The sequence below is a fragment of the Lygodium microphyllum genome, chromosome 19 (assembly GCF_053477565.2).
Source record: "Lygodium microphyllum isolate KBCC chromosome 19, Lygodium_microphyllum_v1.1.10, whole genome shotgun sequence".
Taxonomy (NCBI): domain Eukaryota; kingdom Viridiplantae; phylum Streptophyta; class Polypodiopsida; order Schizaeales; family Lygodiaceae; genus Lygodium; species Lygodium microphyllum.
In genome coordinates this window covers 80,146,150-80,218,238 of record NC_141153.1, presented here as the reverse complement: position 1 = coordinate 80,218,238, position 72,089 = coordinate 80,146,150, and the positions used below count along the sequence as shown (strand labels likewise).

Here is a 72,089-nt window from a genome sequence, read left to right as displayed (position 1 = left end):
CTGTCGAAAGAGCCCTGGAACTCGTGCCCAAAAAAGAAAGACACCCAAAAAGGGACATGTACGCCATGCTGGGAGTCAAAAAGGAATATGTGCACACGGTCGATGGAATTAGTCTAGCTGACATTCCAGACCCGGCAACAAGAATGTAGGCTAAGATGATCCATTCTCTCTTCTCCAGCCACAGGTACAACGCCCTCATGAATAGGATCAGCGTGCCACTGCTGGAAAGCATTACGGCAGGAGTCCCAGAGGAGGTGGACTGGAACGGTTTCGTCCAGAAGACTATAAAGAGTTCAGCCGCCCTTCTAGCTCCAACCGCAATGCCAGCCGGTGGGGAATCCCCAGCCTCCACCGTGTGATCCACGAGGAAAAAACCTGCCAGCAAGACCTCTACAATCAGGTACGGAGGTATACTTACAGCAATCATTGACAAGGCCATCAAGGGTGCTGGCATGGAGGGAGAGCAAATTGAGCACCAAGACTCACCATGTCGAGAGGAGGAAGGCTCGAGCGAAGGACGGCTAGCGATGTAGGAGATCATGAAGTACCACCCCCGCAAAAGTCCGGGCCTCAAAAGCAAATGAAGAACGGCAAGGGCCAAAAGAAGGCGAAGACATTGAGCAAAGGGGAGCTGGCCGAGGTGAAGAGGGCTCGAAAAGAGTCATGTGGGTTGGAAGAACAACTGCAGAAGGAGGAGGAGGAAGAACTCGCAAGAGTTAAAGAGGAGTCAAAAAGGGCAGAAGAGGAACGGCAGAGAAGGGCGGAAGAGGAAGCCTACGAACTGAGCATGAAGGAACTGGCCAAGTTGGCTGAGGCCACTCGCAGGTCTGTTGAAGAAACTCACAGAACAAGAGAAATCAACCCCTATGGTCCTCACCATGAAGCCAAAGCGAGTGGTAGCGCGAGGGCAGTCCCAATGATTGCAGGCAAGGGAAAGTCGCTGTTACACCTTCGTGCCGACGCCAACAGACACCCCAAATGCCCCACAGCCCACGCCTTCTCCGGACACGGCCCAACTGATGAGCATGATGCAGATGCTCGTCAGTAAGGTGGCAGAGATTGTCCCAGAACCTGGAGAGAAAAGACCTGCCACCACTTATGCTGAATCCAAGAAAGACCCTAAACGAAAAAAACTCGAAGCATCGACCACCACAGCTCCCATCTCCCTGTCATCGGGAGCAGACTACGATGCCTACGTGGCCGAGCTCCTAGAGCAGCTGGAGGCGGCAAAGGAGGAAAAGAAGGTGGCCCTACTGGAGCTAGAAAAAGAAAGGGAAACCTCAGTGGCCCTGAAGCTTGAAGTTTCAAAGCAAGAGGCTAACCGGCGAAGGGAGGTCAAGGCGTTACAAGATCAATTGGAGGCAAAAAAGAAGGAGGCCCAGGACAATGAGAACCACCTACGACAAAGGCTGGAGGACGAAGAACAGAACCTAGTGGCCGAGCAACGGAGCTTAAAGTTGCTGGTGCAGCAGTATGCCGACCTAGAAGTAAAGAACGGCCAGACTGGAGGGGTATGGACTATTGGCAACTCAAGAAGGTGAACCAAGCGAGGGGCAGGGGGATGCCATGGCAAAGCTTCAGTATGACCTCGAGGAGCAAAATAGGCTAGAAAGAGAGATAGAATTCCTAGCACGGGGCCGGTCCACAACCCTCTCAATGGAAGCGCAAGAACAACAACAGGAGGTACAACGGTTGCAAGGGGCGTTGGAAGTTGCCAAGGAAGACAGTGAGGCCCTCATGGCCATGCCTTCATACAACGAAGACTGCACTTTGCAGAGATCCAGAGCCACGAGCAGCTGGCATGGGAAAGATCAGAATGAATTGATGAGGCAGAGCACAAATTCAGTATCGCAACTCAAGAGAAGGAAATCACCGAAGAACAGTTGGCTCGAAAGTCCAGGGAGTGGCACCAACTCTGGGCTTTAACGAATGAACAACAACAGGTGGTGACCACACTGGCGAGTGCAATGGAAGAGGAAAGAAAAAAGATGGATGAAAGGGCCAACGCTTGGGAAGCAAACAACTTTGACAGAATCAGGCAATTAACGAAGCGCTTGGCGGTGCCAGAGTGCGAGAGAGTGCTTACTGAATCTAGAGCTTAAGCAGCCAGTGTATGCAACCACGCACAAAGGCAAGCCTTTCTCAGCACCATGCTACATGTCACCCAAGCACAAGGCAATGATTCAGTGGAAAGGGTGAGAAGAAAACTAGAATTGACTACCCGGACGCTAAGGTATGACCTTCAGTAAGAACGGGAGCTCTCCACCAGCACGGGACTCACTAAGGAACAGCAATTCAGCTACCTGCGTAGTGCCGGCCTCTCCACTGTTGAGCTCAAGGACCTGGGATTGGAAGAGAAGGAACCGCCCGTACCACCATCGCAAACAATCCCAGTCGTGGCCGAACAAGATATCGAGGAAGGCCCGGACTCGGACCAAGAGGCCGACGAAGAACTACGGAAAGCGCCCAGCCCCCCTCTCCCAGACCTCCCACCAGACGAGCCTGAAGATGCCCACATGTCGAAGCGCATTGTGGTAGCCACGAGAAGGAGGCAGGAGCTGGAGAGGATGCACAACGCAGAGCCCAGTCACTACCCAGACAATTCTCTGACGAGCCAATACCACTACGAAGGGACCCCAACCCCATTGATTGGCCATAGGAATTGGTCATCTGGCGTGATTGAGAGTTCCAGACGAGGCCTTTTGAGATGTCCTTCTCCTACCCACACTCGCTAGACTGGGCGTTGCCGCTCAGTATTCTATCCAAAATCAAGGATCTAGCCAATGACCTAGCAAACATATGGGTGGAAGAAAGGAGCCTAATTATGACTAGGTGGAGGCAGGAGCCTGCAGACTACTGGCAGGACAAGGTGAACCGGATTCCCAAATCCGTCCAAGGCTAGAGGCGCAACCAAAGTGGCAGAGGAGGATTTGGGATGCCAATTTTAACGCCTAGACCGCCTTCTGTAGCTCACTCCCCGAGGAATGAAATGACCCCTCCTACATGCCCTACCCCTGCCAACATGAAGTGGACTATGACCGCACCATTCATGGGGATTTTGATTTTCCTAAAATATATAATGTAAATGCCCAAACTCCCGAGGAATGCTTAGTTTTTAGACAACAGGATATCCTTCCATCCATCACCCGCTTCCTCGCGGACTTCTCCTCCTGCCCGGATCCTGCCTTTCTAACCACCTACAACTATCTTAGGTTGCTCAAATTCCTATTAATACAAAAGCCTACCGTTGAAGAAGCTCACCTCCCCCTACTCTTTTTTGACATCAATCTAGGAATCGATAGTAGAGCTATGACTAGATGATAGGGACTCTGGAATGGGAAGAAGCCTGCTACAAAGGCTGAGAAAAGAGGGCGCTGTAGGAAGTTGCAAAGGTCGCAACTCAAACATTAGAATGCCAATTCAGTGTCGACTCCCTGGGGGCTAATCTAGTTGCTCTCATTTGGCGATGATACCATGTGAGAAGAGAGATAGGTGAATGCAGAAAATGAAAGAATGGAAATGCACTGCTCTGAGGAACAAAGTGGATACAGCATTGCACTGACCAGCCCCTGCATACTACTCGTATGCATCAGTGGGACCGCCAGATGAGCAAAAATATGCTAGAACAGCAGATTGAAAGCAGAGAGTGGAGGTGACTGAAACTGAGAGAGAGCAGGCTGAGGCCAGCAGCTATTTGTAGCTAAGCACACCTAAAACTGGCCAATCAGCTGCCATAACAGGCAAAAATGCTCTCCGACTTGCAGCTAGTCTGCGACCTCCCTGCGCTTCGGTTGACAGTAATCGGCACTAGCCAAACGCCTTCTATGTATACCGCCAAAAAAAAAAAAAATTGCTCACCACACCTAGGGTTCACCCCTAGCCCCTCTCCCCACTTCACGCTTAGGGCACATCAAGGGCATGACTTTCAGACCTGTCACCCTAAGCTCTGCACTGCACTGCACCTCCAACAACGCACAAACTGGGTCCTCAAGTGTGAGACATTACCAAGGCCTTGCCCAAGGTTCGGCTCATCTCCCAGTTCCACTGCACATGCACTTACACCTCACCGGAAGGCAGACACACCCCTTAGGGAGCGCACAACCTTCTCTTGCAGGCCATTTTAACTCAGACGGGGCCCACCATGGGCATAGACCTTGGAACCCCGTGTTTATCCACAGTTATGGAGCCCCGATTATGACAGTTATCGCCAATGCCGACTCCAACTGGGTAACAAAGGTCGAGCACCTTCAACAAGATCAAAGCGAGCCGGAACTTCTCCAAATCATCACTAATCACCACCACATCATGTCTCTTTCCCAGCAGTACCATCTTGATCAAGGTCATCTGCCCACCAATCCCACTTAGCAACCGTTCCCAGCGCTGCTGCTGCCCCCCACCCCAGTGCCATGGGACTAGCACTCCACTAGGAGGGGGTAATGTTTACCATAGCACAGAGGAACGAAAAATAGAGCAGAAGTGCGGAAAAATGGAAGTCCAGAATTTTGAATGATTTAAACGTCGGTGTCGCCTCAAAAAAAAACAAAGAAGAGAAAAAAGTAAAAGTGCGCCATTAGATATGAAGGCACTTTCGAACCTTTGTAAAAAAGAGCACCGGGCTCACTCCTGTGCAAATTGTATACAGTAGTGGGAACAGGATAGGTGGGAACGGTGGGAAATAGGAAAAGAGGGCCTAGGCTAATGGCCGGCCATGTAAAAAGTGTAGATGACTGCCTAAAAGGTAGGGCATGTATATAAAGTTCAAAGTGAATGAGAAGCTCATTCTTGGGTGTGGCTAAAGCTTCTTCTTCCTCTTCTCTTGCTTCTTACCTTCTTGCTTGTGCTTGAGTGAGGGATTGAGGGAGTGTGAGGGAGTGAGAGTATGAGTGTGTGAGAGTGAGGGATAGTGGAGAAGAAGATCCCCATCTTCTCTCTTCATCTTTCCTTCCCTTCTTCTCTTCTCTCGTCTCGCACGGCTATGGAGGATGGAGCTAGACGGAGAGGGCTTGAGATTGCTTGAACTTGCCACAAGGATCGTGGAGCTACCGGAGAGTGAGAGAGAGGAGGGAACTCGATCGAGCATCAAGGTAAGCTCACTACACCCGCAAGGTAGGCATTGCGCGTCGGCTATGTGAGAGGTAGCCATGGCCGCTCGGCTTGAAACGCTTGATCAATAAGCGGTCCATAGGTCTCGGGATAGAGCTCTGTAGCTCCCCTACATTTTGTCTTCGCATGGAAGACCGGATTCTTGGCTAATTGAATAGCACTCATAGAATCTGAATGCAGTGTAGGGATAGCATCAATACCAAGGTCAGCAACTAAACGACCCAACCAAATGGCCTCCTTGCAAGCCTTAGTGTGGCTGCAACATACTCAGCCTCTGTAGTAGAAAGGGCCGTGCATTTCTGCACCCTGGACATCCAAGAAACAGCACCTCCAACATAGGTGAATACATAGCCGGAAGTGGACTTCCTACTATCTGTATGTTCTGTATAATCAGAGTCAATGTACCCCACGACTCCTGTATCCTGGCTGCCATAGCATATGCACATATCTGCAGTGCCCTTCACGTACCTCATGATACCCTTCACGGCATCCCAATGCTTCTTGCTAGGTGTAGCCATATAGCGTGCCACAACACCAACTGCAAATGCAATATCTAGACGAGTGGCTATCATGGCATACATAAGACTGCCCACTGCGGATGCATAGGGAAACTTGGCCGTTTCGGCCTTCTGCTCTTCTGTCTGCGGACAATCAGTCTATGATACCTTCACATAAGAAGGCAATGGACAGCCAATAGGCTTTACGTCTTGCATGCGGAAGTGCTCAAGGACTTTATGAATGTACTCCCTCTATGACAAGTAGAGGAGTCCCTGATGCCTATCGCGTGTAATGCGCATACCAAGTATGTGAGTGGCCTGTCCCAGATCTTTCATCTCAAAGCTCTTCTTGAGCTGAGCCTTAAGAGTATCTAGCTCATCATGAGCTTTCCCTGCTATCAACATATCATCCACATAGAGTACCAAAATCAATAAAGAACCATCACGAGCTTTCTTCGTGTAAAGACACGGATCCATAGCACTCCGGCTGTAGCCCTATGACTGCATAAAGGCATCAAACTTATGATACCACTCCCTAGGTGCCTGTTTCAAGCCATAAAGACTTTTCTTCAATTTGCACACTCGGTGCTCCCTGCCAGGTTTTGCAAAGCCCTTAGGCTGCTCCATATAAATCTCATCATGCAAGTCCCTATGTAAGAAAGCCGTCTTGATATCCATCTGGTATAAATCCAAGTCAAGCTGAGCAACCAAAGCCAAGACTAAGCGCAGGGTAGTCATCTTAACATCAGGAGAAAAGACCTCATCAAAGTCCACACCATGCTCCTACTTAAAACCCTTTGCTACCAATCTAGCCTTGTATGCTGACTTGGGGTGTCTAGGGGTACTTTTTAGCTTGTACACCCACTTGCATGGCAAAGCCTTATTTCACGTAGGCAAGGAAACCAAATCCCAAGTGTCATTCTTATGCAGGGAGTCTATCTCAAACTGCATATCCCTCTCCCAGGAGTGATTGTCACCCCTGCGCATAGCCTCATCATAAGTGAAAGGCTCTCCTGCATCTGTAACCAAGACATAATGCATCGAGGGCTGAAATCTATCTGGTGGACGTCTGTCTCTAGTAGACCGTCTCATACCAGGCTCTACTCCCTGCCCAGCTACCTGTCCAATGCCCTGACCATGAGCATCTACTGCAACTGTAGGCTGTCCAACTGGCTGTGTGGGAGCTCTCGGCTCCTCCTGAAATATGACCCTGCGGATCTCTACAACTCTTTCAGGCTGCCTATGCATCTTATCTTCATGGAAGACTACATCATGACTTTGGATGACTTTCCGCGCCTGCGGATCCCAAAGACGGTAACCCATCTCGCCTGCATCCCCATAACCAAGGAAAATGCATTTAACACTCTTGGGATCCAGCTTACTGGGCACATGGCAAAATGCCTCACATCCAAAGACACGAAGATACGCATAAGAGGGGGGTTTTCCAGTCCATACCTCCTCCGCAACCTAGAAATCCAAACCACTAGAAGGTGATCTATTTATGACATGCACATCTGTACTAACTGCCTCAGCCCAAAAGCTGTGGTAGTCCTGCATGACTAAGCATACTGCGTACACGCTCCTGGATGGTTCTATTCATCTGCTCAGCCAAACCATTCTGGGGGGGTGGTAGGGGGCCGTCAACTGACGCTTAATACCCCTCTCATCACATAACTGCTCAAAAGCACATGAGACATACTCACCCCCATCCAGACTGGTTCTCAACCAATGCAAGCCATCTCTGAAACACAGCCAAGACATCGGATTTCAGCTTAATGGGATAAGCCCAAACTTTTCGTGAAAAATCATCTATGAACGTAACAAAATACTTTGCACCACCCATTGACTGACAAGGCATGGACCCACAAACATCCGAATCTACCAATGCCAAGGGCTCACTCATGCATGGCCTACCAGACTTCTTATGCGTAGACCTAGTCTGCCTGCCATAAAGACAATGCTCACATGAATCAAAACATGCATAATCAAGAGGCGGTAAGTACTGCAAACTAAAAAGCATTTTCATTCCCTTCAAAGACATATGGCCCAAATGGGCATGCCAAAGAGATACATGTGGGATAGAACCCACAGACAAAACATGATCAAGGGAAGAAGCTGATACAATCAAGGGGTAGAGACTGCCAGCCTTGGTACCTCTCGCAATCACAAGTCTGTCCCACGAGTAATCTTCCATGCAGAGTCTCCAAAAGATACATGATAACATGCGTCATCAAGCTGTCCAGTTGACATGAGACTGCGTGTCAAAGCAGGTACATGACATACATCCTGCATAACAGCTAGAAGAAAACTGCATCCTAACATCACCAATGCCCACAATATCAAGAGAGCTGTCATCACCTAAGCGCACAGTACCCGAAACAGTACGGTATGAATGAAACCACTCTCGGCAAGGTGTCACATGAAAGGATGGACCTGAGTCCAAGATCCAACACTGTGCATACATAGAGTATATCTCTGTCATCTGCGAAGCACTAGAAGAAGCTGCAGGGATATAATCATCATCATCAACATCCTTAGGTTGCATAACATTGATCTCTTCAATTTTAACACTGGACTTTGCAGGCACTATGCTGCGATTAGAAGACTTATCCTGCACTTTGTCTTTCCCCTTATCTTTGCACCTTTCATTGCGCAATTCATGGCATTGTGGCCTAATATGTCCCTTTTTTCCACAATGGTGACAAGTAACATGTGCATTCCTGCCACAGGATTTGCTACGTGACTTGGACCGAGATTTTTGAGAATCCCATCCACGGCCACTGCCACTGCCATGGTTTCCATATCCATCATTCCTGCCTCTAACTGTCATAGCATGTGACACACGAGAGGCATCCAAATTCTTACGGTTAACCTCTTCTTGCAGAAGAGCACTCTCAACATCAAATAATTTCAAGGTAGCAGTAGAGGCACATAATGCAGTGCGGAATACATCCCATGACTCATTAAGAGTACCAAGCAAGAAAAGAGGAGTGACATCCTCTGCAAAAGTGATGTCCTGCGAAGTCAAGTTCTTGAGTATAGCATGGAACTGGCTCAAGTGAGCAGACATAGTCACATTCTCCTCCATATGCAGATCCATAAGCTGCTTCAGCCAATACATTTGACTCGCTAGACTTTTCTTGTCATAGAGATTCTTGATTTTATCCCACAACTGCCATGCACTCTGTTCTTCCTCAAATACATTGTAGTGAACATGTTCTGTGAGAGACAATACAATGGTGGACTTGCATAACTCATCAAGCTCAAGCCATTCCTCATCTGGCATAGTTGCAGGCGGATGCCCGCTTAACCTCAAAGGTTTGATCTGTGATTTCTGCACCAACACCTGCCAAATCTGGCTCTTCCAATAAGAGTAATTCGTACCATCAAGCTTAGTGATGTTGAAAATAGCATGATCAGTGGACGAACTCGCCATAATGCAGACTAGAAGGCTGTAGACAATTCAAAACTGCTTGCTGTTTACTACAAAAAATGACCAAAAAATCACCAAAATCGAGGGAAAATGGCGAGGAAACTGGAACCAAAGTTGCTGCCCACCAAGTACTAGTGAAAGTACATCATTTCAGAGTGTTTCAGTATGAAAAATCCATGTCAGTCCATATATATATGCTTGCTGTAATAAATTTCAGATTTCAGTAAAAGAGAGCTAACAGTGTCAAAATCGGATCCCAAGGCAATCAGATATTGCCAAGACCAAAGCCAGCATGATGCGGGCATAGCATAAGCATATGACGATCAATAAGCATGAATCCAACACCCAAGTATGTCATACAAACATATGCCAATGAGTAGGCACACCCCCCAGTCAACGGGGCAAAGTGTTCCTGCCACTACCAAAACTTGATACAAGTAGGTGTCAGATCACAAAGATACGGATCCAAAACTGAGACTTAGCTCATAAGCATACAGTGAACCAAGACATATGATGTATCATCCCAAAAGGTAAGAAGTCTCCAAGTCTCAAGTGTCTGTAACTGCTCAATGGCATGTAACGGCTCAATGCATAAAAGTATCGCCTGCTCAATGTCTGATAAGCATTCAAGAATGCTCCCACTGGCACAAAAGTCATATGTCACTTGGAAAATCTGACATCACCATCGCGTTTGGAGCATGTCAAAACCCCAACTTAGACTCTTACCTTGTTTGAATCGGGTTCCGAATGCCCGAGATATGACAAAAAGAGTGATTTTTGGGCCAGATTTTGAAACAGGCGCAAAAAAAACGTGAACTGGTTGGGGGGTCTGCTGTCCCACGTGTCAACAATGGGGCCCAAAGGGGGCACAAATGAGGGCCAAAGAAGGCCTACACCAAGTCTCAGCAAGCTTTGATAGGCTGGAAGCAAGATCCAGGTGAAGGAAGCTCCAAGAGGTGTGAGCTATGGCTGCCCACAACTTGTTTACAGCCTGTGAGACCTGAGAACTGAAGTAAACCCTGAAGAAAATGATCAAATACCTCTTAGTAATGCCCTGAAGTTGCCCAACAATGCCGAGAAGGTGCTCGGGAAGTCGGGGAGTGACGGGAGCTCGAAGAAGTCGGATATGGCTGCCGGGAAGGAGACCCAATGCAAGTAGGGAGTCGATGGGATGCTGAGAATGCCACGAACCAAGCTCAAGAGCTGGAAAGCAAAGCTCTGATACCAGTTGAAAGGGAGCGACGGATCGAAGGTTGGACTCAAGAGCTATGGCGGGAGAGCAAGAGCAAGAAAGGGAGAGACTAGAAATGGGAACTCCAACAGTCACAATGTGTGACCGGGCCTTCCTTTATTCAAACTATCACTAAAAGAATAAAGAATAAAGTGACGGTGACGAGCGCCCGCCACTTGCAATGTGCAGTGGTGGTGACTGTCAGTGTAGTAATACACGAGCGGCTAAGCAGAGGCACCTTTACCCCAACAATTTGCATATTTGTATTCTTGTGAAGATGTTAGAAATTATAGGGGGAGACACGCACACACATGAATTACTTAATAAAGAAAAGAAAAAGAAAAAAAAAGCATAAAAATGAGACAATTAAAAATGGTTTGGAATGCATCCAATGCATGCCATGTAGGCTTGGGTATTTCTTTTGCCAGATTCTGTAGATTCAAAAATAAGTAGCATCACACACACACACGCACATGTTGGCATCCCTAAGCACTAACTACCACCACATATTTGTCTAGAATGGATACGTGGTTACAAGGGGGAAAATCATATGTCCAACTCTAGAGTTAAAAAAACGTGTATAAAGATGCCAAAATTAAATGAGGTGCACAAAGTACATTGTTTGCTCTTCTTTGTGACTACTTTGTATGTCGGTTTTGTAGACTCATTGTATTTATTAGCTTTCATTCTCCTCACCCAATCAAGTATTAGCTTTCATTCTCCTTACCCAGTCAAGCTAACATCAAGTTGTGCATAATTTTTTGGCTAAACAAAGAGGTGACTCTTTTGGCTAAGATGTAGAAGGGAGCTTACAAGTAACAAGCTCTTCAACTGAATACTGTGAATACTTGTTTAAATGTGCACAAGGGGAAGGGACAAAACTTGGACTAAATGAGACATGTAAGTATGATAAACATTAGTGAGGAAAAGAGAGATTAAGAGTGAGGCAAAGAAATTTTTAGTATCTAATGTGTGTCGGTATTTTATCAATAAATCAAAATTCGAGTTTGAAAGTTTACTGAGGGATACGCGAGGTGTTTTTGATATCGATTGTCTACATTTGATAAGGATTCACCATAGGTTTTAAGAGTTTGAAATATATGAAGATGTCAAAATAGTTCACAGAGAGAGAGAGAGAGAGAGAGAGAGAGAGAGAGAGAGAGAGAGAGAGAGAGAGAGAGAGAGAGAGAGAGAGAGAGAGAGAGAGTGTGTGTGTGTGTGTGTGTGTGTGTGTGTGTGTGTGTTAAAAAACATCATAACAATTATGATCTTTACAAAATATCATCATTATTATTCTTTTATGGCTCCATGAACACTAAGGGGAATATAGCATTTCCTACAACTCATGTGCCATTATGAAATTAGCATTTACTTCATGTAATCAAGCCTCTAAAGCATGAGTATATACCCTCGAACAGATATTTTACTTTTTAGAGGCATTGATAAAAAAGACCATAGCTACATCTCATGTTTGGCATCACTATGAGGATGTCTCTAGTGTGATTAGGAAGTGCAATAATTGTAATGGAATTTCTCAAGGTTAATTAGGCCAAGAGGTTAGGCTATTCCTTAGCAAGGTTGTCTCTAAAAAAAATGAAAACCAAAGTAACTTTGCCTCTAAATACACAATTGGCCTCATCCATTCATGTCTTTCTTTATCTTGTTATTGGCTCTTTCATCTACACTCTTGGACTCTACAAAAATCTCTTGAACTGATGGAGGACTTATGAATCATCCATTCATCTTTCTAAGTCACAATTTGTAAGTCCTATTACAGCTTTAAGTGGGGAATTGAATTCAATCATTACTTACAAACTATCCATTCGTATTCATTTCATAGTTCTTAAGTCCTATCAAAGTTTAAGTGGGAACTCAATCATTAGTTAGGAATCATCCATTCATCTTCTCCATATCACAATTTATGAGTTATGTTAAAGATCCTAGTAGGGAATTCAATCATAGATGCCAACTTTTCTACATAGGCCTCAAGTTGTCAAGTACAAGCTTGGGACCATATAACGCTTAAGTCAATAGATTTTTGCAATTTTTTAGTACTCACCTAGCATTTTTTTATGAAGCTGTCTCTTTAATTATTCTCGAGTAGTATTTAACCACTTCTACTAGCTTTAAAGCTTCAATTATTGGGAATTGCAACTTCTCTTAAGAGCAAGAGGTCATCACTGTCAAAGTTGTAGCTTCTCATGTTCCAATGTGCATTTTGGCACTATCCTTTTGTTCCTACCCTCTTCATTCTAAATAAAATAGCAACTTTGAAAGGGATGTACACGAGTCTTAAGCAACATAAATGTATTGAGAAAGTGCTTAACATTGCTTTAAGGTTAAGTGTTTTTCCACTAATTTCTATGTTTTCAAGCTCATTACAATAGGTTTCCTCGACACTTAGGCTCCCATTAGTCCATTGTGCAAATAATTGTGTTAGTTTTAGTTTTGACCTCTTTCGTAAATTTTACTTGCTTATGTTGGATGTTTTATAAATATCTCCTTGCAATGATATATAGGAATTTGTGAAATTTTTTATCATAGCTATTACAATAACTAGTGATTATATATGTGTGTATGTGTATCAAGTTCTGTGTTGAAAGAAGGAACTTTCCTAGATCCCAGTCAATTCTAAGCAAGGTGCCCCTCTAATATTTTCAATATGTCCAACCCACATGTGCACGTGGTTGAAACTCGATCTACATACCATTTTTTATCATATGGTACTATTGACTTTTCTCCCTCTCATGTTGAGAAAAACCATGAAAGAGATCTCCTTCAATAGAAATGGGACATGTGTCCAAGTATATACAATGTGGCATGATACGATTGTTAAACATGAGGCTATCTCATCATTTCTTAAACATACATAGGAGCTCACTACTAAAGGCATGAAATGGTTGATCTCCAAGCTTGAATAAGGATGCTATAAATCCAATCTCCTTTAGTCTCTTGCTCCAACCTACTAAAAATCTCAAGGAGTTCTCAATTGCCAAGGACCTCCCAAGTTCTAAATGATCTCATCCCATCTCTAAAGCAATCGCTTTCTTACAAGGCTCCTCACTTGAAGTTTCTCTAGTAACTAGCGAGAAGTCTTTACTTGCACCTATAAGTTCAATATCTCCTAAGCCTCCTATAGACTTTAGCTTACAAAAAAGGATCCTAAGCAACCTTAATTCTAGTTGGACTTTCATCTAAGGTAATAAACTAATGCGACACTTCACATAAGAAAATATTGCTCCTTACCAAAGACAAAATGTAAAAAATACTAAAAAGAGAGCAACAGTTTACACTCACAAGCAAATTCTTTTGACAATACAAAAGTAGATTAAAACTGCACATAAATATCCAACAATGTGATCAAACCAAGAGTAGGACACCTTTGCTAATGAGCTCCAAATATATTTCCTCATTGTTTAACCAAGTCTCATTTGTAATAAAAATCATAACTCCTTTTTCACTCTGAAATAACAAAGATGCATGGTACAATTAGGCTTATGCTGACACAAAGCTTAGTGCTTTTCCATAAAGCAAAGCATGATAGCGCTTACCCAATCAAAGCACGAAAATTTTGCAAAAACCATGGCACCCATTTGTTAGCACACCATAACAATAATGAGCTAAAATGCCAAAATTGTCAATAATTTGGAAGTTGAATGTTAAAAACTTCAATAAGAGAATATTAAAAACCTCTTAGGAAAATCGTAAATTGATTGGTAGGAACACTTAAGTTCTAGAAGTTTTCGAATTACAAATTACTTGATTTAAGAGATGCCAGAATTCTATTTTCAAAATAAGGAAAATTTAGTGCAATTGAAACCCAAACCCAACTCAAAAGACGATGCACCATCCACGACTCTATTTTAATACATATCTCCAACAAGTTTAGCCCCTCACCATGACTGCATACATAAATATCTTTGACATGAAAAGTGTTAGTTCTACCAACACCTCTTGCATCCACCTCAGTTCTAAGAGCCAAGTCGCACCCAACTTTATTGAGGGTATGGCAATCCCAATCCCCCAGCAAAAATGGTGTCGCCCTCCCAAACAAAAAGGAGGGGGAGGGGTTGGTTTTGAGTTTCGCTAATCCTCCACAAGCCCTCAAAAGGGTAGTTCTAATGCAAGGCTTATGGGGCTTACAAGCTATGGCATTGTCTCATTGGTTCGAGCTTTCGTCTGTGCAATAGTCCACCATTGCAGTGAAGGGTAACAAATTGTCTAGCAATAAAGTAATACATCTATCCATTGTGCTGCTCTCCTTCTCCCTAGCATGATTGCAAGGAACTGTAGAGCATTAGAAACTTTGAGCTAGCCCTGTGAGAGCTGGCATGGCTCAACCCTTAGTCATGATATTGTAAGATGCTATTCAATTAGGGCTGGGTCACACCGAGGGGGTGGAGGGGTAGTAGGGGTTGGATATCCCTGCAAGCATGTAGTGGCATTGACGAACAGCAAGGGGAGCGGGGTGAAGGTAGCCTATCGCTACCCCTGTAAGCACAGGGATGGCACTTCCCAAAGAATTTTAGCAACACTAAGAAACGCCATTGGCCAACCGAAAAGGTCTATGATATGTTTTGATAGCGACGATAGTGCTCCTACATTGTGCTTGCTTCTGTGACCACAACATAAGCATGAACAAAAATTTCCATGGTACCCCTATAAAGGCCAGTGCAACACGGATCTTAGGTTGGTTACACACCAAACGGCGGACACCCAACCCCTGCCCAAAGTGTGGACATGCAATTTTTGAAATTGGGCATGGACATGGACACGAAGCCTTTACACACCAAAAGGACACATTTTGCAAAAAAGGGCAATCATTATATTTATAATTTTGGGATTGGTTGCAAATGCAAAAAGTGCACCCTTGTTCGTCATTGTACAAACTGGGCGGGGGAGACGCCCCGTCCAAAAGTGAGGGGGAGTTCACCTGTTAACAAGTAAACAAGAAGTCATGTCCTCTGGTATGTAAAGGACTGCAGACACCCAACCCCTAAAGAAGTATTTTGATTGATTAATACTTGTTAAGTGGGCGTTTGCCATTTGGTGTGTAACCAGCCTTAGACCACCATAAAAATCCACCTTGTTTGGCACGTTTTGTACAAACAGCCCCTGCTATTGGTCTGTCACAAAACCCTGCTGCACACTTTCAAAGTTCACCCACAACTTGGGCCCTGTTCCAACACACACACTTTGCATGTACTTACCCTGACAATACATGGATGTACAAGAGAAAGCTGCCTTCTGGACAGGACTGCATGAATTTATATACTAAACAGTAGATCACACTGAATTACTACCAGTTGACTGTACTCCTGGATACAACTGCAATTCTGTCAATGCATCCTGATGCACACGTGTAAACCTAGTGGAAAATATAGTACTCTTTGAAAGAGAGATCAACTTGCTGAACAAAATGAGTGAAATTTAAGTTGCACCTATGAGGTAAGAGAAGATATTTTGCCACTCCAGAAACGTTTTATAATCTTCTTCAAAATCAAATCATATGCCCAACATCCAAACAAAATCACAATGTGGGAGAAAACATGAAAATTTGCAGTCCTTGTTTTGGTATTCACTAACTGAAACACAGATACTTCGTCGCCCAAGGTTCTAACATGTAAGGACTGGGCATATTATAACTGTACTATCTTGACATTTGAAAGGGCGAATCAAAAGCACCACAACACTTATCCCCAGAACATTTTCCACAGAGAATTCAACTCAAAATCATCTCTCAAGTAAAAAGAATAATGAGACCACAGCTTGATCATGCCCAAGGAGTGGCTGACCAAGGCAACAACACAAAATCCACCCTGTGCATAAAATACACAGCTCCAGTAGAGCAGAGATTCGAGCATAGGAGTTATCATCAACCTCTAAAACCATAATATAAATTTACAGCCAGACTCCTATCAAATGTTCTAACTGCCACAACATGTGAATGAGCGTGCACCATCTGATGGATCATTGTTAACATCGATCTTGTTGAGCTTGATACTGTGTGGCTGTAAATGGCATGAAATATGTTAGATCCATATCAAACAGGGATAGAATTCGCCATCAAATGTACAACTTCATACCAACCTCAGATTTATGAGCACTATCTGCAAGCCGCAACTTTATGTCTCTTGCTATGGAGAAGAATACGTTTTCCACATTTGCACTTGTTTTGGCACTCTGCATTAGACAGCAGATAGTTGAGATGAAGAGGTTTATCTCCTGTGCATTGACAAGGCTATGTAGACATGCTTTCTAAGAGTTCCAACTTACAGCAAAGTAGACATCAGCTTTGAAATAACAGAACAAATCTGGACATATATAACAGAACAAATCTGGACATATAGAATTATTTTAACCAGCTTACATGATAGCTCACTCACAGTTTCAAAGAATTTGATGCCAAACTCATCAGCCAAAGCTTGACCTCGAGCAGTGGAAACAGCCTGTGATTCCATGTAGCAGTAATGTTGAAAATAAACTAAGCCTTGCACCTAGATCAAGACCTATCTGTGAATCCAAAAAGAAAACCTTGATGCCTACCCTCTTGCTGTCCATATCTGCCTTGTTGCCAACCAAGACTTTGTTTACACTATCAGATGCATTCTGTTCAATATTCTTGATCCAATTTCGAATATCTTGAAAGACATGGTTAAAAGTTAAGACATGCATCACCTTACTATAAAGACCACAAGCATCAACAGAAGCAATGAGATAGGATACTCTGGAAAGATGTTTCATCTGTCACATCATAAACTAGAAGAATTCCCATGGCTCCACGATAATATGCTGAAAAACACAGTAGAAACTTATGTTATCCACAAAGATCAGTTACACAGAGTGATTGTATTTTTTCAAAACCATAACAAATTGCCTGTGGTAATGGTCCGAAAACGCTCTTGACCAGCTGTATCCCAAATTTGCAGTTTTACACGCTTTCCATCGAGCTCAACTGTTCTGATTTTGAAATCTATTCTGGAAGTGTAAACATCGAAAACTATTAAGAGGAATTAATCATGACTTAGAAATCAGAATAGAGTCTATTGAACAGTTATCCAACCTGAATACACAAAGGGGAAAAATGCAGACAAAGCAATAGACTACCACCAAAATGGTGCCACATCCATACACAAGTGAGGCTAGTAAATCTCGTAATGAGTTCTATCTAATATGGCAACATCATAGTTGAACTTGGGATGTATTCCAGCTCAAACCACAGCTTACTCATTACGCTCACAACATTTCAGCAATCAAGATACAATTTCACATCTATGAATTTTGAAATGTCCAGGAATAACAAACAGACTTGATTAATGTTAACCAGCAGGACAGTAAGGAAAATAGGCTCTCCCACTTCTACAGGCAATACAGCCAGAGTTTCCGTGAACACAAGATACCTGGCACTACATTGGCTTTCAGATTTATGACATGACAATGCACAAGAGCTAAAAGGGACAAAATTGCCTTAGAAATCCTAGTTTCTAAGCCCCACTTGCAACTCCATCATGGTGAGCTCATGAACCCGTCCACCTACTCCAGAAGTTCACTACCTTTCCAAGGTGAGAAAAATCTCTGACCAACAAACCAAGTTTACATAAAAGATCTTGGGGTGGGCTGCCAAATCCTAATAAAGGTCTATCGCAATAAGCTGGAGAACAAGACCTGTCACATGGTCATGAATTTGTAACTTATTTCATTGTAACAATTAAGTGCACACGTGTGGTGCATGTGTGAATACGTTGGAATGAGTAACAGTGGCATGCAAACCCTAGCTTAGTAGTGGGGGACATTGGCATAAGTATTAGCAATCATGTGTGTTTTGCACAGTCATCTTGTGAGCCTCAATCTGAGTCAGATAAGGACATTAAGAGATTTGACACTTAGTCTATCATGTGTTTTGATGGAGGAGGTAGCTAGAGCATACATTTCTTTTTTAGTCGGTTTTAGGTGGGTTCACACTGCTGAGGTTTATTTCCAGCGTGGAGGGTGTTTTCACACCAGATTTGGGGCAATCAGCTTTTTTTTTTGTGGCAGCATTTCCTGAATGCAGGTCAGCCAGCATTTAATGCATGGCTTGACGCTGATTTATACCTGCCTCTCCCCCCCCTCTTGGCTGGTCATTCTGCTTTTCAGGTTTCAACACACTCCAACATTTAGGGGCTCTCCTCCATCTTCCAATGCTACCTTCCATCATCAGCCTGATCCAATGCAAGGACCACTAACACCTTGGGCTGCGTACAAGGACTAATCAATCCACCTTGTATTCAGCTTTCATTCACAGTCCAGTGCAGATTTTCTTCTTTCATTCTCTTCTTTCATTGCAATAGTTCTCTTCCTTTCTCTCTCCATGTTTGTGTTTATCATGGGGATGTGAAATTTTTGAGATGCTTCCCTCTTGCTAGTAACATTTTATTAATTTAATAATGAAATGTGCAATGTTGTAAGGCACATATGATGCACATGGCAGTTCTTTCATGGTAACAGGCCAAGGAACCCGAGGAAGCAATGGGTGTCAAAGGCAAAAGTTATGATAAGTTATGTAAGCTGGGTTCTAGGTGAACGTTGGTATCAGTTTGGCCCCAAGTCAATTAATTGGCTCATAAGTGTCAATGGTGACATTAGGGACTAAGCATTAATTAATTAATTAATGCATGTCCATGGGTCAATAAAGGCTTGGGACCACTTGAGGTTGCAAATGGCCTCACCAATTAATTTGTGGAAAGGCACATCGAAATTTGGGTAGGGTCAAAAGGGCTGAATTAATTTTCAGATTTAATTAATTTTGAAAATTAATTAAATGACTGAAAATTGCTGGAAAACGGATTAAGAAGGCTGATGCTTCGCAAAACTACCCATGCAAGAGAAGAGAGGGCTGTTTGGGGCTGTTGGAGACTCATTCTAGGCATGCAAGCTGTGAGAGTGAGGAAGAAGGGGCTGTTGGTCGGCTTCCCCTACTATGGAGACCTTCCAAAGGCTGAAGACTGCAGCAAATACCTTCCAAGTTCAGGCAATAACATTTATGACTCCTCCAGCAGCTGGCGACAGCATTTAAGGGCTGGCCACAGCAATTTCTAACTCTCCTGCAGCAAGCAACAGCTTCTAGGGAAGTTTTGACAAAGCAATAGCCATTTCTGAGGGTTTCTTTGCGAAGAAACTATGAAATTTCTCTCTACACAGCACTCTCTCACCTTCTCCAACCTATGCTTAGCTATTCTCAGTAATTTTCAGTCATTAGCAGATCTCAACCAAATTGTCAAAGTGAAGCAGTGCAGAAGCATATGACCAAGATAGAGAGTGAACAGAGTGAGAAGAGAGAGAGAGAAAGAGACAATGGAATGCTATATAAGGAAGCAGATATGTACATGGACGCAGAGTGTATGTCTGCGTATGTCTCCACCTCGAAGATCTCACAATCTGTGAACCTCGAAGCAGTCTCCATGGTCAGCAATCTAGAAACCTGTGATCAGAATCTACGAAAGTGTGTGCTGAAAATGGGCAATAAATAGCCTGAGAAAAAATGATAAAAATATGTTTTCGGCTGCATTTATTGCAGCCGACTGCACTGTCCAACCAGTAAAAAAAACAGTCCAACTACCTGCTAACATGGCGATCTGACTAGCACTATCACGTGGCACACCTACCTACTAATGTGGCACACCTACGCAATCTGTACACCTTACCATCAGAAGAACAGAAGCTTGGAGGCTCCTCAACATAGATCTGCTCCTTCAACTCCCCATTCAAGAAGGCAGACTTCACATCCAGTTGACAGACCGGCCATCTCTATGGCTAGCCAAGGCAAGAACAATACGAATGGTAACCATCCAAGCTGTAGGGGCAAAAGTATCATGGAAATCAATGCATGGGCGTTGTGCAAAACCTTTGGCAACAAGGCAGACCTTGCGCTTGTCCAACGTGCCATCACTACAGCACTTGCTCTTGAAGACCCATTTGACTCCAATTACCTTCATTCCTCTCAATCGACCCTAGCTCCTACGGAGGAGGCCGGATCTCTCCGCTCACTATCTGCTCAAATCTTTGGAAGGTCCACCGACTGTTGGGGCCAAACCAATGAGGCGGGTGGTGGCTGAGAAATAAGCTCCTCATCCGAAGAAGATTCCTCAAGAGGCAGGGGCTCCAAAGGGATAGTCGTTGGAGCCCAATTATCACCAAGATCTCAAGAACGAGGTGTTCCTCACCCCCCTCTAAGGCTGGAACTTTCATGAACCGAACAACACGGCTCGTGTAGACATCTTGCTTAACGAGGTCATACAATTGGTAACCTTGAGACTGTGAGCTATAGCCCACAAACACCTATCTTTTGGAAGCAACTTCAAATCTGGCATGTTGTGTTTTCGAGATGTGAATATAGGTATCACACCCAAAGACCCTAAAATAAGAATCATATAGCTTAGACTGAAAATATGCCTCATAAGGTGTCATACCAACAACAACGGAAGTAGGGGATCGATTAACACCACCTTGCCCATCTGGAATAAGATGCATACTACCCCATCCTTGAATAGGGATAGAAAAACCATCACCAAATGAAAATCTATCCATGCAAAGGCAACAAATGAGTAACGCACGCTGCAGGAGTCATGTGCCAGGAGGCACCACTGTCAACAATCCACTCCTGAGTGTATGGGGCCATCAACGCAGCATCAAAGGCCTTCAGGGTTGATGCCTCAACCACCTCCAAGTGGAGAAAGGCAGTTGATGAGGGAGCAGTCACTGCTCCGGAATCCTTTGAAGATTTCTCCTTCTTCTCCTTGTCGAGGCAATCCTTCCAGTGACTTGTCTTGCCACAAATGTGGCAAGTGGACTCCTTTTCCTTGTCTTTCTTTGACAATCTCTAGCATATATTTGGTGGACAGCAGGAGAATTTTTATTGTAAACCCTAATTTACAATAGATATTCAGGTTTGCCAAGCACCTTGGGACTTGTGCCAGCAATTAGAGGCATTGAAGACTGAAATCAGCAGCTGGAGTTTGAAGGATTGCCAGTGATTTTAGGAGCAAACCCATCCCAATTGATTTGGGGTAACATTTGGCCAACCAAGGGTCAATTTGAAACAAGTCTTGGGGGAAATCAAGGGGCAAGCTGACCAAAAGGCTTGCTGGTCATTCATGATAGCAAGAGGCACTTAGATTAGTGGAGGAGATTGAAGAATCTCAGTTGTACTTCATCCAATAGCAATAGAATATGGCAAGGGGTGCTAGTTTTGGGGCCAACGAGGTGTCCAATGTCCAAGATTGTATGGTAAAGTTTGTATATCCAGTTTTGTAAAATTATTCATTGTTGTAATTATGTGCTTAATCATGACTTCACCACCCTTTCCAAGAAGGAAGGCTAGTTTGAGTGTTCCACTTCCATCGTCTTTTGACTCCTCAAGGAGATTTGCTATAGGGTCTTTATCCATCAAATGGTATAATCATTATCGGTGACATTTCTTTGGTGCCTATTAGCGGTGTTGGCACTTTGCCGCCGATATTGCCTAACTGTATCGAGCTCCATTTTGGAAGTCCTATATGTTCTAGATTTGGGCTTCCTGCTCCTCTCTATTCATGGCCTTACTAGTCTTGGTACCTGGGTTATCTTCACCAAGCAAGTCGTCTCTATTGAGGATTCTTCTACACAAGCCATTTTAGCCACAGGTTGGCAAGAGAGGGGACTATATAGGCTCCATTTCCCTTCCATTGTGTAGGCACCTTCAAGGTACTCTTCCATAGTTGCACACATTCCCATTTGTCCACCACCTATCCCACAAGTTCCATCTCATCCCCCATCATTTTCTCTAGCGGCTCCCTCATAAAATCCATCCCTTTCACAAGGAAAGAATATCAGTGATGTGGTTGTGGTTTCCCTGGCCCCTTGTGTTTCAGAGGGGGGATTCCCAAGATCGTGAGGAGCTTTTTCATCGATGGCCTTCACAAACATTGGCACTTCTTCTGCCACCCCTGGATCCATTTCGTCTTCTTTGGTGTTCCACCACATCTAGGATCTAAGAGAGGGTGTTAGCAATCGTGTCTATCGTGCACAATCATCTCTTGCCTATGAGCCTCAATTTGAGTCAAACAAGAACACTAGGAGCTCTTAACACTCAATCTATCATATGTTTTGACAAAAAGGCAACTCTGTTTAGAGCATGTATTTCTTTCTTAGTCGGTTTTAGATGTGTTCACACTAACTGAGGTTCATTTCCAACCTTGCATTTCTTTTTCAATTGTTGGAGGGTGTTTTCATACCAAATTTGGGACGATCAGTATTTTTTATTTTACACCAATCTTTACTACATTAATGAATGCACATTGCCCAGCATTTAATGCGTAGGTTGGTGCTCATCAGCCAGTTTTTGGCATTTTCAGCTATTTACAGCTGCCTCCCCCCCCCCCCCCCCCCCCCTCCCAATCAGCTGGTCATTCTACTTTTCAGGTTTTAGCACACACTGACATTTAAGGACTCTCCTACATCTTCTAGTGCTACCTTCCGTCTTCAGCCTGATCCGGCGCCTTCAGTAACACCTTGTGCTGTGTGCAAGGACTGATCAATCCACCTTGAAATCAGCTTCTTCTTCCATTCTCTTCTTTTATTGTAGTCTTTCTCTTCCCTTCTCTCTCCATGTTCATGTTCCTCTTCCATTGCACACTCTCAATAAGTTGTGGTGGACATGTGCCAATCGGTGCCTAGTGTTAAATCTTGGCCAAAGACATTAAATATGCCCTTGCGCATGTCTTATGGTGTGATGGAGTTTGGAGAACTAAAGCATTTAATACTTTGGACTACTATTAGTGGAAATTTAAACAATTTCAAGTTTATAGGGCTTAGTAGGAATTTAAAATTGGGTTGGGCAATGGCCAATTCCTAGGCAAGGCCAATCAATTTTCATTTTACACAATTTATTAATTGCTGGAAATTCAGTTCTAGAGGCTAAGTTATGCATAAACAAGTTTGAAATAACGCATTCATGGAGAGAACATGCATGCAAGGCTGAGGCAGCCTGTTGGGAGCAGATAGAGCTGGTTTGGCAGCAAGTTTGCAAGTCATGTGGCTGTTATGACAAAGAGAACGAGGATCGAGACATGCAATGCTTTCTCACAACACAGAGAGAGAGAGAGAGAGAGAGAGAGAGAGAGAGTGCAGAGTAGAGAGGAGAGTGAGCACGACACTTGATGTTCAGTACAATGACGAGTGTACCTCTTTAGGTTTTAGATAGATATATATATGAAAGTACAAATGTGCTAAGGGTGTGTTCACACCCGTGCACATATAAAAGGCAATGTGCCTTAAGAGGAGAAAAGAATCAAGGTATGTACAAAGCTGAAACACATATACCTATCCAACTCCCATCATTTTTCGGCAATGAGCAAACCGCTCTGCTGGAAGACCCTTCATGAGAAGATCTGCAGAATTATCATCTGTATGCACTTTGACAAGCTCAATGCTCCTGCATGTCAAGTACATCTCTAATGAAGTGATACTTCACCTCTATGTGCTTCGTCTTTGCATGAAAGACGGGATTCCGTGCTACCATGATAGCACTCTGTCTATCACAATGGAGAACAAGTAACTCTGAAATGTCGAGCTCTCCCACCAGACGTGAAAGCCATAAAGCCTCCTTGCATGCCTCAGTGGTAGCCACATACTCTGCCTCTGTAGTAGACAACAACACACTTTTGTAGCCTGGAGATCCAAGAGACTGCTTCTCTTGTGAAGGTAAACACATACCCAGAAGTGGACTTTCTACAGTTCGCATGACCAACATAGTCCGCATCCATAAAGCCAACAACAGATCCCTTCTGCTTTTCAAAGCAGATGCACAAATCCTTTGTGCCTTTGAGGTATCTTATAATACCTTTCACTGCTTCCCAATGCTTTTTACCAGGGTTTGCCATGTATCTGCTAACCACTTCCATTGCAAAGGCAATGTTAGGACATGTAGCAACCATATCATACATCAAACCGCCAACAACTGAAGCATATGGTATCTTGGCCATTTCAACCTTCTCATCATCAGATGTAGAGTTGTCCTCTGCATTGAGTTTCACGTATGGAGGCAATGGAACCCCAATTGTTTTCCCCCCCTCCATATTGAAATGTTGCAAAACCTTGGAGATATACTCCTGTTAAGATAGATAGAGTAAACTTTTTGACCTATCTCTGAGTATTGGCATGCCAAGAATGTGATTTGCATCACCAAGATCCTTCATGTCAAAGTTGCCATGAAGACTTTGCTTCAGTGAGTCCAAGGCATGAGTATCCCTGCCAACAATCAGCATGTCATCAACATACAAAACCAAGATAATCAGGCTGCCATCTGTTGCCTTCTTGGTGTACAAGCAATGATCCACTTGACTTCTATGAAAACCTTGAGACTACATAAATGTATCAAACTTATGATACCATTCTCTCGGTGCTTGTTTCAGTCCATACAAACTCCTTTTAATTTTACATACCATATTCTCTTTCCCTTTTGCCACAAACCCTTTAGGCTGCTGCATATATATATCTTCATGCAGATCACCATGTAAGAATGCAGTCTTTACATCCATCTGTATGAGCTCCATATCTTCAACTGCAACCAAGCCCAAAATGGTTCTCAATGTAGTCATCTTGACTACAGGAAAAAAGATCTCATCAAAGTCAACTCTGTTGGGAATAAAAGCCTCGTGCCTTTAAATGTGCTCGGGTGTAAACACACCCTTAGCACTTGTACTTACACATATATCTATCTAAGAACCTAAAGGTACACACTCGTCATTGTACCTAAAAACATGTTCACTCTCTCTGTCTCTCACTGCGCGTAACAACTAACTGTCTCGATCTCCATGCCTAACCCGTCACTACAAACTCGTATCAGAGCTGGCAAGAGACAGCTTAGATGTTGGAGGAGTCTCAGGTGGACTCGACGAGCAGGAGTTGTCATAGTAGAGCAATCGGTTGCGGCAGGCAAGCTCGTGAGCAAAGGAAACAGTCTCAGGTGACCAGCGACACGGGCAGGACCAGGCGACTGGTCCAACGTGGACCAGTGGGCAGCAGTGGGCAGCATCACTCGGTGTTTAACTGTCCAGCGCGCGACGGGCAACGACTGTTGGTGCGGACAGGGACAGGTCCAGCGAGGTGAGCGTGCGATCGGGATGGGACCAGCTGAGCGAGGACAAGCCTGACGGCTCAACGGACCCGTCATCCAAAAATTCTTTTTCTCTTCAAAAAAATCTTTTTTCAAACTCCTTCCTCTAACCGGGGTTCGCGCGCGCAAGCAGAAAATGTCATATTTGTGCAATTTTGGCCCAGAAATTTGGGGTTTCTCCAGACTAAGTACTATTCATGCAAAATTGAGGCATCTGCATCAGAAATTGCAGACATTGTGCGCATTTGAATTGGGGATTTCGCCAAAATTATTGAAATTTTGCTCATCTGAGTGAAATTTCTCAACATTGGACCTATAAAATTTGGGGTTTTTATCGTATTGGTGAAATTCTGTTCAACTGAGTCAGATTGCCTGACATTGGTGCACATTTGGACCTGAAAAATTCGGGGCTTTTGCAAAATTTTGTGAAATTTTGCTAATTTTGCATGGTTTATGCTTTCTAAAACATGTATTAATGCAATTGGGACAGATTGGTCAATAAAATTTGGGGGTTTTATTGAAATTGCTCTATTTTGGCAAAATTGGCCTGTTCTATGCATAACAGAGAAAATGCAAATGTGTGGTTGATGTTTTGAGCACAAAATTTTGGGGATTTTGGCCATTCGTGTCAAATTTTATGCCCGTGGGTACATGTACAACAAAAATTGCAGCTAAAATTTGGGATTTCTCATGTAATGTGATGCATATGACCTTGGAACAGCTGTAATCAGTTGGATAATGCTGTAGCACGTGGTTTGGTGCTTCTGAAAATTTAATTACAGATCTGAAATCCATGCTTCTAATTGGTTATTTTCTGCCGGTTGGTACTTGTTTGTACCTTGGTCACTTAGGTGACAGTTTTGGGCCTGCATCTGCTTTTTTTTTTTTTTTGTCACATTTGGGCTGAAAATCATGGCTAGCACCAATGACAGTAGTAATCTGATGCACATAAAGAAGCTTTAAGGCGCACATAACTTTGCAGTTTGGCAAAAGCAATGCTACAATATCCTAATGCAAAAGAAGCAGGCAAAGCCGATCAAAACCAAAGGGGCAAAGCCCGCAGACATGAAACAAGACGATTGGGATGAGTTAAATGAGCTTGCACGCTCAACCATAGAGCTATCGATTTCTGATGCCTTGCTGTTCAACATTGAAGGTTTGGATTCTGCATATGCTGTATGGACTAGACTGGAAGAACTGTATGCACAGAAGAGTGTTGCAAGCAAAGTGTATTGGCTGAAACAGCTTATGGATTTGTGTATGAAAGAGGGTACAGCAATGTCTACTGACTTGAGTGAGTTTAACTCCATTTTCAGCCAGCTGGTTGCCTTGAAGTTCATGATTGATGAGGAATTTAAGGCTACTTTCTTGCTTTGCACTCTACCAGAGAGTTGGGATACATTCAGGACTGCTATGAGCAATTCTAATGTAATCCTTTTGTATGCTGATGTAGAGAGTACTTTACTTATGGAAGAAATGAATGCTCGCCACGCACTGGAGCCTCACGCGGTGCTTGTCTGGCGTTGTTCGTCAACCGGTCGTCACACCTGCTTGGTCTTGGCCGCCCATCGACTGGTCGTCACGCAATTGACACCGTCGCCTGTCGACTGACTCACACCGTCGCCTTCTGCAAACCAGCAGCCTGCTCGCCTAACCGTCCGCTGCCTGGTCCTGGTCGCTCCCTGCACGCAACCACTGTACCTGCCCGCCTGCTCTCCAACAACAATTGTCGCCTTGGTAGTCGCTTGCTCACCCAGCTCGCACCTGACGTCTCGAGAAGTGTGCACGCCTTGCATGCTCTGATACTAGTTTGTTATGCCAGAGAGCACGAAGATCAAGACACGCAGTGCTTTCTCACAGCAGAGAGAGAGAGAGAGTGCAGAGTAGAGAGGAGAGCGAGCACAATACTTGATGTTCGGTACAATGACAAATGTACCTCTTTAGGTTTTAGATAGATATATATATGAAAGTACAAATGTGCTAAGGGTGTGTTCACACCCGTGCACATATAAAAGGGTCACATCCCTTGTAGTATTTCTTTATCTTCTATTGCAAGTGGATGAGTACATTGAGTTTGGTCCAATCTCCTACACTTTTCAAAGCCTCCTGTCAAAAGTGACCAGCAAGGCTTGTAATCAGTTTGCTGCTTAATTCACCCAAGGACTGCTGACCTTCAATTGACCACTGAAGGGTCAACTCTAGCCTCAAATCTGATTGGGATGGGCTGATCTCTTGGATATGCTGAAATTACACAATTTCCAGCTTCTATGGGAAGAGCCAACTCTGCTTGTTTCGAGCACAAAGAGCGACTTAAGGAGATTGGTACTAGTATATCCAGCCTTACTAAGGCTTTTATAGCAGGTTCCAAAGAGGGCAACAAGAAGGGTAAAAAGGCAAGCACAAGAGGAAGAATAAGCAAGTTAAACATTCAGAGCCTTCCTCGGGCTCTCACACAGATACAAAGTAGCCTAAATGCCCACACTGTGGAAGGGCACTCATCCAGAGGAGAAGTATTGGAAGAAATACCCTCACCTTTGTCTAGGAGCGAAGGATGGAGCTAACACATCTAAACCCTCCTCTACTTCTACACCAGTAGTTACCAATGAGTTCATGTTCCTTCACATCCATAAGATGGAAGAGCCTTCTTTCGTAGCTCTCTCATCTTCTGTAAGGCTTTGGTTTCTAGATAGCAGTACTTTGAGTCAAATAACTCCTCAAGGAGATTTACTACACAATCTTCAACCGTTTGAGGAAATAGTCACTATTGGTAACATCGTTCGATGCATATTAGTGGTGTTGCCACTTTGCCACTATTGCCCGTCCATCCATTGAGCTCCGTTTCGAAAGCCCTACATGTTCCAAACTTAAGCTTCCCACTCCTCTCTGCTCATAGCCTTACTAGACTCGGTACTCAAGTTGTCTTCACTGAGCACGCGGTCTTTGTTGAGGATTCTTCCATAGGAGCCATTTTAGCGGCAAGTTGGTAGGAGAGAGGGCTATAAAGGCTCGATTCCCTTTCAATGTGCAAGGTCCTCCAAGGCAATCTTCTATAGTCACACTCATTCCTAGTTGTGCACTATCTATCCCATAGGTTCCATCCCATCCCCCACCATCTCCTTTGGTAGTTCCCTCATACCCTCCATTCCTTTCAGAGGGGGATGATATTGACGATGTGGATGTGGATTCCCTCACCCCTTGTGTTTAGGAGGGCAAAATCGTGAGGAGCTTCTTCATTGATGGGCATCTTCCACATAGGCACTTCTTCTACCACCCTTGGATCCATTTCCTCTTCTTTGGCCTTCAACCACATCTAGGACTTTAGAGGGGGTATTAGTAATCATGGGTGCTGATTATTTTCCAACTCAGTGCATTTCTTTTTCAGTGGGACTGGACTGCATTCACACTAGCCAAGATGGGGCAACCATCAATTGCTACGGCAATCAGCATTTTCCTCATTATTTTGTGCAGTCAGCCAGTATATTTATGGCCTTAGGAACAAATCCACCAAGTTTGGCTGATTTTGGCTATTAATAGAGCCAGCCTCCACACTTGGCAGATTAATCACAAGTTCATCCTCTCCAAGTTTCAGCACACTTTAACGTACAGGGACTCTTCTCTATCTTCCTGAGCTGCTTTCCGTCATCAGCCTAATTGGGTGCCCTCATTGACACCTTGGGCTGTATTTGGCTAACTTTCAATTGACCCATTGTCCAATGTCTAAAGTTATTGGAGATCATTATCCTCTGCCAAATTGAGCATCTGGTTTTATACTTTTTCCAAGCCTACAGCAATCCAAGAGTTTGGCTTCAATCCATACATCAGTATGAATGGGCTAAATCCAATAGCCCAACCCTTGCAATAAACCAATTAAAAAAGCCATTCGGATACTCTGCCACTTGGGATCAGGTATCTCCAATTGCTCAAGTAACCAGCCCTTTTAAGTCCCTACCTTATTTATGTGGCATTGGTAATGATTTCAAACATAGTTATTTATGTAGCATCACATTTTTGGCCACTAGAAAAATTTTGACCAATGCAATGGTTCATTAAATGTCTGGGTGCCCAGCACTAGAAACATTATCACATTCAAACAAAATCTCTTACTGAACATCTCAATTGCCCATACAGACTTTTACATTGCAAGACAATAGTCCACTCCTGATATATTACTGTTTCTGTCTTATCTCTTCAGCAATAGTCAATTCTAGATTCAACATTGTTTCTGTCTTATCTCTTCAACATGAGTCACTCAAGTTTCTAGAATTCCCAAGCTTGTATGAAAGTCACAACCTTGTTCCAAAATCATTCCAGATTTTGTGAAAATAGCAATCAAAAGGACACAATCATCAAAGAGAGACAGAAATATATCAAGATTTTAGCCATCGACAAGGCATTAACCTAACCAAGTTCAAAAATTTGCAGGACATCAAAGTGCCTGATTCAGGGCTTCTTGTTTGGACAGTTTGAATCAATTGGCCCACAGCCGAATATGGCCAAGGCACTAGGCCCAATTCGATAGAGGTCCATGTGTGTGCTATGGACACCCTTCTGGTCTTGCATTTTATCATTCATTGGCCAATGGCCCAATGGTGCTCATTATTACCTTTAACTCCTCTCACCCTCTCTTCTTACAAGTTTTTTCACAATAGCTAATATGTTCAGCATTCTCCATCTTCACTGACAAGATTCGTCCATCAGCTTTCTTTAAGAGAGCATTCTCGACAAGCTTATTTCACAATAGCTTCCAATAAAATTTTTCTGCGATTCAAAATAGCCTTGGCCCACATCAGCTCACTCAATGATGTGATTTTGTATGTCTTTAGACTGCAGGTAAATATCCTATTTGTTTGGATGATAAAGTAGCATGTTGAGTCACGTTCCCGATATCTTTTGGATTTTCAAAGCATCCTCATTGCATCTCCTCTTTTTCATTTCATAACTGTTTTCAGGACTTGTGCAGATGATTCACTTTTTCTAGACCAAATGCAGTGGAAAAGAGCATCAAGGTGCACAGGACTGTCAAACTTGGCCTTCATACCAAGGTGAGACTCTCACTTGACAATAATTTCATGAAACGAGGTTGACGATCCAAAGGATTGTGAAACCTGAGCCTGATCCAACGTAAGATTATATTATCGGCAACGCTTTGGCTCACTACAGCGAGACCAGCCTTCCGCCAAGCAACAACATAAGTTTCATTTTCAAGATTGGATAAAACAATGAAGAACGCTATACCGGAAAGTCAACAAGCACATCATTAAGATCAGCGCAAGACGAAATGTAATGGATTTTTTGGCAGTTTTTGCTTTCTTGCACTGATCATCAAACGTGAAGAACACACTCTGATCTTGATAAATTCAGGAGAAGAATACAGACAAAGAAGAGGAGGAACGTGATCAAGCATGGACCGTAGTGTATTGGCGGCATCATACCCTATGGTTGTAATGAAGCTCGTGGTAAAGGAATCGTCCGAGAACCGGAGAAGGAGGCAGCTCTTTCCAACACCTGCGATTAAATCATGTCAGAGAGGCGAACTTGCAAGAAATGCTTCGCACGAGATCGAGTGTGCAGAGTCGTACGCACCGCTGTCACCGATCAGAAGAAGCTTGATCAGGTAATCGTAGTCAGCGCGAGGCCGTGGCGCAACTGCAGCCATGGCGAGAAAGACAACCTCTCTTCTCCAAGTACAACGGAAGCTTTGTCCGGAGAGAGAGAGAGAGAGAGAGAGGGGGGGGGACGAAAAAAAACTAAAAGTTAGCCCAAAAAAATTAATCACATTTTGTTTCTTTCCCTTTTGCTTCGGTGATATCTAAATCTCGTAGCTAGGATGGGGTTCACCCGACACTCACTCGCAAGGCACCGGTATTAGGGCGCCTATCAATCCCTCGTCCATTTGTTAGTCTTGATCTTTAGAGAAGGGCCATAGTGTCAAAAATATCAAGAAGGGCCGTACGTAGTGATGACCCTTGTGTATTTGTTATCCTTGCTCTTCAAAGAAGGGCCATAGTGACAAGGAGATGAGCACAATATGAATGAGAAACAAAAAAGTCGATATGGAGAAATTAAAAAGTCGACAGGGACATTGAAAAACCAGAACACATGAGAACATTTCTAACTCCATAAATTCGAAGTCTATACTTACCTTCTTCTTCTTCATTTTTGGTCTTCCTTTTAGAGGACCATAGTGATGAGGAGGCCTGCGGCACATGAATGAGAAAAAGTCAATATTTCAAAATCTAGAATGATAAGAATGTTTCAAATTTTATAAATTTAAAATGTTTGTTATTTTTTCTTTGTTACTTCGGATGTTTGAAGATAATGTGAGAGTACAAAAGACTCTTATTGCCTACTCGGGGAGAGAGACAAAGAGAGCATTAGAGAACCAAAGAGGTGTGTGTGAGGTTGTCAAAACATAGAGGGGCATGAGAAAGAGAGAGAGGGTGTTCAATAGATTAATTTGAGAGAGAGAGGGATGTATTTGACAAACACATAGAAATCATATGTGAGAGAGATATTTTATGTGAGACTTTTTAAAGGAAAAATAAAAAGTGATTTGAGTTTATTATATTTTTAATATGTTGTAAAATAAAAAAAATTGGATTAAATACATTGCAAAAAGTTTAAATATCTCGTGCACGTTTATTTTAGATCTTGATTAAGTCTATCTATAGGTATTAATATTTATAACATATTTATATATATAATTTTTTAACTTATAATTATTTGAATAAAAGGCTCTTGTAAAAAGTATTATCACATTAACAAAGGTATACATCGATCTATTTGATGTTGACTTAATGGGATGCTAATATTGTGTATATCTCTTAAATTCCATTCCAATTATTTTGTTAAAAGGGATACAAATTAATCAAAGATTTAGATAGTATTTATTGACTAGCATTCCATGCAACGGACACTAGCTCACTTTGCGACACAACTTCACACGACCATGTAGAGCTACTTATGAAGTAGCCATGCGACCTTCGCTTTCCTTACTTCATCATAAGCGATGTGAGGTTGCATTTCTCTCTCTCTCTCTCTCTCTCTCTCTCTCTCTCTCTCTCTCTCTCTCTCTCTCTCTCTCTCTCTCTCTCTCTCTCTCTCTCTCTCTCTCTCTCTCTCTCTCTCTCTCTCCACACACAAATACATATGCATACATATATAAGATAATTATATTAATTATTGAGGAAGTGTAAGAGTCACTTGCAAACTAAAAGGATGGTAGGGCAATGCATATGGCATGACACTAAATCCTCTCGGAGCAATGGCAAACTAAAAGGATGGCAAAGCAATGGAGGAAAGTGTCATATGCCATGAGACCAAATCCTCTCAGGGAAAAGCCCTACATGATGCACAATATTAAGCTACCGAGGAACAAGGCCTTTCATTCGAGCCATATGACTTTGAACACTTGAATGGGAGTTTAAAAAAAAAGCATTTTGGGTCAATTGGTTATATAAGCCAATAATCCTAGTAGTGCTAACAGTGGAATGCTATCTTCAACTACACAAGATATGAAAATTTTGGCTTGTCATAGGGATGCAAAATAGGTGCCACCACCCATCACTAAATATCTAATAAAAGATACCAAATCTTCATTACTATCAGACAAGAGGCAAACTTGTTAGCGCAAAGGAAGCACGAGCCATTAGAGATATTTTGTTAAGAGAGGTTTGAAGCAAGGGACAAGCAACCAATCAACATTCACCAAAGAAAAACTTTACATTTAAATGGAGTTTTATTGATCCATCCCTTCATTATAGTCAATTTCCACTATGACTTGCTTTTATGAATGCCCCAAATGAAATTGCCCTTAGCTACCAAGACAAGTGATGATCCTTAATAAACAAACAATAAATATGATTACCTTGGGCACACTCCAAAAACACAACTGCTGTCAAGATTGTGGGAGAGAAGGAAGGAGTCTCACTTGTAGCTTTATTGCTTGCACAATGGGGGAATACACACAAAGGTGGAGGCTGAAAACAGTTTTTCTCTTCTTAGTTGTGTAAGCCAAAAAGAAGTCAAGTACAAAGAAATAGAAGAACCCTATATATGGGTCTCAAACCAAACTCAACTAACTAAGGTGGCATACTAACTGAGCCACGAACTAGAGTAGATAAGGATAGCTGTCATCTAGCTATTATTCATGGGCGGTGTACCAATCGCATCTACAACTGACAAGTCGATGACATAAATGCACAATGGTCACCCTGGCATATCACGAGTGGAGCTCGATATCTCAACACTACCCCTCGAGCTCAATCCCAATTCCTGCACACCAAGCAGGTCTCTGAACTTGCGCAGCTTCTTTGCGCCCAATGCCATCGTGAATATGTCAGCTACCTGATCCTCTGTGCTGACATAAACTAGATCAATAAGACCTAGTAAAACCCTCTCCCGCGCATAGTGATAATGCACCTCAATGTGCTTTGTTCTAGCATGATAGACTGGGGTATTTGCCAAGTGTATACTACTCATGTTGTCACAATAAATGACAACTGGCCCATCTGTAGGCTGATGCATATCATAAAGTAGCTTATGCAACCAAGCTACCTCACATGGAGCCATTGCTGCGCCCCTGTACTCAGCCTCTGTGCTCGACAAGGCAACTGTAGGCTGTTTCTTGCTGCTCCAAGTGACTGCAACACTCCCAAAAGAGAACACATATCCACTGGTAGATCGTCTATCAGAAATACTACCAGCCCAATCAGCATCAGTGTATCCATGCAGCTGTATCTGAACCCCAGTCTCATAAAATAGTCCATACTGCAATGTGGACTTCACATACCTGAGTATGCGTCTAGCCGCATCCAAATGCGGTTTCCTTGGAGCCTGCATAAATTGACTTACCAGTCCAACAACATAGCTCAAATCTGGCCTGGTAATAGTCATATAAATCAAGCTTCTTACTATGCGTCTGTACATAGTAGGGTCTTCCAGAAGCTCACCTGCATCTGCGCTCAGCTTCACATTCTGCTCCAAAGGAACTGAAATAGGCTTACAGCCTGTCATCCCATATTTGGACAGCATGTCCAATCCATACTGCCTCTGCAAGAGCTGTATCCCACTTGGTGATCTAATCACCTCAATGCCCAAGAAATAATGCAGCTCTCCCAAATCCTTCATCTCAAACTTTTGCTTCAATAGCATTTTCACATGAAGGATATCTTTATCACTGTCACCTGTCATAATCAAATCATCAACATAAATGACAAGTAGCATAATACCTTTCTCTGTTTTTCTCACATAAAGTGAGAAATCTGCCTTGGAAATCTGAAAGCCAATAGTGACAAGATACTGTCCTATCTTGTCAGACCATGCTCTAGGTGCTTGCTTCAAGCCATACAAGGCTTTCTTCAACCTACAAACAAACTCAGGATGAACAGCATGCACATAACCTGGTGGCTGCTCCATATAGACCTCTTCTTGCAAGTCACCATGCAAGAAGGCATTCTTTACATCCATCTAATGTAAAGACCATTCCTTTGATGTAGCCATAGCAATGACTGCTCTTACGGTTGCCATCCTTGCAACCGGACTGAATGTTTCTTCATAGTCAATGCCATATGTTTGTGCATACCCCTTGACTACTAATCTTGCCTTGTATATGTTCACAGAACCATCTGCATTGTGCTTCACCTTATAAACCCACTTACAGCCAATTGCATTTTTACCTTTAGGCAAAGGTACCAATTCCCATGTAGCATTTGCTTCCAAGGCATCCATTTCTTCATCCATGGCTTTCTCCCATTTTTCTTTTTCCATAGCTTGCTCAAAAGAAGTGGGTTCTGGTTCCTGTATCACTTTGACCATATATGCATAGTGAATGGCTATAAATCCATCATATTTCAGCCTGTCCACATGATACCTAGCTCTGGTAGACCTATGCAAAGTAGATTCACTCCCAGGTGCTCTCAAAACATCCCTAGTCTTCCTTACTCCAGGTGTAACAATAGAAGGAATACCCAACTCATCATCAATGCTCTGTTCTGAGCCACTGGATTCACCATCCACAAAAGAGTGACTTGCATTCACATCAAACATGGACTGATCTACCTTCTCTTTTCCTTTTCGTGAAACCTGCATACCACTATCTGCATTGTTTTGAGGAGATTCTCCTGATCTCAATCTGCCTGTCCATGGCGAAGAATATGAACCACTGCTAGAGGATACTCCAGGTCCACTAATATTTTGTGACTGCTGCTGTGAATTCTGTGCAGCATTACCATTTTGTGCATCTACATCATCAATCACATTTACTGGTTTATACCAGCTACTCATCTCATCAAAAACAACATCTCTGCTCACTGTAAACTTACGAGTAGAAGGGTTATAGCATCTATACCCTTTCTGCTGCAGAGAGTAACCAATAAAGATGCACTTCTCAGCTTTTGGATCCAACTTGGATCTCAACTCATCTGGCACATGAACATAGGCAATGCAACCAAAAATTTTTAAATGAGAAATATGTGGTTTCCTACCAGTATACCTCTCCTCTGGAGTCATCCCATGTATTGCTGCAGTGGGAGTCCTGTTCATTATATAGACTGTTGTAGCAACTGCCTCAGCCCAATAAAAATCTGGCAGGTCTTTTTCATTGAGCATGGCACGAGATACCTCTCCAATATGCCTGTTTTTCCTTTCTGCAATTCCATTTTGTTGTGGGGTATGACTGCATGAATATTGCTGCTTTATGCCATGCTCCCACAGGAACCTTGCAAACTCATTTGAGAGGTACTCTCCCCCTCCATCTGACCTTAGGCATTTTATTTGCAGGCCTGTTTCTTTTTCAACCATAGCTTTAAGAGTTTTGAAATGCCCAAAAACTTCACTTTTCTTTTTCATAAAATACACCCAAACTTTTCTGCTATAGTCATCAATAAAAGTGACAAAATAATGACAGCCTCCAAGAGATGCAGCTTTAGTAGTCCACACATCAGAGTGGATTAATTCCAATGGCTTCTCACTCTCTTAAACATGTCTAGGAAATGGTTTCCTTGCCTGTTTTCCAAATTAACAGGCTTCACATACCTTATGCATTTCTGCAACCTTGAATTTAGGCAATCCTACAACAATATTTTGGGCCTGCATTGATTTAAGTCGCTGTACATTAACATGACCAATGCGTTTATACCAGATATCAATATCTGCAACTACACCGGTCCCATGTGCAAACATTGCTACACTCAATTCAGACATGTCTGCATCCAACGTAAACATTCTGCCCTTCTTCTTTCCTTTTGCTATCAAGCGACCTTTATTTTTCATATACTCAACAAAGCATCCATGAGGATTAAATCTGACCTGCAAGCCCTGCTCAACCATTTGACCAACAGAAACCAGATTCTTGGTGATATTTTGGACATGAAATACATCGGACAGGTATTTCTTTTTCCCATCCTGCATAGACAAAGGAATTTTTCCAATCTGCACAATAGGATGTGCAATATCATCACCAGTCTCCACAAATCCTGGTTTTTCCATTTTCCTTGCATCCTCCATCCATTCTGCATGACCTGTCATGTGGTTTGATGCACCTGAGTCAATATACCATACATCGTTGCTTTCTTGTGCACTTATCACAGAATTATTCATGTGCTGCACCATAAACAAATGCTCATTTCTGTCATCACCCTGTCTACTAGAAGATGCATAATTCCCTTGTTGCAGTTTTCCATTCATGATGTCATTCTGCTTTTTATAGCAGTCTTTAGCCATATGACCCATTTTACCACAGTAGTAGCATTCAACATTACTGTTTGCATTTTGGCCTCTTTGCCATCCACCACGATCTCTTTGGCTCCCCCTACCTCTAGAGTTACCACGTCCTCCTCCATAGGATTGGTTTTCTTGAGTTTGCTGCATATTCTGATTTCTACCACGGCCTCCAAATCGCCCTCCAAATCGCCCTCCTCTACCTCTGCCTCTACCTCTTCCAGCATTTGAGTAGAAGACAGTTTCTTTTGAAGTTCCTCCTAAAGAAGATGCACCACCATTTCTCTGCTCCTCAGAAATTAGAAGAGCAATCAACTCCTCAAAATCATGAAATCTTTCACGGACGGAAATGGATGTTCGGAACTGTGCATAATCCTTTCCTAGACCATTCAAGGTCACAGAAACTAAATCATCATCTTCCACTGGCGACCCAATGGAAGCAAGTGCATCTGCAATCTTCTTCACCTTCATGTGGTAGTCATTGATGCTCATACTTTCTCTTTGCACATTATGCAACTCTTGCTTGAGCTGCATTTTCCTGGCTTGAGTATTTGTGCTATACATTTTTGACAAAGTATCCCATGCCTCCTTTGGCGTACTTGCATCCTGAATATGCACAATCATAGAGTCTGAAATACTGATAGATAGCCAGTACATAACTTTCCTGGCTCTCTCATGCCATGCTTTGAATGCCTGCATTTGTTGTTGATTGGGAACATAAGGAATAACTGGTTTTTCGTCATTTCCTGCAACAAATTCCCAATATCCTTTTCCCATAAGGAAATTCGTCATTCTAAACTTCCATGCTTGGAAGTTGTTCTTGTCAAGCTTTTCAGTGACAATCTGTGAAAGAGAATCAGATGCCATTATAAAACACTGCAAAAAATTCTGTCACTGCAAAAAACACAGCTTCACCCTCACAAGGGCAAATCTGCAAAACTGGCGAAAGTGGTATTTGACCACACAGTCACTTCCTAGTGACGATTTTGCATAAACAGGAACCAAGGATGATTTTGTAACTCCCAATGTCTCTGCACACAAGCATACGATGCAATTTCTGTGGTAACTTTTCACTGACCTGTAGAATAGTGGTCGCACAGCATAAAACAGGGCCTTTTCTTGAGTGCATGCAGAAAACTTCCGCCTCCAAAACAGGCCCCGAAATGGCCTCAAATAAAAAAAACAGGGTCGCCAAGGGCTAAAGCCCTGTCCCGCATCATATACTACCCTCTTGCTTCACCGCGAAGGTCGTCTCAACCTGAGACAATGAACTCTTGCAATTTCCGGATGTGCTACCTGCAGAGATCTACTCCCAAAACAGAAAATGAAAGCAACACTGCTCCTCTTACCAGAACACCGCAAGCTTGGCTTGCTTTCTTGAGCTCCTTACCACGAACAAGGCTCTGATACCATGTCAAGATTGTGGGAGAGAAGGAAGGAGTCTCACTTGTAGCTTTCTTGCTTGCACAATGGGGGAATACACACAAAGGTGGAGGCTGAAAACAGTTTTTCTCTTCTTAGTTGTGTAAGCCAAAAAGAAGTCAAGTACAAAGAAATAGAAGAACCCTATATATGGGTCTCAAACCAAACTCAACTAACTAAGGTGGCATACTAACTGAGCCACGAACTAGAGTAGATAAGGATAGCTATCATGTAGCTATTATTCATGGGCGGTGTACCAACCGCATCTACAACTGACAAGTCGGTGACATAAATGCACAACGGTCACCCTGGCATATCACGAGTGGAGCTCGATATCTCAACAACTGCCCCATAAGCCTCTAATCCTACTAGAGATTGTCTAAATAGAGTCTAGGAAAGGGCTACAATCACATAAAGATGAGGAAAGCATGCTCCATAAGTCATGCTATACTCAAGGGATACAAAAAATCTATTGACTCTACGAGGACACTACTAGAAGGACATCAATACACGCCATGCCCCAACAAAGTTGCATCGACAAAAGAAATTAATCCAAGCTCTCCCATTCAATTAAACCTAGGTCTAATGTTGTGTCTTCCTTCCCATGAAACTATCTTAGAAACTATGAGCAATTCAGCCTACATAGAATTGGCATGCAATCAACTGTTTAGTATTTTGTCTTCCTTTACATGAAACTATCTTAGAAACCATGAGCAATTCAACCTACATAGAATTGGCATGTAATCAATCCTCACCTAGGTGCCAACTCGATTTTTGAAGCATGATGTTCCATGAATAGAACAAATGAGACAAGATTGAAGATTCTATACTAACAACTTGATCGACATTGAGGATATGCCACCAAGAACCCCATATATAGCATTCCCATGTACAATACCCCTATCTTCAAGGAAAAAGCAAGCTATGGAGACCCAAGGCTTATAACCAGATTATAGGGCTTGAAACAAGGACTATCTGAGTGCCACGATGTGAGTTTCCATATCGAAAATGGCTCCATCTCCCATTCTTTTGGGTGTACAAATATGGCCCCATGAAACCCAAGAAATTCCATGCATAAAATCCTTTAAAGCAAATGGCTCAAGTAATATTCCTCAAGCTAGTCCTGGATGAAGGTAATAGTGGCAAATAATATGAAACCATAGGCATCATAATTGTCTATGCTACTTAAGGCACACATTGAAAGGCCATGCTTGCAATTTCCAATAAGTAAATTCACCTTCCACAATGGTAGAAATGCATCCCATTTCTTGGGCAAAACATTCACCTCCAAAGGATAACCCATGTGCCTTTCAAGCCTTCCTTTGGGTATCACCTCACCTTGTCACCCCAAGGCCTGCAATTTATGTCCCATGCAGTTGATATGAGATGATTTGGAGCTGTTAACATGCAGCTCAGAAGCTTGGCCAAACAAATCCTAAATGTCTAATACTTTACAGAGGTTATCCCAATTAGCCGATCAAGTGTTCAAAGTGTTTGCAACCTACCAATAAATTATAAAAAATGATCGTGATGTGACTCCTACACATTAACTTCAAATACAATAGCTCATAGGAGAAGTGAAGCAATTGAATGAAATCATAACTCAAACAAATAGTTAGATTATCACAATGCAGGATGCTACTCATGACATTGGCATCTTGTACGAGGAGGCAACACAATAATTGGACAACCTTAGAAAGATCAACATCAAGCTAATATAGGAGCACAAATGAAAGAAAAAGCCAATTAATGAGATAATTGTGAACATTGGATAGTGGATACATCAAGTATTTGTGAACATTGGATAGTGGATACATCAAGTATGCAAGATGAAAACCTAGGTGAGGATGAGCTTTAAAATGCATGTATGGAATCTCCAATGGTGAAAATGCAAAATATATGTGCCTATATTCCTTGATAGAGAGGATGGAAGGAAAGGACAGGAAGAAGAATTTGCAAAGGGTAACAAGTACTGTACTGACACGTGATACAAAAGATCCCAATAGATCAGATTCTCATTTGTTCATTGTATGATTTTGTTAAAATTATAGAGAAAATATTTGTTTGCTAGTAGGATGCAATTGAAAAAAGAAGCCATTGCAATGTGTAAGAATGTGGAGCGAGTGCTATCAACATTTGTTCATTATATGCTTTTGTTTAGCTACATAAGCATCAAGTAACAATTGAAAAGGACGAGAACGGATGAGGAAAATGTGGTAACTTGCTAAAAAATCCTTGCTTTAGAGGAGCAAAGGCTTGCTTAAAAAGCCTTGCTTTAGAGGAGCAAAGGCTAGGAAGTTTCTTTCAGCACCTATCAATGAGGAAGGGAATGTCATAGTTCATAGGCCACAAGACTATGATGGATGGAAAAAGTTGTATGTTGTAGTTCCTAATCGAAATAATGGAAGAAAAACAATGTTGGAAAGAGCTAAGGTTTGGATTAATCTAAATAAATTGGCTCCTTTACTTTGAAAGATGGTGTTTGACAATGGAGAAAATGATGCTATATATAGCTTCTATGAAAACATGGTGCAAGCATGGGATAAAAGTTCTATCACACATTGTATGGTGTGTGCTAAGTGAAGATTTTAGAAGTGTGTGCATTGTATAAATTAGTATGCATATTTTTATTCATGTATGTTATATGCTTTTGTGGCATATTCTTGAGGTGGACGGGCCATACTTTACAAAAAAGGGAAGCATCAAAGTTTGGTTTACACAAGGGATGAAAAATTCACATTAGATAGCACGTGTTGCATACTAAAGAAAAACCAATCATAAGGGAGGAGTGAATGGTAACAATCCAATAATCTAATTGTTATTTTGCTAGTACAGGATCATAATAGTATATGAAGCTCAACTCTTGTAGAAGAAAGCAAATGAAAGTACTGATGAATCGGCTACAGACATGATTAAATCATGTCATGTCACTAAAAGAGTGTGCTATAATGCCTCAAATGCAGAAGAAAACCATGTTAAATGGTGAGAAACAAGGCTTCAAGAAGGTAGCAAATGGGTTTGAAAAGAGCTAAGATAATAAGACAAAGAATGCATTTTGTATGAATGTAATTCAATGTTTAAGAGAGAAAGAGAGAGTGTGTATCTATGTGAATGAGTCTTAAAGTTTAAGCACCCTATATTAGGGTTTTACTCTATCTTATTCATTGAGTTTTTAGATCTCTTACTACATAGAAAAGATGGCTAGATGGCCACAAGGAAGCTTCGTCTTCGATCCCCATATTGTGTTCAGCTCAATGGAACATCTATTGTCTTAAATGCAATCTTGGACAATGACACTTCATAACTTGCCATGGACCATCCCCTTCCCAACCTAACCCAACTTCTTTAAGTCACTCTAAAAGGTGCCCTTCTCAGCATCCCCACAAGAAATGCAAGTGGAGGCTAAGTACAATGGCCTTAAGAGAAACAATGACATATTATCACTCTTTTAATCTCATCATTCCAAAGGCTAGAGTATTGAGACTTGTTTGTGAGATTGTGCAAGACTTATATTGAACATAAAGCAAGATTGGTTTTTGGCACAAGGTTAGGATAGATGCAATCACTTCACAAAAGAATGACTTCATACTCTGCAGTGGGCTACTTACAAAGGAATTTTTAGTAGACAATTATTGATACTCAACATTGTGCAATACATGCAAAGCACATGATTGTAATCCCCTGAGAACTTCCAACTTGTAAGAAATCTTTATGAAGGATGTGTTTATTCTAATGGAATGAATTCTATTTGTAATGTTATCTTTTTTGAAATCGTGTTCTACGTGTGCACTAAACACGTGATAATGTCCCATTGCAAAATTATTGTACACTAAAAGGATATAGGTGCACAGCGATGAGTGGTTGCGATGCATATTAGTGGTGTTGCTATTTGCATTGTAAATGTGATGCAAATAGCGACGCAATTAGTGATGGTACTCAGAGAAAAAAAAAGTGGGCGAAACCCAAGCGCAGCATTTTGCTGCAAAGAGCGAAAGAGATCGTGCCTTTGGGAGGGAGAGAGAGAGGAAGAGAGAGAATGAGAGTTTCTCATCACCACCATCGCCATTTGCAAAAGAGAGGGGCCATCGTGAAAAAGAGATGAAGATTTCATCCTCGGGCATTTGTGGTGAGTACATTGCTCCCTCTTGGTTTGTTCTTGTTCTTTCTTCTTTTCTTTTGTTTATTTTTGTTGAGAATGAGGTGCATTGAGGGATAAAGAGAGGAAATGAGAGAGGGAGAAGAAGAAAATAAGAGAGAGAGAGAGAGAGAGAGAGAGAGAGAGAGAGAGAGAGAGAGAGAGAGAGAGAGAGAGAGAGTAAACATGAAAGATAACAAAGAAAGAGAGAGAGAGAGAGAGAAAGGGAGGGAGAGAGGAGAATGAGTGAGAAAACACAAGGGGGTGGAGAGAAACAAAGAGAGGGTTTGTTGGGAAGAGGAGATGAACAAACCATCCTCCTCTTGGTTTATTCTTGTTCTTTCTTTTGTTTTTTTTTGTTGAGAATGAGATGCATTGAGGGATAAAGAGAGAAAATGAGAGAGGGAGAAGAAGAAAGAAAAAGGAAGAGAGAATGAACATGAAAGATAACAAAGAAAGAGAGAAAGAGAGAGAAAGGGATGGAGAGAGAGAGGAGAATGAGTGAGAAAACACGAGGGGGTGGAGAGAAACAAAAAGAGGGTTTGTCATGAAGAGAGAGAATAAAGGGATGGAGGGAGAGAGGAGAATGAGTGAGAAAACATGAGGGGGTGGAGAGAAACAAAAAGAGGCTTTGTCGTGAAGAGAGATAATAAACATGAAAGATAACCAAGAAATGGGAAAATAGAGAGAGAGAGAGAGAGAGAGAGAGAGAGAGAGAGAAAGAGAGAGAGAGAGAGAGGAGAATGAGTGAAAAAACATGAGGGGATGGAGAGAAACAAAGAGAGGCACAATAAAGAGAGAGAGAGAGAGAGAGAGAGAGAGAGAGAGAGAGAGGGTGGAGAGAACATAGAATGAAGAGCACAAAGAAAGGTGCAAAGAAAGGGGGAGAAAACCAAGACTTTAGTTAATGTTAATTTTGTTGAGTTACAAGAGAAGAAATCCATTCTCAAACAAATTAAGAAAGAAAAAGAGAATGAGAACAAAAACCAATTGTTTGTTGTAACGTAGAAAAAATGGAAAATAATTATGGTTGTGATGTTCAAGATCATGAAGCGTATTTTAATCAGTGTGTCTCGTGTCCTTACTCTCAATGCAAGCTGGCAATCAGACGAAAGCGTTGCTTGTCTATAGAACACGTACAACGCTTCAACAAGTTTCAATCAGAGATCATTGATAAGACAATCTCATGCTTTAACAAACGATAAGAAAAATGTGCATCAATCATGCCTTATATTCACAAACTAATTGAATATCATACACAAAAACATTAGACATGGTTGTAAAATTTATACAGGGAGGTGACATCTCATCCCAAGGAGGAATGCACCTATTGTTGCCAATTAAAAGAGTTTGTGGGCGTGCGATGGATAGAGTGCCTGAGCCAATCCACCACTTAGAAGGCACGACCCAATCTATATAGTTAATACCAGAGAAGACAAGTAGCCTTTCAGATTTTTCTACAATCTTGGAGCTTGAGATGGAGACAATGATCGATGCATTGATACCCATGGATGTTGAGACATCTGATCCGCTAAGAGAGGAAGCATCCATACCATTATATGATGGGTGTCGAGTATCTCGCATGAAGATGATGCTTGTACTCCTAAGTGTGCAAGCAAAATACGGTGGAGTGATGCGAGCATGACTGAGTTGTTCAGGTACCTTCTACATACGCTTCATTGATTTCTTTTCGATACTATTATAAAAAAATGATTGTGCTTTTTCAAGGTATTTTATGATTTCTTTTCAGGTTGGTAAAGTATCATATATTACCACTTGGAAATACCATGCCCGAGTCTCGTGATGATGTGCAACATGTTTTACGAAAGCTTGTTGGCATTGACTACCATAGCATCCATGCATGTGTCAATGATTACGTGCTATTTCGAGGAGAGTACGAGACTATGGAGATATATCCAAAGTGTGCTGCTCACAGGTATTGATAGGACTTGCAAGGCCAAACCATCCCTTAGAAAGTTCTTATATACTTTTCACTTATCCCCCATATACATCACATGTTTCGTATGTCGGGCATGGCGAGCTTGACAACGTGACATGCACAGAATAGATCCAAGATGGAGTTCAACTAATATTAATGGATTCACACGCATGGAGCCACATTGACTCTACCTTTCCAGGCTTTGCACGAGAGCCAAGGAATCTTCGGCTCAGTCTTGCTACGGATGGTGTGAATCCATGCGGTCTCCGCTCAACTTCTTACAGTGTGTGGCTTGTAGTCCTTGTTAACTACAACATCTCGCCATGGCTTTCTACGAAAAAAGGACACCTAATCTTTAGCTTGCTTATTCTTGGCTGCTACAAAGTCAAGAATATGGACATCTATCTCCATTCATTAGTCGATGAGCTTAAGATTTTGTGGGAGAGGAGGGGGTTGCCATGGAAGATATGAGCAAGTGCAATGGTCGACAGTCCACCAATATACGAGCCATTCTCATGTGGACCATGTATGACTTTTTGGGATTCGGGGAGTGCACAGGTAAGTAGGCTTCCATTCTTGTTGGTCATATCTATCATAGCTTGTTCAAGTTTGTGATCACTAAATAGAGGTATTGGGACATGTATGGTTACCTTATGTTGTCATGCATGTCCATTGTGTAGGCCCTCTCGAAGGTCACGAACCATGAAAAAGATGGTATATCAAGGATATGCCTCTTTCTTGCCGGAGGATCATGAACTGAGGGAGGTTTTCTTAGACGACCTTCGGTACTAATGAATGCCCAAAGCTAATACGAGTTGAAAAAGGTCCACACGGAGTTGCATCCAAACGGAATGCGACAGTTCTTGGTTTTCTATGAGTTGCCTTATTGGACCCACTTATAGATCAACCACTTGTTGGATCCCATGCATATTTTCAAGAATGTGGGCAGCTTACTATGGGACCACATCATAGGAAAAAGAGACACTGTAGGGGCATGAATGGATTTGAAGGAGATAGGTAAGATGGATGCGCTTTGGCCATAGTCTTGGCCATAGTCAAGTGCTGATGGTTGCTTGCAACTACCTCTCGTTCCTTGGGTTTTTTCCACTAAAGAAGAGCACATATTGTGAAGCAAATTATCAGGTCTATCCACGCTCTGATGGGTATGATGTGATCTCTCATATCCACTTTTTCTAAAGATGACCAACTATCAGGGCTAAAATCCCATGATTCGCATAAGATATGTCAGGTTTGTACTACGAATGGATTGTAAGTGGCTCGCATATTTTGCTATTTGGAGTCTAGTCAGTGTTCGTAATGCTTCTTCATTTGTGGTAATTTATACTACCGATCACAATCACAAGATGCCTTACTCCAGAAATACGTAGGGCGATTTACAAGTTATCAAATTTAGTGCAATGGATCTCACAGAAGGAGATCAAGACATCCTCTATTGAATCTGCAAGGCGGCGAGTAGTGGAGATGGTCTGTCTCTTTGAGAAGTACCTTCCCACCAACATGCTCATGATACAAACCCACCTCCTGGTGCATCTTGTAGATGAAATGGAGATTGTGGGACCTGTCCATATGCGATGGATGTTCTTCTTGGAGTGCTTCATGAAAACCATGAAAGGCTTTGTGTGACAACGAGCTCAGCTAGAAGAAGGTAGCATGGCTGAAGGTTGGTTGGTGTATGAGGCGTTAGTGCATATTTCACAGTGGCTATCAACGGTGGATTTAGACAATAGTATGCTATGGTCACTAAAGGATGATGATAGACTGATTGGAGATGTGGTGGTTGGAAATGGGGTAGAAAAAAGGATGGATGTTGCAATTGAGGAGAAAGTGAATCATTTTTGTATGTTGTACCATGCATCCATGGAGATGTGGCTCACTAGGTACAAGCAAGCCAGGAAAGATCAAGAAGAAGCGCAATCGGAATTTCGACGCAGTACGCACCATCGACCGATTCAATATCTCAAGGGCATGGAGGAGATGCCGCGGCTTATGTATATGCAATGGTTACATGGAGCTTTGATCGCAGCCTCTCGCGAAGGGGTGGAGGTCTCTACTGAGGAGGGAATTCTCAAGGGGATGTAGTCCAAAGATGACCACATGTTTTATAAGCTGTCGTATCTAGATTTTATATGTGACAACTAATCTAACTATTTCAATGTACAATACAAAATATACAATGTGGCGTGGTCACGCGGGCCCGAGTGCAATGACAAAATGTGCTCCATAACAGATTGTGGTGTCATGGCAAAGTTCGAGCAAGAGAGCCGACGGCGAGCCACGGATCCAAACACTGTTATAGATGAGATTGAGTATTTTGGGAACTTGCAAAGTGTTATCACAGTGGATTATCATAGCTTCTCCATGATCATATTCGATGTGCAATGGTTCAAAGTGGTACTAGAAGGAGCTGGAGCAACCATTCGATGAGGTCCATCTGGATTTCTTGAAATAGATTCTGAAAAAAGATGGACATTGCGTGATACGTTTATCTTGACGGCCCATTGTGAACAAGTACATGAACTGTTTTTTTAAATTTTATTATGACATGGTATGTGTCACAAATATTGAATCTCTCCGTATGTGATTTTGAATAGGTAATTTTCTATCCAAGCCCTTCACAACCTCGATGGTGATATGTTGTGTCTTCAGCTCCCTGAAGTACGAGAGTGTATGATGAAAGCAATGTTCCCATTGTAGATGTGGACAATATGTAGATGGAGGGGTCGATATTGTAAGGGGTGGATATCAAAGATGGCTTGGTTGGAGCGTGTAGAGGAGGTAGAATCGAGTAACGATGACAGAAAGACAGGGGGCCAGGAATTCTTTGAGAACGAGGTGGACTCATCCTTTTATGGTAACTTGTCTATCAACCTTCTAGTGTATGCGGAGTTATGCCAAGAGATTGACATGGGATCATAGACTACGTCATGCTTGCAACATCCACCTACACAATTCGTTGATGAATTACTTATCATTTTTAAAAGAGTTTTATTACCGTGCTTTGCTTGAATCTTTATATTGATTATGCTAACATCACTTTTTGTCTATGCAAGTGACCTTTTTGTTTTGAAATGCATAGCTAAGATTTTATGTTTAACATACATAGATATCAGAAGTAGTAATATGTACGAATATGAGTTATATTATAGCCTGTATATGATTATAGGTGTATGTACCACATGTTTACATAAGTAAATCTAATTACGTCAATGTATACAAATGCATCATTCATGTACCACACATTATCATCACACTTATACAAACCACACATTTATTTAATAAATTTATATTTATTCAAACAAAACAAAATGGCTTATATTTGTCAAGAAAAATACATGTGATAGCTGATAGCAAATACTAATACAAAGAGCCAATATCCAATATAAGGACTCTCATTCATTCCTTGGCTTTTTCAATGGTAGTGGAGAAGAGAGGCCAACTTCGGATGAAAATAGAAGTTTGTTCTTTGCTACAAAAATGACATGCTTCCCCTTCAGCTCTTCCTCCATGAGAAGTGGCTCTAACACTTTTGTAAGGCTATTTAATGTAGTGAGTACATACATTACTCCACCAGTTGCTTGATCAAACAAGTAAAGAAGCTTTGATTGGCACCACCTTCTCCAAGCTAGATACTATATGTATTGCTAAAAAAGATCCACACTTGGTCAAGGACCAAATTTTCATGATTATTTTTTCCTCTCATCGTGAGTACTTCTTGTGGAAGGCCACTACATTAGCAATAAGGTTGCTAATATACTCCTTCAAAGCTCGATCCTTCTATCTAGATACATGCCGAAATCCTCCTTGCCTCGATGCAAACTCATCTATATACAATATATCTTGAATGACATGGTTAAATAAAAAACATGATTAGTAACTGACCTAGAGTTATCGAAATGTGAGAAAACTTAATTTAGGATGCATGGAGTCTCCAAGAGTCCACTAGCTCTTGGGTAGCTACCATGTCCAAAGTCTAGCATTTGGAGCCATTTCTTGGTATCATTTTGACCCAATATTTGATTACTAGATTCTTGGGGATCCAATGCACGCTATAGTTAGCTTTTTTTACATGAGAATATATGGTAGTTAGAAATCACACATTTTTTAGCTCATCATATATCTTCAATTTTCTCATGTGCAAGGTAATATTGCTTAGCCATGGTAGTTTGCTCCTATGCTACTATCATATCAATGATTGTATCTCAGCTTATGCCATCATATCTTCCTATCTCTCTACCATCATCGTATGCAATCCATATAATCATAATCAATTAGTTCTTCCATCAAATCCCTAACTAACACAAAGAATAACTCTTCTTCTTTTATTTCCAAGTATTGCAACACATCCTATAGAAGAAGCAAGTATTGTGAGCTATCTATTTCAATGTTGTCAAGGAGGCAAGGTTGTATTTTTTGACTTGTGGCTTTTCTGAAGAGGATGGCACCATGAAAGCAAACCCTTTCTCTGACCGCTGCTTGATGTGTTGAGATGTTGAGTTTTACACAAGCTAGCATCCACTACGTACCTTGGTAATATGGTAGGATATTATTCACTGGTGTGTTAGGTGACCAACATGAGGATACACTAGTGATTCTATAGCTGGACTATACCCACATAGTCCATCCTTGGCTATGACACATTCATAGTGCCATGTTTTCTTTTATTAGCGGTTTTACACTTAGTGACCACATGTACATATGTTGTGGTACTTTCATATTAGTCTTTTATCATGTTATAAACTTAGTTTTTTGTGTAGAAGAAGAAGAAGAAGAAGATTTCAACCATATCTCTCTTTGTTCTTAAGTCTCCATTGCTTTTGTGTATGTGCTCTTGGGTCCTCCACATCTCTCCCCTCGTCTGTTTACATGGTATCGTAGCCATCCCACAGCTATATGAAGCTCAATTGAAGGTTGAGGTGAAGGCATTGGAGCAAGAATGATGGGACCTAAAATGGGCCGACACTGGCAATGGCACTAGCCGGACCTCATGCACACAACAAACAACCCCACTACATGACCTCGCAGGCCATGAGCATCTATGACCCACTCTACACTAGATGCTAATGTCGATTTTGCGTTTGTATTAGGTCATAGTCCAATGTTTACCATCCCTTCTCCTCATAGGGAGATTCCATAACATATAGGCATAATACCTCATAGCACAAACATAGGGAAGCACCTCTCAGTTGACTGCCGCGGCTCACTGCAACTCTCCTACACCTCAAGGATTGGCCCCAAGATGCGTCGCTCCAACATAAAGTACATATGATACAAGCTCCACTCTTTCATTTTGAACATATTCCAGGAGATACCATGTGTCCTTACCAAACAATTCCCCAAGAAACGATAGACTAATCTACAACTTAGGTTGTCTCACACACTCACGCGTAGGTCATCATAATGGAAAACATGTGCTATGCATCCAGTTCTTTGTATTTTGATACCATGGTTGATATGTACATGCAAAAGTGGATGATCCTAAAGTGCTCAAATATAATTTTCAATCAAAAACGTGTCGTGCACAATCAGGCTTTCCAATGCTCATTTACTAACTCGTTGTTGCGATAATGTAAGGATAGCATCGAGACAACGCTCATGTTACTATCCTCTTAATTAAAATACAATGAATAGGAAAAACTAAGGCTAAACCTCATGCTCCGCCACTACCATACATTCACAAACACTAATTATATTTTTCCTTATTTTTATGAAGCGTATTTCTATTTTTTCCTTAATTTTCCTTATTTTTTAGTATTTATTTGTTAATAATCACTATTAATTTTTTATTTTTCCCATAGCAATCATTTCAGTATATTGAAATTCAATTTAATTTTCCATTTTTCCCCATAGGAACACATTTCACCCACCCGAAATGACAAAACTATCATTCTACCCTTAAAAACCGTATTTTGGGTTTTGCGGGATTTAAATAGTGCATGTAAATCATTATGAAATCAGAATTTTTTGATAAATAGTAATTAAACATGATGTAATCAATACTGAAACAAATTTTCATCGCATAAGAACATCATTTCCATCATAAAATGTCGAAAAACCTTCATTTCCTTCATTAAAAATAGTCATACCGTGTTTCTATGAAACCAGAGACGCATTGAATGACTGCATGACTAGCGGACTAAGCCTTCATCGCCCTCAATTCCATTCTGCACATCAATCTTTAGCATCTTCATTAATCTCCATCATCATTTTCTTCAATCTCCTTCCCGATTCCTCCTTCAAAGTAGTGCGCATGAATAGCCCATAAAGGGGAAAGAGAAGGAGGAGAGAGAAAGACTAGAACAGGAACTCAGCAACAACTAGGCAGTCACTGGAGGAGCGGAGAGTTGCGATGGAGGGTGAAAAGAAGTAGCATTTGCTTGGTATGATCAGTTTGGTGGGTTACATTTAGGCACCATAGCCCCCTCCCTCTAAAAAAATCGATGCCTTGCAGGACATTGCCATTTTCCTCCACACATGCAAAAGAAACACCCTCCCCCCTCCCCCCCCCCCATTCGTCAAATTTTCGGGGGGTGGGAGAGCCCAAGGGTCACCCCCCTTCCTGCCTAAGTCCTTTTACACTTTCCCTCTTTTGATCCTCCACTTTGCGTACCCCCATTCTCACACTTAGTGTTGGATTTTGGATTTGTAAATTTTTGCTCGACCTTCTTGAGGTCCCCCACTATCTAGCACTTCTCGAAGTCCCATTTGATATCCTGAGAAATTATGAAAATTTTCCAATCGTCGATTGGTGGGTCTTTAAAGCACTTTTGGCACTTGTCGACTGCTTGCTGCTTAAAATCGACTCGATTGCCTATTCCGCCTTCAACAAAGTTTATTTTTTCCTTGAAATGCGGATTTTTTGGCAAATTTTAAGCACTTATTGGGTGCAAAAATCAGCTCTCAAAGAAAGTAAGCAAGTACCTGGTAAGAAGCTCTTTCAACTTACTTGATTTATCTTGGATTATAGCTATAGGAGATTATTGAGGCTAACAGGGCTATAGTCTTCGATTGTAGTGAAACTTGGTGAGGAGAAAGAATAGTGTATATATTGTGAATATGTCCTTTAAGACTTTTTCACATGTAATTTTTGGCATTTGAGGTCATTTCGCCTTCGTTCTGGACCTACAAAGTAGTCTCGATAATAAATTTTTGGTATACTTAGTTTCAGCTATGTTTGTTGTTTACAATAGGTGCACAGATTACAGATTTTGAATCTACATGTCTTAACTCCAAATAGACCCAATGGTATAGATGGCTCATTTGCAGCACTAGAGGGTGGTCTTTGTGTAGGGCATTCGGCAAATAGGTGAGTGATTCCACACTCTGGGCATCTAAGATCGGCCTTTTCCCGATTAGCTTGCTCCCATTCGGGGCAGCGTGAGGAGATATGTCCTGGGTATCCACAAGTCCAACACGAGATTGGTTCTTGGGTCTGCTCTCCAAAGCCTTTGCCTCTACCTCTACCTAATGCCATCACTAGTATAGGTCGGTAATCCATAAGGATTGCATTACCCTCTTCGTCATATGATACATAGGGGTGCACATAAGGCTCTTCATCGTTCAGCTCCTCCACATAGTGGACTGAAGCGTCACTCGGTGGATGTGTTTCGTAGGGTCCAGGTGGTCTAGGTATGCATGTGGGGTTTATCTCCATCCTAGGAATGGCTGATTTGGCATCATTAGGTGCCGAGAGAGCCAATGGGACTCCCCTCTTGAAAAAGTTTTGTGGCCTATTCACTAGGTAAGGTTGTCCATATGGTTGCAATTACGAAAGCCTCCTTAGTAGTCTGCAGTGCATGACATCATGACCAAACCTACCGCAGTTGGTGCAAGGTCGGGATTTCACATCCTGACACTCGACTCTAGCAGGTGGTTTTTGCCTCAATACATGCATTGGACAAGAGGGCGTGTTGGTCATCTCATCATTTCTTGTAATTTGGCTAGCTCTGTCTTCATCTCCACTAGACTTGCGTCCATGCCCTTCCCCTTTATCCTGAGTACTCAGGCCTGATTGATCTCTCAGAGTTTCTAGCATTTGTCTCCTCTTGGGTCGAGCTCTTGGAGCTTCTCTCTTAGCTAGTCATCCACTCTAATTGCCTCGTCAAAGACCCTAGCTAGCACGTCTCGCTACAAGCTTGAATTGCCTGCCAAGGCCTTGTAGAGTTCCTCACTTTGTATCCCATTGACGAAGACTGTGTAGTCATCCACTCTAATTGCCTCGTCAAAGACCCTAGCTAGCACGTCTCACTACAAGCTTGAATTGCCTGCCAAGGCCTTGTAGAGTTCCTCACTTCGTATCCCATTGACGAAGACTATGGAGACCGCTCTTTTGGTGGATCACTCACCAGCTGGGATCCTCTTGAAAAGACTCCACATGTGGGTAACGTAGTCTCTTATGTCCTCCTTGTCTTTGTGCTTGATGTTCATCAGCCTCACTACAAGGTTATCGAAGTACCTAGGCTTAGAGAATTTCTTAATGAAGAGACTCTTGAGGTTGTTGAAGCCAGTTCGCTTAGCAATGTCTAGACTCGTGTAGCAGGTCCTTCCCTTATCTCCTAGGCATAGAATGAAAGCTTGCGAGTATGAAGTAAGATCGGTGAGGCCATTGGCATCGCAGACTTGCTCTAGCTACTCTACGAAGCTATATGGATTGTCATTTGACTGGTACTTGTCTAGCTACTTAGCCACTACATGAATTCTTGATTGGCTCTTAGAGTCTCGATTGACTCCTAAACCTACAAGGAATGAGGTTTCCATTGCAGTGGTGCTCTGCTTTGCTAACAAGTTGTCTAACTAGCAGTCACTTCATAAAAAGCTCGCTCAATGTGAGATCGCCTTTTCGAGTGCTCTTTCCCTTTTTGTGTTAGGTCTTGTCCTATTTCTGCTTGCTAAGGCTAGCACTCGCTGAATCTCACGCATTTTTATGATCTGTCGCAAGTTCTCGGCTTGATGTTCCTAATTGTAGGTCACTATGCCATGCAAAGCTTCCCGCACTTGCTAGTCTCCTCTCCTCTTCGAGATCCGCTATGATATCCTCGGACGTCCTACTATGGTGGTCTGTCCTGGATTGTAGGTTGTAATTGGTGACTAGCTAATGGATTTATGTCAGGAAACCACCTAGGTCAAGCTCTTCGCCTTCTGCTTGAAATCCTTAGCAACCAATCTAGCCTTATATGTTGACTTGGGATGTCTAGGGATACTTTGAAACTTGTACACCCACTTGCATGGCAAAGCATGCTTTCTACTATGCAAAGGAACCAAATCCCAAGTGTGATTTTTTTGTAGTGAGTCATACTTTGATTGTATGACCCTCTCCCAAGAGTGGATATCACCTTTACGTATGGCCTCATTGTAAGTAAGAGGCTCACCATCATGTTACCATAACATAATCCATAGAGGGCACAAATGGCTTAGGTTGTCATCTATCTCTAGTAGATTGCCCCAAAATAGACTATGGGGCATGCATATCCTATGGAGCATCACGGACCTAGGCCACTAGAGTATGCAAGCTGTCTAACTGGCTATACAAGAGAATTTTCTGCCCATGGATGCTTATACATTTTCTCCTCATGGAAAATAACATCATGGCTCCATATAACCTTTCGAGCTTGTAGATCCCATAGGTGATAGCCAAAAAGACATGCAAATGAGCATATGATGGAGGTTTTTTAGATATACCTCCTCTACAACTTGATAGTCAAGAGCAATACATAGGGATTGATTAACTATGGCAGTAATAGTTGCCTCAACCCAAAAATAATATGCTAAGTTTGTGTATCTAAGCATACTACAGACTCACTCGTGAATTGTCCTATTCATGCGCTCAACCATACCATTCTGGGGTGGGGTGTACAAGGCTGTCAACTGATGCTTAATACCCCCTCTCACCACAAAACTGCTCAAAGGCTTTAGAGACATACTCACCCCCATCATCTAGCCTTAGGCATTTCAACCTATACCTAGACTCTCAATAGAAGCAAGCCAATGCTAAAATCTAGCCACCAAAATTTCTAATGTTTTCTTAATAGGATATGCCCAGACCTTATGTGTATAGTCATCAATGAAGGTAATCAAATATTTCACACCACCTAATGACTTGCAGGGCATGGGACCACATATATCTGAATGAAAAAGAGCCAAAGGCTTACCCATGCATGTCATACCATATTTTTAATGCATATTATGTGTCTACCTACCATATAAACAATGTTCACAAGACTCAAAACACTTATAGTTAAGGGGTAAAAGATACTGCAACAAGTGGATAAGCATTTTCATTCCTTTCAAGGACATGTGCCCAAGGTGACAATGCCAAAGAGATACATGTGGAATTGCATTTAGTGCCAAAACATGGTCAACTAATCTAGATACAGGCAAGGGGTAGAGAGTATTGGAATTAGCACCATGTGCAATGTGATAAGATTCCCACGGGTAATCTCCGTCAGGAATCACCAAAGGAGACAACATAACCTGCATCATCCAAAGTACCAATAGAGATAAGGCTCTTTGTAAGAGTCGATACATAACATATATCATGAGGAGTTAACGTGCTACCTAAACCAAACTGTAGAGTTGGACATTACCAATACCAACTATCTCTACTGCCAAGTCATTACCTCAATGGACATATCCAATCATATTGTGATTGGAGTGAAACCACTCCCTATGAGTGGTCATATCAAAGGAAGCCCTTGAGCCTATCAACCAACATTGAGTATATCCTGAGAAGGCATCAATAAATTGTGAAGTATCAAGAGAAGAAGCTACAAGTATGAAATCATCATCAAAATCAATCTTATATGACATTAATCTCTTCAATTTTAACACTGGACTTGCTAGGGACAATGCTGCAATTATCATTTTCGTCTTGTATTTTATCCTTGCTCTTTTTCTTGCACTTGTCCTCACACATTTTATGGCAGTATGGGGACCGAAAATGTCCTACTTTCCTATAGTAATGAAAAGTCAATGAGGACCTATGGCCATGAGACTTGTTGCGAGACTATCCATGTGATTGAGAATGAGACTGCTGAGAGTCTCTTCCATGATGGTCATTATCGCTCCTATCATTATGACCTCTAGCTGTCAAAGCATGAGAGGTGTGGGAAGCATCGACATTCTCTCTGTTAACCTCTTTATTCAAAAGTGCACCCTCTACATCTTGTAACTTTAACCCTTTAGTAGGTATGTTTACATACAAAGTAGTATGAAATATATCCCATGATTCATGCAAAGTGTAACCAAGAGAGGAACAAGGGAGGAAGATTAACCTTGAATTCAATCCCTTGAGAAGACAAATGACTGAGAATGGAATGAAACTCATTTAAGTGGGCTGACATGGAAATGTCCTCCCTCATGAGAAGATCCATGATTTTCTTCAACCAATACATCTGAGAAACATGGCTTTGCTTGTCATAGACATTGTGAATCTTATCCCATAAGTCCCATATGGACTGCCCACCATAAGAGAAAATTATAGAAAACCTACTTAGAGAGCCGTTCGGCCTTGACACCCTCATGCTTCAAAGGTTTACTCTCCATTTTCTACACTAAAACTTGATAAATTTGGGCCTTTCAATAGCTATAGTTGGTACATCCAACTTGTTAATATTAAATATAGTACTATTATGAAAACCACCATCCACCATAATGGGACCAAGCACGTGCACAAAAAGGGTAGAGTAGGCTATTGTAATAACTTGCAAATCAATCCCAAAACCACTGTCAAATCAAGCTAAAAACAAGGGGAACTGGCAAAGTAATGAGCTATCCACAAACTATAGGCAAGAAACTGTCAAATACAAGTGATTGCTCTCAAATAGAATGCATAGAACTGAAATGACATGTTGCTATAACAAATTGTAGCAATATACAAACAATCAACTGTGAGTAACTAAGAAAAGAAAAAACTAAGAATAACAGGTACTGAATGAAGACTGTCACAACTACAATGTGTCAGCAGTAACCATACATGTAGGGGCGTAGGTCTTAAGATATATGAAGAGCATTGCCAAATACATAACCCACTAAGCAAGGCTTAATACATAACCTAGAAGCATATAGATACCTTTGAACAACACTTTGATAGACATAAGTGCCAGGTCCAAGATAAAAGATCAAATTACCCACAATAGGGTAACTACATCCAATGAGTATCAAGAGAGCATATACATGTCATAATGAGTCCCATTGTTTCACTGTAAAATAAACTCAATCTCTCAATTGCAATCGAATGCCAAATGAGTAAGCAAAGCTCAAAACCTCATGTGAGTGGCATCCATACATTCGAGATCTAAGTAACTAACATTGGGACCATCAAACCCAATGTAGTCTAGTGGCAAAGCTCTTACTATAGCATCTAATGAGGTCAATGATAGCCAATGTCAGTGTCCAAGCTCCAAGATAGCTCAAGTGCAAGTCAAATGTGAAGCTCAATGTTCGTCATAACACAACCAATGTTGGGACCTAAAAGGGGCACCCGAAACACCCCTCACGGCCTTGCGGCCACCACGAGCATCTAAGGGGAATACTACCCTAACCTCTAATGTAGAACTTTGTGTTTGTATGGATTGCAATCCAATAGATAACCCTTCCCAAACTCCTCAAAGGGAGTACCTACACATATCATTGTAATACACCACATAAGCACAGACAAAGGGAGCACTTCTTAGCTGATTGTTGTGGCCCCACTATGGCTCTCACCATACACCTCGAGGATTGGCCCCAAGATGTGGTGTGAACACACAAGCACATACGATATATAATCCACTCTTTCAATTAATCAATCCATGAGATAATAGATATTCCTCCCTAAACACTCTCAAAGGAACGAACCACTAACCCTATAGCTTAGTGTACCTCATCTCCTCAACGTAGGTCTTCGTTCATGAAAACAATTGATGTGCATCCAAGATGATACCATGTTTTGCGTGCAATATAATTGTGTATGATTTATAGTGCTCAAACAATTTTCTTATTCACAACCAGCATTGTGAATGTGCAAAAACATGTCTTTTCATACCTTTACTCTAAATCAAGATTGCTGCATTGTGCCTAAGGCCAACATCGAGCATACTGGACCCTCTTAATTTTTAAAACCATGTATCCTATATGCCATGTATATTAGAATAACATTAGAATTTAGCATATTATAAGCACTTAACACCCCCCTTATTGGAACCTAAAATGGGCCCGACACTGGTTCTCTAGCACTAGCCGGACCTCTAAGCCACACAAGACACTCCACACGACCTCGTGGCCAGGAGTGTCTAAGGCTCACATTACACTAACTGCTAATATCGATTTTGCGTTTTAATAGCACACAATCCAACTTTTACCTTCCCTTCCTCCCCAGAGGGAGATCCCATAACATATAGGTATAACACCTCGTATCATATACGCATGAAGTTACCTCTTAGTTGAAACACCACGGCCTCATTGTAGCTCTCCTACATCAAGGGGATTGGCCCCAAGATGCGCTGCCTCAACATACAAAACACACGATACGTAGTCCACTCTTTGATTTATCGAACGATGCAGGAGTTTATATTTCCTCACTAAACTTATCCCAAGGAACTGCTCGTCTAACCTACATCAAAGGTCTTCCTCGCACTCTCAATGTTGGTCAATGTTCAGCATACAAGTGCTATGCATCTAGGAGATTATACCATGTAGCATGAAAAATGCAAAAGTGTATGCTTATTGTGCACAAACATTTTATTTTAAACCAAATAAGCAAAGTGGAGTGTAAAATCAGTCCTTTAATGATTTTCAATCTACTCGTTGTTGCTGCGTTGTTGGAGACTAGCACCGAGTTACCTTGTGCTACTAGCCTCTTAACCTTAAATGAAAGATCGTCCTATATGACATGCACAACCAAAAGATCAGACTTTACTTCATTCTCATCACTTAAACACTTCCACAACCCTTTTCTCCCCCTACCATTTATATGTTACATCGTTGCATAGGTGTAGGGTTTTATTTTTTTGGTCATTTTTTATATATAAAGGAATAAAAACACACTAAAATATAAAAACAAGGGTGAACTAAGGCTATCTCATACCTCAACCTTGCCAAGTATGCACGAACATTAATAATTATTTTTCCTATTTTTTGGAGCATAAAAACCCATTTTCCCCAATTTTTTGCTCTTTTTCACTACTTATTTATCAATAAAATAGAATATTTACTAGTTTTTTTGGTTTTTTCTGATTACGACAATTGAGAAATACTCATTCCCCACATTTCATCCCATATGCATCTTTTGTATCATACCCGAAATGACAAAAACCATTTTTCAGCACTTAAATGCTTCGACAACCCTTTTCTTTCCCTACCGTTTATATTTTGCATCGTTGCATAGGTGTAGGGTTTTATTTATTTTTGATATTTTTTATGTATAAAGTAATACAAACACACTAAAAATTATAAAAAAGGATGAACTGAGGCTATACCTCATGCCTCAACCTTGCCAAACATGCACGGACATTAATCATATTTTTTCCTATTTTTCAGAGTACAAAAACCCATTTTTCTCCATTTTGACTATTTTTGACTATTTATTTATCAATAAAATAGAATATTTATTGGTTTTTTTGATTATGACAATTGAGAATTACTCATTTCCCACATTTCATCCCACGTGCATCTTTTGTATAAAACCCGAAATGACAAAAACCCCATTTTCTTTGTAAAATGCATGTTTTTCGGGTCTTAGAAAATTATTTCAGTATTATCACATTATGTATTCTAAAATTTTTGACATAAAATCATCAAACATATAGCAAAAAACAATCCTACCAATTTTCATCCAATATGAACACCATTTGACCAATAAAATATAAAAAAGAGCCATTTTTCTTCATAAAAGAGAGTTAGCAGATTTTTTTCCTTTTGTTGCAGGTTTTTAAAATCTGATATGGGTTAGCAAAACAGTCCACCATTAATACTCAGCCCTTCTCTAATCATCCATCTTCAACCCCACTCGATTCGGAAGCAATCCAATATGCCACCGGACAAGCATTCATCAATCAGACTTCTTCCACATGAATTGTCTCTTAGGGGAGAGAGAGGGAGGAGAAAGAAAGACTAAAATAGGATCTTTCAATCCGGGCAGCCATTGGAGAAGCGAAGGGCAGCGATGGAGAGTGAAGAGAAGCAGCAAATGGTGGGTAGAATCACTTTATAGGGTTGTGTTAAGGCCCCATAACCCCCTCCCTCTCCAAAATGCCGTCGTCTGCAACAAGGCACCTTCTTTTTTTTTTCCACGAAAAAAAAATAGCACCCCCCAGTTCCGTGAGAATTTGGGGGGATTGGGAGACCCCAAGGGTCACCTCCCTTGGCTCTCCACCTCGGGCACTCCCATTCTCCTGCCTGGCGTCCGATTCAAGGTCTATAAATTTCTAGCAGTCCATCTTGGTTTCTTGCACTACGTAGTACCTCCCGGGATCCAATTTGGAAGTCAAAAAAATTATGAAAAATCCACAACTGTCAGTTGGTGTATCTTGAAGCGCTTCCAAAACCCGTCTCTGACTTGTCGCTTAAAATCGAATTGATTGCAGCTGCCGCCTTCAGTGGGATCCAAAATTTCCCTAAAATTCAGGTTTTTTGGCATTTTTTTGGCACATCTCGGGCCTTAAAACTTAGCTCTCATTGGCGACCATGGGATAGGGCGACTCAGCTCGTCAAATCCCATGAACAGATCTGCACATATACAACCAAAAGGAGCATCAAGGTGATACACAAAATACTTAACAAAACACATTACAACTCTCTCACCCTACCCCCTATCAAAGCCAAGGCATGAAACCCACGAGGAGTAGGTCTAATATAATTTGATAGAAACCCTAAAGCTAGTCATTAACCAATTGGTCCAACACGGCCAAGCTAAAAAGGACTATCAAAGAGGTCGCCCTAAGTGGTGGTATGAACTACCATCCTAACTAAGGACAATTGAACCAAGAGCTTAGGCGAGGACTCCTATAGCTTGATCAAGAAATATTATCTTTTAGCACATTGTCTTGTTTTGGCCTTTATTATCCATACTCGAGAGTGTAAAAAGGAGGGAGTTGAGCGTAGTGACCCAAGGAGAACAGGGCATCGGCCTCAGGTCCTGTCTCGGTATCCCCAATAACCTACTAAGCCCTTGCAAGGCAACACTTAATTCTTTTTTAATGCTCACTTTTATTTTTTCTCCAACCTTTCTTTCCTTTCCTTATTTTTATAGCTAGATGCCACCCTTAGGAAGACAAGGCATCAACCCCGGGTCTAACTTGTCCCTAGGAACCTACCATGCCTTCGCAAGGCGATGAACAACTGCGCAAGGATGTTTCTTTCTTTCCTTTTTTCTATTTTAGAGGGTTTAGAATCCCTTTTTATACACCTCCGTATATGTATTTGTAGATAGGTTTAGAACTTGCTCTTCGCTGGATATTTAAGGGCAGGCTTCTCTAACTGCCTCTCACACTAATATGAACTCCTAGAACAGCAGCCGCCTAGAAGGTCAGTAGAACAGGGTCACTAGGACTACCTTTTAAAATAAGTCTTTCAGTATCTGACAATGCCTTTGCAGGAGGCAACAACTGCTTAGACCTCCCACAGATATACCTAACCTAAACTTGGGATTTCATGCCTTGATTGCCGGTCCCCAACAAACAAAAAGAAAGTATCTGACAATGCCTTTGTAGGAGGCAACAATTGCTCAGACCTCCCACAGATATACCTAACCTAAACTTGGGACTTCATACCTTCTAAAATAAGTCTTTTAGTATCTGTCAATGCCTTTGCAGGAGGCAACAACTGCTCAGACGTCCCACAGATATACCTAACCTAAACTTGGGACTTCATGCCTTGATTGCCGGTCCCCAACAAACAAAAAGAAAGTAACCCTTACATACACATACATCATTTGCTTAAGAGAAAAGGGAAAAGGCTCGAGAAGGGGCCTAGCACATTTTACTACAAACTAACTGGCCCTCTTAGCCTAAAGAAATAGATCATGTCATTGCAAAACTGATTGGCCCTCTTGGCCTAATGAAATCAAACATTAAAATCTGACGAAAATAGCCCTCTTGGCCTAATGAAATCAAGCAGAACAACGCCTACTCATCCCTCCTTGGAATAAGGCAGATATACAAAAATAAGCTCCATTCCAAGGGGAAAAATAGGGCTCTCAGCCCTAAACTAAATGCATCAAGTTGTGACCCATCCCTCTTGCATATATATCAAGAGACGCACGCATAACATGTCGTCTGATCAACGTATGGGTCTAAAATAATAGTGGTAGATGGGTTTTGGCCACTCTTTGCATTACCCATGCCAACCATCGCCTGCCATATAATGCATTGTCATAGCGCGTAGGGTTAAAGGTCACCATAGGGGTTTGGCAAGAGAAGAATGTATGGGGGTTCAAGAGCTTAGACTCCGGAGATGGTATAGATAAGAGAAGGGTTGAAGGTTTCAAGCCAAGTTCTTGAAGATAAGAGACAGCAGGGTGAAGGTAGATTCAGGGAGAGGAGTAGACGAAAGAGAAGGGGTTCAAAGAAATTGAAGACGTAGAAGAATACTCCCAAAAAGAAATAAAAAATGAAGAAGAATACTAACAGAGATGAAGCCTGTAAGTTTCTTTAAGCATTATGAGAAGATATAACTCTAATAGACAAAAACATGTATAAAATAATACCTTTCTCTATGCTGCTTAGATCGCCAATCTGATGCTTCCATTGGCTCCGAAAGGAGGGTACAATACCAACACACCTGGCTAAAATTCTACCAGATCACTCCATCTCCCCCTTCAGAGTGCTATTCACTGCTTGAAAACAGTGATCGCACGTCACACGATTTCGTCAATCTCTCTTTTTACATAAAATCCTCTCAAATTGGCTGAAAGCTACATGTTTCTTTTACATGTCATCCTAATCTAGAAGTTGTCTAAAGTTTTATGGATTTTTACAAGAGATAATATCTATAATATCAAAAATTGGCTAAAAACTTGTCCAAAAAAATCTAATATTTTGAACCATGGACACTAACACTAATGCCTAAAGTGGCATTGGCTCTCTAAATCTAAAAGGAAGCCACACTCTAGTTTTTTTTTTACATGGTGTGTGCGTAGCGGCACGACATCCACCCCCTCCTAACCTGCACATCCTCTGATATGTGCTAAAGTCTTACAGATTTGCAGTGTTAGAAGAAGTATCTTCTGCCATGTCAATATCTTCATCTTCTGCCTCTTCTTCTTCCTCTATGTCTTCATGCTCTTGAATTATATTCAAGTCTTCTAACTCACATGTTGAACTTTCTCTTCGTTTGAAGAGCTTGATTTTTTTTTCAGCTATGGGTATCTTTATGCTAGTCCCATCCAATTCAGCCAATGAATATGTGGCATTGTCATGAATGACCTTTATTACATACAGGCCAAACCAACACTTTACCATCTTCCTAGTAGCACTGTATTGATTGTCTAGGCTGTTGTCATAGACAAGCACCCAGTCATTTTCTTGAATTGCTCTTGGTCGAAGTCGATGTCGCTTATCAAATCTTCTTTTATTATTTAGTCTTGCTGTCTTTAGCTTCTCAATAGCTGCTTGAACAACTTCAGGCCTTTTTTCTAGCTGCCATATGCACAAAGTCAACAAATCTTCTCTACTGATGCCTTCCTCCCAAGGTAGAAGACTCCACGTGAGAATAGATTCTTCAATTGGTATAATTGGTTGTTGTCCATGCATAAGTTCAGCTGTGAGTAGTCCGGTCAGTCCATAATGCAATGTCAATATTATGGGAGAGAAGGAAGGAGTCTCACTTGTAGCTTTCTTGCTTGCACAATGGGGGAATACACACAAAGGTGGAGGCTGAAAACAGTTTTCCTCTTCTTAGTTGTGTAAGCCAAAAGGAACTCTAGTACAAAGAAATAGAAGAACCCTATATATGGGTCTCAAACCAAACTCAACTAACTAAGGTGGCATACTAACTGAGCCACGAACTAGAGTAGATAAGGATAGCTATCATGTAGCTATTATTCATGGGCGGTGTACCAACCGCGTCTGCAAACTGACAAGTCGGTGACATAAATACACAACGGTCACCCTGGCGTATCACGAGTGGAGCTCGATATCTCAACACTCCCCCTCGAGCTCAATCCCAATTCCTGCACACCAAGCAGGTATCTGAACTTGCGCAGCTTCTCTGCGCCCAATGCCTTCGTGAATATGTCAGCTACCTGATTCTCTGTGCTGACATAAACTAGATCAATAAGACCTAGTAAAACCCTCTCTCGTACATAGTGATAATGCACCTCAATGTGCTTTGTTCTAGCATGATAGACTGGGTTATTTGCCAAGTGTATACTACTCATGTTGTCACAATAAATGACAACTGGCCCATCTGTAGACTGATGCATATCATAAAGTAGCTTATGCAACCAAGCTACCTCACATGTAGCCATTGCTGCACCCCTGTACTCAGCCTCTGTGCTCGACAAGGCAACTGTAGGCTGTTTCTTGCTGCTCCAAGTGACTGCAACACTCCCAAAAGAGAACACATATCCACTGGTAGATCGTCTATCAGAAATACTACCAGCCCAATCAGCATCAGTGTATCCATGCAACTGTATCTGAACCCCAGTCTCATAAAATAGTCCATACTGCAATGTGGACTTCACATACCTGAGTATGCGTCTAGCCGCATCCAAATGTGGTTTCCTTGGAGCCTGCATAAACTGACTTACCAATCCAACAGCATAGCTCAAATCTGGCCTGGTAATAGTCATATAAATCAAACTTCCTACTATGCGTCTGTACATAGTAGGGTCTTCTAGAAGCTCACCTGCATCTGTGCTCAGCTTCACATTCTGCTCCAAAGGAACTGAAATAGGCTTACAGCCTGTCATCCCATATTTGGACAGCATGTCCAATCCATACTGCCTCTGCAAGAGCTGTATTCCACTTGGTGATCTAATCACCTCAATGCCCAAGAAATAACGCAGCTCTCCCAAATCCTTCATTTCAAACTTTTGCTTCAATAGCATTTTCACATGAAGGATATCCTCATCATTGTCACCTGTCATAATCAAATCATCAACATAAATGACAAGTAGCATAATACCTTTCTCTGTTTTTCTCACATAAAGTGAGAAATCTGCCTTGGAAATCTGAAAGCCAATAGTGACAAGATACTGTCCTATCTTGTCAGACCATGCTCTAGGTGCTTGCTTCAAGCCATACAAGGCTTTCTTCAACCTGCAAACAAACTCAGGATGAACAGCATGCACATAACCTGGTGGCTGCTCCATATAGACCTCTTCTTGCAAATCACCATGCAAGAAGGCATTCTTTACATCCATCTGATGTAAAGACCATCCCTTTGATGCAGCCATAGCAATGACTGCTCTTATGGTTGCCATCCTTGCAACCGGACTGAATGTTTCTTCATAGTCAATGCCATATGTTTGTGCATATCCCTTGACTACTAATCTTGCCTTGTATCTGTTCACAGATTCATCTGCATTGTGCTTCACCTTATAAACCCACTTACAGCCAATTGCATTTTTACCTTTAGGCAAAGATACCAATTCCCATGTAGCATTTGCTTCCAAGGCATCCATTTCTTCATCCATGGCTTTCTCCCATTTTTCTTTTCCCATGGCTTGCTCAAAAGAAGTGGGTTCTGGTTCCTGTATCACTTTGACCATATATGCATAGTGAATGGCTGTAAATCCATCATATTTCAGCCTATCCACAGGATACCTAGCTCTCGTAGACCTGCGCAAAGTAGGTTCACTCCCAGGTGCTCTCAAAACATCCCTGGTCTTCCTTACTCCAGGTGTAACAATAGAAGGAATACCCAACTCATTATCAATGCTCTGTTCTGAGCCACTGGATTCACCATCCACATAAGAGTGACCTGCATTCACATCAAACATGGGCTGATCAGCCTTCTCTTTTCCTTTTCGTGATACCTGCATACCACTATCTGCATTACTTTGAGAAGATTCTCCTGATCTCAATCTGCCTGTCCATGGCGAAGAATGTGAACCACTGCTAGAGGACGCTCCAGGTCCACTAATATTTTGTGACTGCTGCTGTGAATTCTGTGCAGCATTACCATTTTGTGCATCTACATCATCAATCACATTTACTGGTTTATACCAGCTACTCATCTCATCAAAAACAACATCTCTGCTCACTGTAAACTTATGAGTAGAAGGGTTATAGCATCTATACCCTTTTTGCTGCAGAGAGTAACCAATAAAGATGCACTTCTCAGCTTTTGGATCCAACGTGGATCTCAACTCATCTGGCACATGTACATAGGCAATGCAACCAAAAATTTTCAAATGAGAAATATCTGGTTTCCTACCAGTATACCTCTCCTCTGGAGTCATTCCATGTATTGCTGCAGTGGGAGTCCTGTTCATTATGTAGACTGCTGTAGCAACTGCTTCAGCCCAATAAAAATCTGGCAAGTCTTTTTCATTGAGCATGGCACGAGATACCTCTCCAATATGCCTGTTTTTCCTTTCTGCAATTCCATTTTGTTGTGGGGTATGACTGCATGAATATTGCTGCTTTATGCCATGCTCCTGCAGGAACCTTGCAAACTCATTTGAGAGGTACTCTCCCCCTCCATCTGACCTTAGGCATTTTATTTGCAGGCCTGTTTCTTTTTCAACCATAGCTTTAAGGGTTTTGAAATGCCCAAAAACTTCACTTTTCTTTTTCATAAAATACACCCAAACTTTTCTGCTATAGTCATCAATAAAAGTGACAAAATAATGACAACCTCCAAGAGATGCAGCTTTAGTAGTCCACACATCAGAGTGGATTAATTCCAATGGCTTCTCACTCTCTTGAACATGTCTAGGAAATGGTTTCCTTGCCTGTTTTCCAAACTGACAGGCTTCACATACCTTATGCATTTCTGCAACCTTGAATTTAGGCAAACCTGCAACAATATTTTGGGCCTGCATTGATTTAAGTCGCTGTACATTAACATGACCAATGCGTTTATGCCAGATATCAATATCTGCAACTACACCGGTCCCATGTGCAAACATTGCTGCACTCAATTCAGACATGTTTGCATCCAATGTAAACATTCTGCCCTTCTTCTTTCCTTTTGCTATCAAGCGACCTTTATTTTTCATATCCTCAACAAAGCATCCATGAGGATTAAATCTGACCTGCAAGCCTTGCTCAACCATTTGACCAACAGAAACCAGATTCTTGGTGATATTCAGGACATGAAATACATCGGACAGGTATTTCTTTTTCGCATCCTGCATAGACAAAGGAAATTTTCCAATCTGCATAATAGGATGTGCAGTATCATCACCAGTCTCCACAAATCCTGGTTTTTCCATTTTTCTTGCATCCTCCATCCATTCTGCATGACCTGTCATGTGGTTTGATGCACCTGAGTCAACATAGCATACATCATTGCTTTCTTCTGCACTTGTCACAGAATTGTTCATGTGCTGCACCATAAACAAGTGCTCATTTCTGTCATCACCCTGTCTACTAGAAGATGCATAATTCCCTTGTTGCAGTTTTTCATTCATGATGTCATTCTGCTTTTTATAGCAGTCTTTAGCCATATGACCCATTTTACCACAGTAGTAGCATTCAACATTACTATTTGCATTTTGGCCTCTTTGCCATCCACCACGACCTCTTTGGCTCCCCCTGCCTCTAGAGTTACCACGTCCTCCTCCATAGGACTGGTTTTCTTGAGTTTGCTGCATATTCTGATTTCTACCACGGCCTCCATATCGGCCTCCTCTACCTCTGCCTCTACCTCTTCCAGCATTTGACTAGAAGACACCTTCTTTTGAAGTTCCTCCTGAAGAAGATGCACCACCATTTCTCTGCTCCTCAGAAATTAGAAGAGCAATCAACTCCTCAAAATCAGGAAATCTTTCACGGACGGAAATGGATGTTCGGAACTGTGCATAATCCTTTCCTAGACCATTCAAGGTCACAGAAACTAAATCATCATCTTCCACTGGCGACCCAATGGAAGCAAGTGCATCTGCAATCTTCTTCACCTTCATGTGGTAGTCATTGATGCTCATATTTTCTCTTTGTACATTATGCAACTCTTGCTTGAGCTGCATTTTTCTGGCTTACGTATTTGTGCTATACATTTTTGACAAAGTATCCCATGCCTCCTTTGGCGTACTTGCATCTTGAATATGCACAATCATAGAGTCTGAAATGCTGATAGACAGCCAGTACGTAACTTTCCTGGCTCTCTCATGCCATGCTTTAAATGCCTGCATTTTCTGTTGATTGGGAACATCAGGAAGAACTGGTTTTTCTTCATTTCCTGCAACAAATTCCCAATATCCTTTTCCCATAAGGAAATTCGTCATTCTAAACTTCCATGCTTGGAAGTTGTTCTTGTCAAGCTTTTCAGTGACAATCTGTGAGAGAGAATTAGACGCCATTACAGAACACTGCAAAAAATTCTGTCACTGCAAAGAACACAGCTTCAGTCTCACAAAGGCAAATCTGCAAAACTGGCGAAAGTGGTATTTGACCACACAGTCACTTCCTAGTGACGATTTTGCATCAACAGGCAACAGGGATGATTCTGTAACTCCCAATGTCTTTGCGCACAAGCATACGATGCAATTTCTACAGTAACTTTTCACCGACCTGTAGAACAGTGGCTGCACAGTATAAAACTGGGCCTTTTCCTGAGTGCGTGCAGAAAACTTCCGCCTCCAAAACAGGCCCCGAAATGGCCTCAAATCAAAAAAACAAGGTCGCCGAGGGCTAAAGCCTTATCCTACAGCATATACTGCCCTCTTGCTTCATCGCGAAGGGCATCTCAATCTGAGACAATGCACTCCTGCACTTTTCGGCTGTGCTACCTGCAGAGATCTGCTCCCAAAATAGAAAATGAAAGCAACACTGCTCCTCTTACCAGAACACCGCGAGCTTGGCTTGCTTTCTTGAGCTCCTTACCACGAACAAGGCTCTGATACCATGTCAATATTATGGGAGAGAAGGAAGGAGTCTCACTTGTAGCTTTCTTGCTTGCACAATGGGGGAATACACACAAAGGTGGAGGCTGAAAACAATTTTCCTCTTCTTAGTTGTGTAAGCCAAAAGGAACTCTAGTACAAAGAAATAGAAGAACCCTATATATGGGTCTCAAACCAAACTCAACTAACTAAGGTGGCATACTAACTGAGCCACGAACTAGAGTAGATAAGGATAGCTATCATGTAGCTATTATTCATGGGCGGTGTACCAACCGCGTCTGCAAACTGACAAGTCGGTGAACATAAATACACAACGGTCACCCTGGCGTATCACGAGTGGAGCTCGATATCTCAACATGCAAAAGGTAGCATTTTAGGCCACTCTTTGATCTTTCCTCTACAAGACTTTGCTAGAGCTTTGAGAATAGGTTGATGACCTCTCTCACTCTTTCCATTGCCTTTAGTATTATAGGCTGATGTCAAAGCCAACTTGATACCCAATTGAGCAAAGAAGTTGCGTACCTTATCAACATCCAATTCTCCTCTATCTATAGTTACTTTACCCACACAACCATATCTGCAAAACACATCTTCAAGCAAAAAACGATAAACAGCTTGAGTAGTCTTAGTTGTTGAGGCTTTGCCTTCAACTTGATTGGTTAGATCCTCTCTTGCAAGCACTAAATACCGCATATTCCATATTCCTGTAGGCATGGTTACAAGATCAATAACCCATCTATAATATATAGACAAGGGATAAGTTGGTTGTAACCCATCTCGATGCTTGACCATAGAATACATCTGACACACATAACACGTTTCAACAAAATGTGCTATGTCTCGATACATGTTTTGCCACCAATATTTTTCTTTGACTTTACTAAAGGTTCCCCATATGCCTCTATGGCCAGCCTATAGGCTTTCATGAAATTCCTTCATTACCTGTTGTTGCAATCTTTTGTTACCTAAAACTCGGACAAGCGCTCCTTTCTTTTTCTTTGCATGCTTCTATAGATGTCCTTCTTTAAGAAAAAAGCCATATTAAGCTTTCCTCTTGATATGCTTGAACTCCTCATTAGTCCAAGTCTCCTTCTTCTTCATTGTTTTCAAATATTGGCCAATCTTCAGTCAATCTTCTTCATAATCTTCTTCAAGGAAATGAATTAGAACTTAGCAATGCAATGAGCATGTTGGCGTCTAGTTGGCCACCCTGTTGTTTTCAGCTTTGGACTAGTATATGCAGTAACTGAAAAGGTATTTTCAGCAGCCATGGAATGAAATTCACCAAGTATAGGTTCTTCAGCTTCATCTTCTTCCATCAACTCTTCTTCATTGTCATATCTTGCACGTGATAGCATGACAACAACTAGATTTGCCTTTCCTGCAATATGCTTTAATTTGGGGTTGAGAGATTTAATATATGCAATCCATCTTAGCATAGCAATGTCGGGTGTAGATCAATTGGCAATCATGCCCAAGGGTGGAAGATAATCAGTTTTTACTACTACGGAAGCACCTATAAAGTATTCACGATCACACTTTAATGCTGTTACAACTCCCCACAATTCCCTTTTTACTTGTGCATAGCTTCTTTGACGTTCATTGAGAAATTTTACTCCAAAAAAAAATCATACTTATTACCTTCAAGATTCTCTTGGGCAACGGCCCATCCTATCCCAATGGGACTTATATCCACAGTAAGAATGATGGGTTGACCATTTGAATAATCAACCCTTTTGAGAGTGGGGAACTGAAATTAACAGCTTTTTTAATTTACGCATAGTGAGAATATGCTCATTACCCCAAGAGAATCTTTGTCATTTTCTTAATAATTGATAAATATTTTCGACTACATGAGCAAAATGTGGTATCCATATGAGATAGAATACACATGCGCCAAGAAATCTTCTTACTTCTGAAATATTTGTGCATTTTTCTTGCATTCTGCTGATGGCATCTATCTTGATTGGCGAAAGTTTGCGTCCATAGGGGCCACATAGATGACCAACCACTAGGACTTCTTCTACTCCAAAAATCGACTTAGTTCCAGAAAGGGTAAGATGTACTTCTTCTAGCCTTGTTAAAATCCTGTCATAATCATGAATATGGTTAACTATAAATGTTCTGCAACCATCTTGTCAAGCTCCTCATTCTTTTCATTGACTTCACATCCCTTGATAGGTACATAATCAAGAAATGGAAGAGTAAGTTGTGGAATAAAGTCCCTTAAGACTTTGTGCATGGCATTCATCATATGGGCTACAGAGTTTGTTGCACCTTGTGGTAGAGTGCACATGCGGACCAATTCAAGAGGTGTCTTCATTGTGGTAATGTCTCGGCTTTCTAATGAAAGCTGAAATTGGCCATATCCTAAATATAGGTCACCCATAGAATAAATTGCTCTACCTGCAAAAGCTTTAGCAAATTCGTCAACAATTGGACCCAAACCAACATTTTAGATTGTGACACGATTAACAGGCTGTAGATCTTGAATGAATTGTAAAGATCCATTTTTCTTGGGCACGATAAACCATCAATTTGAGTAAGGTGCTGAAGAAGGTTCTAAAATCTTCATTCTGATCTTCTCATTTAGAAGTTCCAATAATCTGGGCAAATGCGCCCTTGGAACATGAATAGGCTTGAGGTTCCAAGGCACATGTGGGACTGTAAAAATGACCATAGGAGCCATAATATTTGGATCCACACAACCTATTTCACTTGGCTGAAATCCAAAAGCTTTTCCATGTTTCATTAGCATTTGCATAAAAGAGTGTTTTTCAACTAGTGAAAGGAAAAAAATTTCACATATTTTGAGCTCTTTTATACTTTAAAATGTGAACTTGTGACCAATGTTGGAAGGATCATAAAGACTTGACTGATTTGCTACCCTATCAGCCATCTCTTCACTTTCAGGAGGCAATGGGACTGCCACAGGCTTAACTTTCTTATCCACCATCTTGTATTTTGTCTCCACTTGTGCTTTAGCCTTGTTGAGTAAACCAATGTCTTCTTGCTCAACAAATTCTTGAATTGTTTGATAAAAATCCAATGTACATACTTCTATGCACTGATTTTCAGCCTGATTTTCAATATGAGCAATTGCATATATTTCAGCCAATGTGTCAATAATAATCATTCAAAAAAAAACCTGAAATATCTTCATTTTCAGCCATCATGTCATAAGTTTTCAGCTCCCTTTTTACATGGCATAAGTATTTTCTTTTAGCTTTAGTCATGAGTGGAAGAGACTTATAACAACCCATACTATTGGATGTACATACATACAGATTTGCTAGAGACAGTTTCTCTAGCATAAGGAGGTTCAATCTTTTTACATGACGCACTACCATAGCCTCCTTTTATAGCAGTGCAACCCAAAAACCCTTGAATTATCAGGCATTAGGAGGCACATGATAATCACGCAGTCGATCTCTGTTTCAATGATGGTTAACACATATAGTAAGAAATTGGACA

At 41.7% G+C, this 72,089-nt stretch overlaps 1 protein-coding gene across 1 annotated transcript; it reads right to left on the bottom strand.

The window, feature by feature from the left end:
• Nucleotides 1-15,985: 15,985 nt before the first annotated feature.
• Nucleotides 15,986-31,135, bottom strand: LOC148020080 (ras-related protein RABE1a-like). Its single transcript, XM_087700357.1, has 8 exons — nt 30,981-31,135; nt 30,830-30,902; nt 17,142-17,242; nt 16,991-17,056; nt 16,811-16,905; nt 16,651-16,713; nt 16,355-16,447; nt 15,986-16,275 (listed from the first exon to the last, which is right to left on the bottom strand). Exons 1-8 carry the CDS (start codon nt 31,051-31,053, stop codon nt 16,192-16,194), a joined length of 648 nt encoding a protein of 215 aa, XP_087556483.1. The 5' UTR covers nt 31,054-31,135; the 3' UTR covers nt 15,986-16,191.
• Nucleotides 31,136-72,089: the final 40,954 nt, after the last annotated feature.

Coding starts and splice junctions, on each gene's coding strand:
- LOC148020080 (XM_087700357.1), bottom strand. CDS start 31,053: ATGGCTGCAGTTGCGCCACGGCCTCGCGCTGACTACGATTACCTGATC. Junction 16,714..16,810: donor CAGATATGGACAGCAAGAGG/GTAGGCATCAAG, acceptor ATGGAATCACAG/GCTGTTTCCACTGCTCGAGG. Junction 16,448..16,650: donor GCATCAAATTCTTTGAAACT/GTGAGTGAGCTA, acceptor TGTCTAATGCAG/AGTGCCAAAACAAGTGCAAA.